This window comes from Oryza sativa, chromosome 6 (genome assembly GCF_034140825.1).
Source record: "Oryza sativa Japonica Group chromosome 6, ASM3414082v1".
In the NCBI taxonomy this organism is placed as follows: Eukaryota; Viridiplantae; Streptophyta; class Magnoliopsida; order Poales; family Poaceae; genus Oryza; species Oryza sativa.
Window position 1 is genome coordinate 28,872,746 of NC_089040.1, and position 71,125 is coordinate 28,943,870.

A 71,125-nucleotide genomic window follows, 5' to 3' on the forward strand; every position below is an offset into this window, starting at 1 on the left:
CCTTATTTTTAATTCCAAATTTCAATTATTTTCTAATTGTATTTTTATATGGACTCTATACTCTACTTCTAATATTCCTTATTTTTAATTCCGAATTTCAGTTATTTCCTAATTGTTTTTTATAAGGACTCTAGTCTCCTCTTCTAATATTCCTTATTTATTTTTTAATTCCGAATTTCAACTATTTCTAAATTGTATTTCTATATGGACTCTAGTCTCCTCTTCTAATAGTTATTATTTTTTTAATTCTGAATTTTAGCTATTTCTAAATTGTATTTCTATATGGACTCTGTTTTTTCTTTTTCTCCAATTAATGTAAGAATTTCTAGGCCATGAGAGCGAATGTGGAGGCTCTTTTTTCTATTCCTTTAATAATATAATAGATTAGCATTTCACCAATTTGTATTCGCAAACAACATTTAAAAATCACTCCATGAATTATTTTGTAAAAAGAGTGGTGCGCCCATGAGCTATCATTTGGTGCCCTAGTTAGTTGATGAACTGGGTGGCGCAAAGTCCACATATCATAATTTGAATCGTCATGTATTTGTGTGCACGTACCGGATACAAACAATTAGTACTATTGTTTGCCTTCCAGCGTATATAAGCCATTGCGAAATTTTAAATTTTAAAACATAGTTTTAGAGTTTATGATGGATTTTTTTTTACTATTGGATTTTAAATCGCTAAACACACACACACACACACACACACACACACACACACACACACACATATTAAAAAACTTATCTCATAAGACGTTAGGGAAGTGGAAATGCAGCCCAAGAAAGGCCCAAGAAAGGTCCAACTCGCCTGGTAGGCCCTCCCGTCTCTCTTCCATCTCTCTTCTAGTCCAGAGTCCAGACGCTTTACGCAACTGCGGCGAGCCGGCGACGCGATGCGTGCGGCGGCGGCGGCCTCCAAGGCGGCGGGGAAGGAGAAGAGCAGGAGGAAGGGCGGCGGCGGAGGAGCAGGAGGAGGAGGAGGCGAGCAGCTGCTCACCGACCAGGTCCTCTCCCTCCGCGCCCGCCTCCACCTCGCCCTCGCGCTCGGCCTCGCCAAGTATAATTTCTTACTTTCCGATAATTACTTGCTCTTCAGTAGTCGCAGGCTAGCAGTAGGATCCCGTACGCGCCATTGATTTACTCTGGTCCTGTAATTTCTATAGTTTAGCTTGTTAAGAAAGGAGTTGCTTGTACTAACTAGGAGAAAGGGGAATTGAACACAAATAATCTGAAATTACTGTGTGAAAGTTCAGACGGATGGCGATTTTGCAAAGATGTACTCCATTTGATATCTTTGTGTGTATACTTGCCAGGTCTGATGGAGGTCCAAAGAAATGGCAGTCTACTGATGCTGGAATACAGTCTCATGTGCTCAAAGCAGCATCAGCCTTTCTTGGCTGTTTGACCAATGAGATGCTGCGGCTTCCTCCTATAAAGGTATACCTTGCTTTTGTCTGTATAGCCAACATGCTATAGCCAAACTTCGATCTTCCTTCATGTATCTGCCATGTGATATTCTTGCTGGCCGGTGTGGTAGTGGTCGAATTCTGAGGACTGTTCATTTATCTGTTAACCAGGAGTCAATTTCGGATATACTCATAGCACTGGAAGGTATTCTTCAGTCCAAGAATGTGTCGGTTCTGATCCAAGCAACTGATGTTAGCTTGAAGTTAGTTTCCAGTGTAGGAAATTTAGCTCGCCAATACCCGGTTTTAGAGATCGTTACATGCCTCGCGAGTCAGCTTTCTGCAAACCAGATAACTATAGCTGTCTCATCTGCAAGTACATTGAACTGCATACTGAACACCCTAGCAACAGCGAGAAGTTCGATTCATGCAGAAATTTGGGAAGCTTTGGAGAAAACCGATGCAGTTACAAGTGTCATTGGAGCTCTGCAGAATTACTCCCCTGATGTCCATCCATTAAACTATCTGATGGAAATGATGTCTCTGCTAAGAATTATACTGTGGATTTGGCCTTCTTCGAGATACCATGTATGGAGTAACTGCAACTTGATGGGGAAGCTAGCACAATACTGTGTTGCCTCTGAAATGGATGTTGCTGTTAGAGTCCTCAAGCTATATGCTGCTTTAGGTACACCTTTCTTGGTAATTACCTTCTTTGACCTTTGTATTAGAATCTGCATAGATCTTTTTGCTATTCCTTTAGTTTCATCTTATCTTCCAAATCTTACTGTAATCCAGCTTTATGTGGGAATGGTGCAATGGTCCTTCTGAATAATGAAGACTTGATGGCTAAGGTTGGTGCGCTTTTGGGGAAGTCAAATCCATCTATTGCTAGAATTGAAGCATTGAAATTCTATCAGATTCTTTTGGTAAGAGAATTAAAATGTGACGATTAGTTAATACATTTTTTTTAAAAAAATATGCTGTAAGATTTGAAACCAAATTGTTATCTGCAGCGATCTTCAAAAGGGTGCGATCTGTTAATGGCTGCACACTATCAACACATTATTGAAGGCACAATCAACGCAATGTCTAGAGATGATGAAAGATTGTTAACAATAGAGGGCTGCCGCACTGCACTGCTGGTCCTTCGTTATGCTGGGGATCATCATCGGCTCTTTTGGTCTCATGCTATTGATGATGTATTATATAAGATTCTTACTGGTGGCTGCACCTCTTCACATAAAGCCAATCAGATTTTGTGCCACGACAAGCTTTTTAATATGGTTTCCGAGAACTTTATGGATATACATTCTTATGTGTGGGATATACTTGGAAATCTAGCAGTACATTGCAAAAATGAGTATCTCTCTGTTAGGAAAGGGCAAGACTCTGCCTTGCAGGCACTAATACATTGTATTTGGTAGGTACTAGGTATTAATATTTTCCCATCTTGTTATTCTTGCTATAATTTTCTCGAGTGCTATTTTGAACTTACAGATGACTTTCTGTATGCCGATTTACATTTTCTGTCCTCTTTTGCAGCTCACTTGCAGCAGATGCTATGCAGAAAAGCAACACCATGAAATTATCCAAGGATGTGCATGAGCCAGCTTTGAGGGCTGTTCTGATGATGCTTCTCTCACCCAGTGGATACATTTTGTCTGAGGCAAGTTCTAAACTCTTACATGTTTTACCTTTAGGTGATGACTGTTTGAATATTCTGTTCACGTCGTTAGAATCAAATACTACAAGAAGCATTACTGCATCTTTTGACAATGTCAAAATTATGTCCAACCTCATGAGCCTAGCGGGCATGGTGATGTTACAACCTTCCAATAATTCCCTTAACATGAGAAGAGCTGTAGCTGTACTATCCACCATTATCAAGGAATGTGTACACAATAATATACATATCACGAGGCCAAAAGTTGTTTCTCATCTGCAATTTTGTTTTGAGGGAGGTTCATGTTGTAGTCTTGTTAAAGAGTGGGAAGGTGAGAATATTGCTTTAATCTATGGTCTCATGGTGTTGTTTAATCTGCTGAAGAGCATCAATTTTGTTTGTATCCACTGTAAAAGGAATTTGGATGTGGGGATTGTGTGCAATGATTGCAGAGATCATTATAGTGAAGGTCTGATTAGAGTTCTTCAAAATGCGTCATGTCAAAACTTGAGCCCAGGACCGAAGTTGTACATTTCACGTATACTGAGTTTGTTTGGCCTATGCGGTTTTCCAAGCAAGTTGGGAGGAAAGATGAGAAGGGCCTTAGATGATAATGAGCTAGCTGATCTGGAACTGTTGCTTTCAAATGGTGAATCTTTAAAAGCTCATACAGCCATCATTTCAGTAAGGTGTCCAAAGTTGTTGCCATCTGCAAAATCCCTTGGTAGTGATGGAAAAATTACTGATGAATGGGGCAGATCATTTTATCATGTTCGAATGTCTGATCGTGTTGATAGTTGTGGCTTGAAGAAAATTTTGGAATACACATACACAAATTCTGTCATGGTAGATGATGACAACATTAAGCCAGTAAGGACACTTGCGAAGTATTGTCACTTGAAATCATTACAAGAGATGCTTCAAAAAGAGCAGCCTAGGTGGAACTCTGATTGTCCTAGATATGATCTTACTGCAGCACTTGAACCAGTTAAATGTTCATTCTCGTAAGTTATTCCTATGATCGCTATTTTTATTGATTCCAACTTGTGAGCCAAAAGGCAGTCTGATCTGCCTTCAAAGCATTTTTGGTTATTCTTAGCCTAGTCTTAGTAATTTTTCATTCTCTAGCTACTTTTAAGAGTTTCTTTTTTTGTTTACTAGAGCATCAGAAGTCAGAGCAGATCACACAGCACCTTGCATATAAAACGGAAACCACCTTGCATTTTGTTCTGTCTAGTCTTGTTGACTTGTGTTGAAGCCCCACTGATCCATATTAATTCCAGGGACATAATTCTGGAGGCTCAGTCAAACGAAGAAATGAAGTGTTACCATGGCTCATGCCAACTCTCGACTTCGCATGTTCACTGCCATAAAATTGTACTGAGCATGAGCTGTGATTACCTTCGAGCATTATTTCAATCTGGGATGCATGAGAGGTGAGCCTTTTGTCAGTAACTTTCTACTTGCTGACAACCCATTACCCATGCTTGTTGGAACTGCAGCGAATTCTCAATTGTTATACTGTTTTAAAGAGCACCCTCGTGCATATTACTGGCACTTGTAATGCTATTTCACATATCCTCCAAATGATCGATAATAAACCATTCATGCAGCTTCTCAGAAGTTATCAATGTTCCACTGGGGTGGCAAGCGCTGAACAAACTGATCCACTGGTTCTACTCAGGCGAGCTACCCAAGATCGACCCCGATTGCCGATGGCGAAACCTGAACAGCGAGGAGCAGCTTTCTCAGCTGCGGCCTTACGCCGAGCTGTCATCCCTGTCTGAATTCTGGTTCCTGGAGGGAGTGAAGGAGGAGAGCCTGTCAGTGGTCACCTCCTGCCTGAGTTCCACCAGCACGGCCGCCTCCGTCGAGTTCGTCGTCTTCGCGGCGCAGCTGGGTCAGTGGGAGATGGTGGAGGCCGCCGTCGGCAGCGTCGCCCATCTGTACCCCAAGCTGCGGGACTCCGGTCAGCTGGAGCAGCTTGATGATGATGTGCTCAACATGCTGCGGACAGAGTATGTCAGGTATTCACTGCACCGGCGGTAGAAGTAGCTGAATTTAACACGGGTGATCATGCTGGATTTGCTTGTATCGTGCACTGTATCATGTGGTGGCGTACATCGAAATGTGGTGAGATCTGCACAGATACTACAACATGTAAAATTGCAATTGCAATGATTTGAGCTGTTTCTTGTGTTCATATTGTATTTTTGAAACGATTTTGTTCATCTTGTGTTCATAAATGTTTCACATTTTTTACCGCTCTGCTCGTCACAATGTGGTATCTCGAAGGATCTGGATCGTGGATCAAAACTGGTCTATCACGATTGCTTCCACGTGTCCCACCGAGAAAAAGCGACAAAACGAGGGCCCACAGTGATGTTGGGCCTAAAGAAGTGGCGATAAAAATGTTGTGGGCCTTAATGGGCTATAACGGCATAGCCTGACAATTTTAGACCGTAAGTAGGCTGGAACCGTATGATTATGGAATAAGTCCATTTTCTCTCCCTCAACTCTTGTGCTTGCGTGAATAACATCCCTCAACCGGAAAACCGGATATAACGCCTCCTTCATCTCTGAAAACCAGAGCAAATCACCTCCCTCAGTGGTTTTGCCGGCGGTTTTGTCCGACGTGGCATTGTTGACTTGGCTGACAAGCTGACTCAGCATGGTGGGACCCACATGTCAGTGTGTAGCGCGCGCTCTCTCTCCCTTATCTCTCTATCACCCGGTCTTTCTCTTCACCCCGGTGCGGCTCGTCGACGTGGGTCAGGCGCAAGGCGGCCTAGCGGTGCGTTGCGACGGAGAGAGGTAGCCGTGCGGCGGAGGTGATGCAGGAGAGCGCACGGCAGCGGGCGGCGCGGTGGTTGGCTACGGGCGGCCGTGCACAGTGGGCCAACCTCGCGCGGGCACGGCGGATGGCGGCGGCTGGCGAGGCCGGGCACGGTGCGGCGCGGCGCGTGGTGACCTCCCCCGCCGCATGTCACCGAGCCCCGCCGGTCAAACGCGTCGTGCCGCCGCCATCAGGCTGCGCCAGGTCGCCGCGCGCCGCGCCGCCCAGTGCCCGGCCTCGCCATCCGCCGCCATCCGCCATGCCCGCGCCAGGTCGCCGCGCGCCCCGCCGCCCGTAGCCGACCACCGCGCCATACGCGCCGCCCGCCGCCGTGCGCTCTCCCGCATCACCGCCGCCGCACAGCTACCTTCGACCGGCCGCCTTGCACCCGACCCACGTCGACGACCCGCACCGGGGTGAAGAGAAAGGCCGGGGAAGAGAGATAAGGGAGAGAGAGAGCGCTACACAATGACATGTGGGTCCCACCACGCTGACTCAGCTTGTCAGCCGGGTCAACAACGCCACGTCGGACGGAACCATCAGCAAAACAACCGAGGGAGGTGATTTGCTCTGGTTTTCAGAGATGAAGGAGGCGTTATACCCGGTTTTCCGGTTGAGGGATGTTATTCACACAAGCGCAAGAGATGAGGAAGGCAAAATTGACTTATTCCCATGATTATCCCCGTGGGGACAATGATGTACTGAGCCCATAATGGTCTGACAATCTTGGGCCATAAGTATAATTTTAGCCTTAGATAAAGTCCACTTTGACTCCCTTAAAAAGTAGGCCAAATCTAATTAGTGCCCCTTAACTAGAAAACCAATAGGACGACTCCACAAACTACTAAAACCAGTGCAATTTAACTCCTCCAGCGGTTTTGGAGGGCCTTTTTGCTGACGTGGCGTTGACATGGCGGTGTTGACCCTGTCTTCATCCCATGTGTCGCTTATGTGGCATTAGAATTTAAAAAATGTCTATGGGACCCATATGTCATTCACACACAAAATATATTGTGGGGCCCACATGTTATCCTTTCTCCTTCCTTTCTTCCTCCCTCTCTCTCCCATCTCTCTCTTTTCTCTCCCCTTCAGACGCACGCAAAGAACGGGAGTTGGCTCGGCGGCGGCGCAGGCGGGGGCCAGAGTGGTGACGGCGGTGTACAGGCGGGGGCAGAGGGCAGGTGGGATCTCAGCGGCACCGCCTCTCCACTTTCCCTTCTTCACCCCCGGCAACGGCGGACGGGGGTGGTGGCGGTGTGACGATGAGGACAATGGCGACCACGAGCAGCGGCGGCGGGGAGCGGCAACTGCGGGATGACAGCGACGATGACGTACTGGAGTGGCAGTGGCGCGACGACGGCGACGGCGACCACGAGTGGCCGCTGCGCGACCACGGCGACGACGACAGGATTTCTTCGATTTTATTTTTTTCCTTTTTTTTCCGTGCGGGTGGTATAATTTGACCGCACGAGACAATCGATTATCCCGTGCAGTTGGGTCGCCCGCACACAAAAATATTGGTTTTCGCAGACCCCTGGGTACAGACGGGCTCTACCTCCGCACGAAAAAATGAATTATGTACTAGTGTTAATATCCAAATAAGTCTAGTGCGACAATAATTTTATACAACGATCCATGAAAACATTACCAAAGCTAATATGTTGTATGCTGTAATAATGTAATATCTGTGAAATCAAAGTGTGCTTGATTATTATTTTTAATGAATAATTAGAATATGAGATTATTGGTTTTTATATTTGAAGATTATTGGCAAAGTGGTGGTTTTGGAGATAATTGGAATTTTCAAATGGTGAATAGGGACTATTGTCAGATTGGGTATGGTCACATCGGGCTATGGTTGTCGGTCACACCGGCCAGCCCGCGGTCTGATCGGTAGACACTGTGTCAGTTTCGGTTTCAGGTTGATTCTTTGAATATCCGTGGATAATTCATGTCTATGACTTCTAGATAGATACTATGCGTATGTAATATTGATTATTTGCTATGCGTCAAGTTGGTGAAAACTTGTACCTTGATATGGTTTCTTGGTTGATGCATATGTAGGTGATTCTTAATGCCTCGGAAGAGCATTGCCGGTAATGGATTGGGAGTCAACTTGGGAGAAGATGACGTCCGGTCGATTAGGATATCATGCGGGATGCTTAGGCTAAAAATCAATGCATGTGGTTGGTGAAGATTTCATATGGAATATGATGGATATATTGTTTGCGTGTGAGATATGAAGTCGAATTTGCAGGGAGTCCAAATTTGATACAATTGGAGTTTGTAAAGCTCGTTTCTTGTACGGGAAGGTTTCTAGGGGATTTAGATTGCGTACCTCGGGTATAAACAAAGAGGGAGGGTATGTCCTTCCGGGATCGTTTTTGAGAGAGTTGAGATTAGAGTAAAGTTAGGGTTTCGAGTTTAGTCGAAATTTTGATGAGGAGCGTTGTTGTTGCACTTCGTAAATACAAAGAAAAGTAATAAAGTTTCAATCTATTTTGATAAATTTTTTATTTGTGTTTGCTTGGGTGCGGCGGTCCAATCGATGGGACACCTCACACCTGCGGTCAGACCGAAGGCATCGCACCGTTCAAACTGGCAGGAGCACGGTGGCCAGACCGACGATGGGTTCAGGCGACAGCGACAATCACATGGCGGTTAGAACGGGTGATCTACACCGGTCAGACCGGTGGCGCAGGTACAATCAGACCGGCAGATCAATTCCGGTTAGACCAATCTACATCGGATTCAAGGGTAGCTTTCAATTTCGCTAAAAGTTTTGGTTTTTTTGGTACTACAACCATTCAACCCCTCTGATTAATTTAGTTCTTACTATTCGGTCCTTCGATATCATTCGTAACAGCAAGTCCGGCAGTACGAGATGGGCATCAACAATGCAGGTGAAATTGCAGCATTTGGAGAAAGTATCAGACGAAGCAAGATTTTAAACGAACTGCGTTAGCCTCGCAGGTCACAAGGCTAATGCACACGCGCGATCAGATCCGTGCATATTGAAACCAACGTTCCAGATTCATCGGTCCACCAACACCATCCATGGACGCCTCAACAAAATTTAACAAAACCTATACGGTCTGACCAGTGTAGCTCGCCCGGTCTAACCGCCATGCGATCATATCATCTGAATTTCGTTTCGAACTGGCACGATAAAAACGTTTTCATTCCGGCGATGATTAAAACTGCAAACGGTCTGAATCTAAAGGAAATTATTTCAACCGAACACAACGTCCAAATCGCTTGCCATCATTACCCAAAAGAAATAACCAAACACAGCAGCGAGACGTGATTAAGGTGGTGTTTACATCAGGGACTTAACTTTAGTCCCTGTCTTTAGACACTAATTTAGAGTATTAAATATAAACTACTTACAAAACTAATTACATAAATAAAAGCTAATTCACGAGACAAATTTTTTAAGCCTAATTAATCTATAATTAGAGAATGTTTACTGTAGCATCACATAGGCTAATCATGGATTAATTAGGCTCATTAGATTCGTCTCGCAAATTAGTCCAAGATTATGGATGGATTTTATTAATAGTCTACGTTTAATATTTATAATTAATTTTCAAACATCCGATATGATAGGGACTTAAAAGTTTCAGTCCCATCTAAACAGGGCCTAATTTGGCTCAGCACAGCAGCACAGTACAGAGAGCGCAGTACAGCCTGTCGTCCTCTCCACTGCTCCTCACTACAGTCCAAACTAGCGTTCAATAAACAAGAGATTAATTAAATTATTACTAGCTGCACCCATCAAAGCATAATCGCATGCAGCATCAGACCAAAACCAGGATTAGGACCATCCCTAATCAAATCCCATTTTTGTTTATCTTCTTTTGTTTTTTAGCCCAAGAGGGGGTACAGTAATTTATAGCAGGTCGTCAGGAGGGCTGCCTCCCTGGTGTGGTGCAGGAAGTCACGACGCATTGGCAGCCGTCAGATGGCCGTCACTTCCAGGCTTGGAGTCGCATCAGACGGCGCAGGTGATAAGGCGAGGCGCAGGTGTGCTGAATTTCTGATGGAGATGATCATTTGCTTTTTTTCTGGCGGCTTTCGTTGCTGAACTCACGCAGCCATGCTCACTCATCAAAGTTTTGCTTTGACGCCTCATCAGCCTTCTGCGTGCCATGATTCCATCCGACTCTTTAAACGTTGTCAGCCATCACTACATGCCAAGATGTGCATACATTTCAGTAATTATTCGATGAGCACCTTTCCTTGTCCTCCCTTTTCCAATGCCCAATTATACACACAATCGAACACTGGTAATCGAGAGAGAGAGTTCACAATCAGTCCATTCTTTCGCTTAGCATAACATACAACTTATAAATAATAAATTTATCAGTAAAATTTTATATCCATGTCCTTAGCACGATTCAAAAAAAATACGTTAAAATAATATATATATATATATATATATATATATATATATATATATATATATATATATAAACAAAACTATAGAATCAACTTTAAAAATAAATTTTAAAATTTACATTTTAGTTTATAAGTAGTATAAGCATAAGTGAATCGGCGAGGCTGAATGTTTTTTCTTTCTACTCATGCAAACCTTGCATGTCAGGTTCTCTGCAGCACTGTACTGCTCACTCCCACCCCACGAATCCTTGGGCTCACATGTCAGCGAGTGGATCTCAATTGTGCGTTATCCCATTCTTGCTTCATGCAGCATCGATTATTGCATGTTTTTTTTCTGGTACATCCATTGCACAAAAGGTGATAGCTGTAGCATCATGGCACCACTGATCTCTCTGGAACACTGGCACCCACACACACATACACACACACTGCCAGTGTAGGCCCCGGCCCATACTCATCATCATCAAGCTGTGTCTGTGTCTCTCTGCCCTACCTACGCGCGCCTGCTGCGTCGCTGCAGGGCGCAGAGGCGAGGGGAGAGACGTAAACGTAACCAAGCAAAGCAACGCGCCCATGCGGCCGCCCGAGACGATGCAACGCGAGCAGCCGCAGAGCAGAGCAAGAGCCAACGGTAGGAAATGGCCACCACCACGACGATGGAGATCCGGAATTCGCGAGGAGCAGGGGGTGCCAAGTGCAAAGGCGTGGCAGGAGAAGAGGAAGAGGACACAGCAACAGCGTTGCGCACTGCCTGCTGCCATTGCTGCCTCGCGTTTACAGCTATAGAAAAAGGTCGCGGCGCAGAGCGCAGAGTAGCAGCAGATCACACACACCCACAGCAGCAGCAGCAGCGGAGCGGAGCGGAGGAGCGTCGCGTTGCAGAAATCGCAGCGGCAACTGGCAAGTGGGTGGGGTGGTGGGGAGGGGGGGGCCCGTCGTCGTCAGCGGCGTCCCACATGTTGTACGTGGCCCGCGATAACGTGCGCGGCCGCGGGTGTCGCACGCGAGCAAAAACGGAGCGTCTTTTGGGGGCGTTCGTTCGCGGTGATGAGCGGTTCGGCTTTTTTTTTTTCTCTCTTCGTCTGCGCGAATATTTAGAGAGGAGCACATGCGGCACAGTGGCCGGATCCAGAGCAGATCAAGCCGGTGGTGGATGGATGGATGGATGGATGGACAGACCAGACCGGCTGGCTGGCTCGACCTCCTGTTTTTAAATTGAACTCTGCCCCGTCCGGCATCTACTACTGGCTACCGTTGCTGACTCCGATGCAGATAAGCTCAAACAATGAGGCTGTGATGCTTTGTGTGAGTGTGAGTGTTAACTGAACATCAAGTGAGATCAATTTTTGCTCTGCCCTAAAAATGCCACACCCATCATTTGCATGCATTGCAGTTTTTACAGCATTTCAACTTTCCACCAACACCATTTCGACAGTGTTTACTCCTGGTATAGATGAGAGACAATTAAAAGAAGAAAGAAGATCAACTTTGATGGTGCGAGACAGAAACAAAATTCGGAATATACAGTTCTAAGAGAAAGAAAGAAAGAAGAAAAAAAGAACAGTCAATTGATTAGACCTTCCATGAGGCGTCTCCAAAGAACAAACAAAATCAGTTAAAACCAAACTATCATCTCATCATGGCCTCCCCCTTTCCCTTTCCGTGCACTCATCATACCGGCAGCAGCAAACAAGACAAATCCCAACAGCAACTAACCGGTCAAACAAGAGTCAAATTACCCACAAGATCTCCCCAGCTCGCCGCTCCACCCTTGCGGCGCCGCCGTCGTCTTCCGCCCCAGCGACGACCTCGTCCTCGCCGCCATGGCGTCCTTCGCCGCCGCGTCCTTCTTGTCCTTGAAGAACCCGAACACCGGCCGCGAGCACACCGGCACGTTCAGCACCACCGGCGCCACGCGGACGCCGGAGGAGTATGACCGGTCGACGGCGCGGGAGCGTGGCTTCGCCGCGGCGTGGAGGGTGCACGGTGAGCTGGAGCTGCGCTCCAGGCCCTGGAACACGATCTTGCCGGAGGAGTTCATGCGCGGGGAGTCGACGGAGAGGCAGCGCGGCGGCGGCGGCGGGGAGGGGCGGCGGCGCGCGGGGCTTCGGCCGGCGCGGGATGAGGAGGATGAGGAGGTGGAGTGGCGGTGGGAGGAACGGACGAGGCGGATGCGGGGCGGGTTGGGGTCAGCGGCGGAGTCGAGGGAGAGGCGCGGGATGTCGTCGTGGTCGTGGCCGGAGGAAGACGACGACGACGAGAGGGAGAAGCGGGAGGAGGCGAGGGAGAGAGACGCCTCCGAGTCGGAGCTGTCGCGGAGGAGCGGCGCAGAGGCGAGCTCCGACGCGGAGGCCCCGGACGAGCGGCCGTTGTTCCGTTGGAGCAGCAGCTTCAGCGACCTCGCCGCCGTCGAGTTCATCGCTCTCCCGGGGGTTCTCGCGGGCGCAGACGACGGCGATGGCTTCGGGCTCTGCGCTGCCGCTCTCTTCAGCCCGAGCAACTCCCGCCACCGGCTCGAGCAGCTGGGCGCCTTAGGAGAGAAAACGTACGGGTCGGCGGCGTCAACCGCGGCGGTAGCCGCCCGTAGTGGCTTCATCGGCTCCGAAGGCGCCGGCATTGCCTCAGGCTGCGGCGGCCGTGGCGCCGCCGCATCCATCTCCGGCACAGCCGCCGCCTTCCGAAGCGGGAGCAGCTTCCCGTCGGCAAAGAGCTCGTCCGCCGGGAGCATGGTGGCGGAGCCCCCGAGGCTGAACTCGAAGTCGATGAAGTCCTTGGATATCGCCGGCTCCGGCGTCGTCGTCGTCGCCACCGCCGCCGCGGCGGCCAGGGGCGAAGAACACACGACCACCGCGGCAGCCTCCTCAGCCCCGGCGGCGTCGCGGCTGAACGAGACACGCGGACCATGCCATCCACCGAACGGCATGACAGCCGCGGGCGCAGCTGCAGGCAAGTTACTCGCGACGGCGGAGGCCATGGCAGGCGGCGGCTAAGCGCATCAACGGTAAGCAGCGCGACAAGAAGAAGTATATCTCGTGGTACCCGATCTCACTAGACTGCCGGTACGGTACTAATCACACACACTGGTTTTTATGGGTGTCACTAGATAGGGCTAAGGTGTGAGGCGGGGTAAAGGCGCGTATATATAAGCTGGGTAAAGGTAGTAAAATCTCGAAATGTTTTTCGATCTGGCGGCGACCGACCGAGGAGGTGAGGGTCTCCCGGTTCGCGGAAGCGCGCGGCAACGCAAAAACAAGTCCGGCCTTTGGGCGTTGCCGTTCCAGGTGAGCGCAGAGGCAAAGTGTGTTCGTCGGTTTCCGTGGATTTATTTTTGCAACGGCGCCACCGGCCGGATCGGTACAGCTACGGACAGGCGAGATACAGAGGGGAAACCGTGGGGGATGTGCAATGGTTTTTTGAGATGTGTTTCTTCCTTCCCAGTTGCTACTCGGATCACCGTGGAATCTGTTTGTGGCTAGTAGGAGGATATGTGTTAGAAATTAGAATCTCCTGGTTCTGGTCTAATCAATTGTTACGTTTTCTACATCGAAAAATATGGGATAGTTGGCTAGTGGCTATATCGGTTCGATGTTGTACGTTCCTAGTTTACTTTTTACGATACGATGGGTGTAACGCGCAAAAATGTATTTTATATGAAATCAATAGATCAACAATGTAGAGTGTTGAAAGCAAACAATAACCTCTTATTATCTCGATGATGGTTTTTTTTTCTGTTAGCTAGGCTACTACTTAATCAATCGTATTTATGTCTGTACATATGTCGGCATTTCGTATGAGCATTTGCAGTTTTTTTTCTATGTAAATAAACAATTTTGGTATACTATAGATCCATCCTTGTACGTAGTCCGTGATCTTAATTACAAGAGTAGGAGAAAACGGATCAGACAAGCATTCTTTGTTTAAACGTGTAGACATCTCCTTATGTTACTCCTCTTGTACATGTGGGTTGTTTCTTTGGGGTGAACTTAGGAATCTTCCTAGCAAATGCCCTTGCTGTAAATTTACAGTACAGGATCAGGTGGGTACACCTCTACACATTTCAGAAGCTTTGGCGGGGAGCTTAGCTCTGCATTGGTGTTACTCGCAACTTTTGGAGGCAACCGCTGCATTAACAAACAGCACCAAAACCACATTTGAACGCTGCAGCATGTAATGTTGCAGTTTACTCGCACGGGGACAAACGATATCTATTTATTTGTACGCAGTAGAGTGTTAGGAGGAGGTGACAGAGCGAGCAAAACAACAAAAAGGACGTGTGTGTATATAGCTCCAAGTTGGGATTTTATGAGTAGTACAGAAACCATGGATCTTACTGGGTAGTAACCCCAGCTTTTGTCGTCCCAAAAAGATGAGATGTCGATCCCTCGATCTCGCTCTCTCCTCTTTACGTGCAAAAATTAAAAAGGACATGGCCATTTTTGTGGCTTCATTTTCTCGACATTTAAATGGAAACATTGATACAGATTTCATGTTGCTGTTGATTCAGGATTAGATTATCCTTTCCGTTTTTTTACACCTGCCGGTGCATTTTCCGATGGGTGTAGCTCCGAGCTTCGTTAACTAACGGCTCGCCCACACTCTCCTCCCAAAAACGATGTATAGATCACTCTGCACTGTACATGCTCTCCAACACGTTGACCACCCTTCTCCCGAGGCCGCTCGCCTCGCCGGTGCACCACCGGTGAGCGCTCCGTCCGAGCCGGTCGGCTCATGACCATCCTGACCAATCTTTTACATACCGCAAAGGCCGTCATCGTTGCCGGGGACCAAGACGATGAACAGTGGGAGATCGCCGGCCGGCTGGGACCATGGCGGCGGTGGCGATGTACTCTCTCTGTTTCATAAAAAACAAACCTAGGATCAGATATGACATATTCTAATATAATAAATCTGAATATATATATATATATATGTAGATTCGTAATATATTCGGCACTAGTAGGTTGGTTTTTTATGGGACACTCGGGCGGCCAGCCCAATCATGTGAGGAAATCGTACCGAAAAGACCAGGCTGCCCCTGGTACGTGTGTGTAGATAGGCGGAATCTAGCGAGGGGGCCAATGCTTTGCAAATGCAATGCCATTGCTGCCGGCACGGGCGAGCATATGTCTCTGACGCGACGACACGTCCGTCCCTCCCTTCCCCTGTCCCGACCTGTCGCCTTGTATACGCTCGTACTAGGTACAGTAGTACGTACGGTTGCGATACCTCCGTAGCTACGGTGAACACGCGAAGTAATACTCCGTATCCCCGTAGACATAACCGTATTCTCTAGTAGTACTACTACTACAGAAGAAACTGGGCCCTAAAATCTACTACTGCCATAGCACTCACAAAACGTAGGGGGCCAATGTAATGCAGTAGTTAATCATACTGTAGCAGTTTGTTTGAGTAAGGTGCATGAGCAGTCCTTAATTTTATACGGGCATGTTATTTAGATACCTAATATGACATCCCGGCTCAAGGCTTAATAGAATTAATAGAATACTCATATCAACAAGTTGCAACTAATTTTTCGGAAGCCGGTCTCGAAAGAACTCTTAGGTTAAGTGTGCTTGGCCTGAAGCAATTTTGGGATGGGTGACCGACTGGGAAATTCTTCCTGTGTGTGCACGCTGCAGCAATTTCGGGATGAGTAACCGCCTCCAAAAATATAAATCGGGGTAAAGTTCACTGTCTAGGAAGAGCATTTTTCCCAACGTAGGGGCTTTTTATCACAGGCCCGCGGACTACTTAAGCGACGCCTGCGAAAATCTATTTTCGCTCGCATGCGCACCTTATATGGTCCGCCTGTAAAAATCCTACCTACCCATCCTTATCCTCTCCTCTCCACCACTCATTCCCTCATATCTCTCTCTCTCTCTACCCTTCTTACCTTATCCTTCCATCCCCTTCCTTCCTTCCATGGGACGCGGGCTGGCGGAGGGCGTTGGCGGCGGCGCGGACGGAGGGGGCTGGCGGCGGCGTGGGCAGAGGGCGCGGGCGGAGGGGGTGACGGCGACGGCAGCGACGTGGGCGGATCCCCTCCGGCGGCGGCCCTTAATTTCCCGGTGCGGCAGCGGCGGCTCCCATCCACTCCCAGATCCGGCCAGAGGGAGGCCGGGGGAGGGCGGCGGCGGCGGCGGGCGGAGGGTGCAAGCGGCAGCGCGAGCGGAGGGGGCGGCGGCGACGACGACGACGTGGGCGGATCCCCTCCGGCGGCAGCCCTCTCCCGGTGCTGCGGCGGCGGCGAGGCGATTTTTTTTGTTTTTTATTAGATTTTCGCAGGCGGGTCATTGCCCCGACTGTGAAAATGGATGATTTTCACAGTAGTTGGTATGCAGGCGGTCCTCCCCTCCGCCTGCAAAAATTGCTTTTGGCCGCTTGCGAAAATGCTTTTTCTAGTAGTGGGTGTCATTTAGATCTAAACGAGCTCTAACCCGCTCCATGCGCTGATGTGGCATGTCAAGATAGCACCTACGTGTTAGTCAGACCCACGTATCAGTCACATAGAAAAAAATAAAATTTAAAAAACATATTTTCTCCTCTCTACCTTAGAATTTTTATCTTTTTTTACCTAAGAGGAGAAAATTTGGTTTTTAATTTTTTTTATATATGCTTGACATGTGGATTTCACTGACATGTAGGTGCTATCGTGGCAATGCCACGTCAGCATATGGAGCGGGTTTAAACCCATTAGGACCTATATGACACACATGACAAGTTTAGGGATCTAAAATGTATTTTGGGAATTTAAGGACCTAGATGACATAACTACACAAGTTTAGAGGCTGCCCACGTACTTCACTCTAATTGTTTTGATAAAAACATGATGTTTAAAAAACAACTTTGACTACTTCCTTGTGTAATAATAATATGTATAGAAATACCAATAAATATATAATTTTATTGAAGTAATTTTAAAACTATATGCAAATGATCACCTTATTTTAAGAAAAGAAATAATTTAGAAATTATTCACAGTTAAAGATATTAAAGCTCTATATCAAATTTATGTAAAACGATAAGTATTATCGACATGAAGAGAGTAGTATATGGAGTACCTTCCTTCTCTTACATGACCGACCAAACGAGTCGAGAATATTTTTCGCCGTGTTTAGTTCTAAAGTTTTTTTTTTAAAACTTCCAACTTTTCGATCACATCAAAATTTTCCTACACACAAACTTTTAACTATTCCGTCACATCGTTCCACCTTTTGAACTAAACACAGCCTTTATTAAACAATCGTGAACTTTTTACCAAAGCAGTTGCAAACTTGCAACTCGTAGGTAACTTGCAATATTTATATATTTTTTTATGAATCCTAGTTGAGCAAATAGCCGTTGGCAGTGGATGAGCGGGCGAGTGTCGTGTATATGTAGCAGGGATGTGCAAGGGGCCAAAAAGGCTGCTACTCTTTTTACCCGTAAATCAACTGAGCTGGCATCACCATGCAGGTTGCAGAGGATAACGCTTCGGTCCGGTCGCGTCCACCACCAAATGGGCGAGGCGATGATGGGTGACCACGCTCTCTCTCGCCGGTGGGTAGGGCGCAGCGGCAGAGGATACCTGATGTGGCCGCAGACGGGCCCCGGCCGGCCGGTCCACGGGTCAAAAAAGCGCCAAGTACTTCTCCGCAGCCGCAGCCGCAGAGGCCGGCACGGGCACGGGAACCCACATTTGACCACCACGACATGTGTAGTACGTCTCCCCTGCACGCCCAACCACACGCAGAGGCAGAGGCCTCGCTTCGCCCCGCGGGTCGCTCGGTTGCGCGCGCGCGGCGGGTTGCGTACGTACGTACGTCTGCCGATGTGTGATGCGTGCGAGTGGAGTATGGCTTTTGGTTTTCGTTGGCGCCGCGGTGCCGTGTTGGGTATGGGCGGACCATGCCGTCGTACTGCGGCAATGCATGCATGCGTTGCTCCTCTCGAAAGGGAAAAACGGAAAAATGGGAAAGGAGGATTATAGAAGTACGGGCACATATGCTGTGTTGGAGTCTACCGTGCGTGTGTGTGTGTGTGCGTCGTCCGTGCTGCTATTTGGATGTGGATGCGTGCATTGCCCATGCATGAGCCCATCCCTGTTCTCTTGGTTCGTGGATGGATGCATATATGGTCGCGAAAAGAAATCAACCTTTTCGATCAAATAGCTTATACAGTTGAACTAAACTCTCTATGTGTATGTTGTTCTTTCCACAAGGATTACATGTGTACTATATGTTAAAGGAAATTTAATGTTTTAACCACTCACAAGCGAAAGATTCTTTACGAATTGAATGTCTTGATAAATGTAAGTTTTGATGAAATGGCACCATACAATAGTTATTATTCCTTTTATTTTCCCCAGTACCGTTAGCCTTCCGTCAAATGCGTTATGTTAACCCCGTGTGTTCATTTTAGTGGTAAAATACACTTTTCGCATGGTTTGTACCGACTGTTTTATTAGAATTCCATATTTTTTTGGAAATCGAACAGGAACGGTATAGAGTTTTTGCCGACCATTTTGGTGGTATACCATTTTCATGCGGAATTTCCAAAATAATACAATATAATAACAATAACTCGTCAAAAATATCGTATAATACCGACAAAACTCGTCAAAATATAAAAGAGTTAACCATAAACCTTATGTGTTGCCATTGTTAATGCTATAATCTCGTTACGAAGCATTCAAATTAGTTATTTACATGGTACTTTAAATCTTCACTAGTAATATATATGTACATGACATTAATTTGTCAAGTAAACATGACTATAACTTGCTTATAGCTCATGTGATACGTTGTTTCTGAGGCTCCATTCCAGTAATTTCGTTTTCTATATATTTTTCAATGTTCAGTAGTACCGACATTGCTATTATTTTTTAATATACCGTTCCACTTTTGTTTCCAAAGAAAAAAAATGGTAACGGAAATGGTTTAAGCATATTTCTGACCGTTTTCATCCATATGGTTATGGAAGGCAAACAACGACAGCAAAATGTTAAGGAAAACTTTTGAGTGATGTTCGTAGAGCTCGTATTTATTGATGATGATTTATATAGTTGATCGTTCATCAATGATAAAACATAGAATTTCTCGTGTTATGCGGTATATGGTTGGGATAACTTTATAAAAAGAAATTCTTACCAAGATACCACGGTATTTTCTCCCTGAAACCCACAAACTGGTTGGCAAAGACTTCAAAATTATCAGTACACAATAAAATAAAGTAGTCCAAACTGAACTGGCTCTTTTGTCTTTAGGTTGTACTCGTACATGAATACTAAAGCTACATGGTGGCATAAAAACCTGGGTGTATGCACCTACCTTTTGGCGACCGTCATGTTTAAATATCTCTCACGGCCTTGTGCAACATGAGCAAAGCTGTTGAATCCTCTGAATGTCTCACCCTGTGCACTACTATCTTTTATCTGTGTCCACCTGCTGCATCTAGCCAACACACCCAACCCAATTCTTTTTTTTTTGCTCTCACAACCATGTGATCTTTGTGGTAAAAGAAAGAAGAAAAGAGATGCTTTAGATTTGACCCACTGCCTCACAAAAGGGACAAGCACACTTTTAGGGCTGCAGAACATGGATGTATCATGCACTAATCTCTTTACTTGATACCCATGTCTCTTATCTGAAACCCTCTCATCAAAGTTGCCATAATAGTTTTTGTTTTTCTGCCCTCTTTTCTCAAGCTCTCCTGCCCCTGCATGCCTTTCCAAAAGGCAGACCACAAAGCACAAAAGGGAACACTGAATCACAGTACTTTTCTTTTCTATCCACAGAGCAAATTCAGGTTAACCAACATGAACATGAACGTTCCTTTCAAAATGTGATGACAACGTTGTGGATGCGAAACTACTCTACTATACATTTCCATCATCGTCATGTGCCAACAAATTCTCCAACGTTTTTTAAGTAACAATAGATCCACATGGAAGCGAGAACCTTTCAGTTTTCTTTCTACAGAGCCAATTCGGGCTAAACAACATGAATGTTCCTCCTAACCGTGATGACAACGCTGTGGATGCGAACCTACTCTAATGTACATTACCATTGCCATCATGTGACCCAAAAACTCCCCAACATTTGTTAAGCTACTAACAAGAGATGATCCACATGGAAGCAAGAACCTTTTGACTGATAAACACAAAAACACACCCAAGACAGAGACGCACTAGAGACCGATATGTACAGAGCGGTTTGATGAGGCTACAGCCATAGTCAATTAGTCATAGTGTTAGTAATATTATTGAACCTCTTGATTCAGTGTGTTCTGTATACGTAGTATTTCATTTTTTTTCTCCCTGTCTGGATTCTAAACGAGCTGGGCCGTTATACTACTATGATAGTATAGTATAGTACTATAGTATAGTAGGAGTATATAGTATTCCTAGCTGCGTAGGCTAGGCATCATCCACTAGTGACTGAATCACTGTAGCCATCTAAGCCATGTGATGGATCCAAGCAGAGAAACTGTTCACTGGCCCTGAACCTGAAGCCTCTCTGCCAAGCGTACAGACAGACAGCTGTGCTGCTTCTGATCACTTCGTTGGCTGGCGCCGATCAATCGGATTTCATCTCTCATTTTTTCCCCTACGCATCCTGTGATCTTGCAGCAATCATCTGGATTTATTTTGGAAATCCACATTAAGCCATGCTTGCCTCCCACGAGCTCCATTTGGTTAGTACTATCAGAGAAGTGGACACTTGCCAAATTGCCATCAAGATCACTAGTCACTTGCAAAGTTGCCAATAGGGCGCATTGATCGATCAGGTGGTGATATCTTTCAGATGGATCAGAAATTCAGAATTTATTCAGAAAGAGGAGACCTGCGGAAGAAGACTGTTGATCAGCACAAGCCAAGCTGACATGGTGGTCCCTCCCCCTTCTCCTGCCTGCATCTCTGCGGATCTGGCATGTGACACCCAATAGGAAAACTATGCCAGTGTGCAAGAGCATTGGATCTCACATGCAAATGGATGGATCAAATATCGCAGGATGCATCACGCTGTTACAGATACAGTGCCAATGATGAGGAGCCTGAAGTTTCTACTAAAACTTGGACAGCGATTTCGCAGCGCGAGAGACAAAAGCCTGAATTTTTCGTCGCTGGAAGAACAGTGCTATGTCCCTAGGAGAAATGAATTTCTATCGACCGATGGAAAAAACAGTGTCGTGTGTGACTATGGTGGTGTTTGGGAAGAAGGGATAAGTCTCTATGGAGGGACTAAAATTTTTGTGACCTCATTCCCAAAGACCACCTATCTTACGTCTCGTTGTCCTAGGGACTTCTCTCGTAGCTGCAGTAAAGCACAGGACTGTAAATTTTTTCCTTCTCCATTCGTTTTCGTTTTCCTTTTGGCAGGGTAATGATCTGGTACTACGTGGTAACAGTACTGTTACTACTACTATTTCTGTTGGGTTTCGTATGCGTTACTGCTGCCGTTGTGTCATGAGCAGGACAGGGCCGGCCGGCCACCGTGTGATCGAGTGTGAGGCAGGGATGTCTCCTTGCTGCTCTGGCTTCACGTTCGAATTCGTTATACTAGGATGTGTTCCATCCTAATACGAGATTGGCTTTTTTTTTATATACGGAGGGAGTACTGGTTTGTTCTGTTCTCCTAGTTTTGTCTTGTCAACAATAGATAAGGATTCCATACATAGTGATTCGTACCTCCTTAGGTAGTGTATATAAGTATTTTTATGGAGTTAATAGCTTCATCATTTGTTCTTCAGCTTACCAGTCACAACCAAAATTTAAATTTTAAACTGCTCTCGCTTCACGTTCGAATTCGTTATACTAGGATGTGTTCCATCCTAATACGAGATTGGCTTTTTTTTTATATACGGAGGGAGTACTGGTTTGTTCTGTTCTCCTAGTTTTGTCTTGTCAACAATAGATAAGGATTCCATATATAGTGATGTGTACCTCCTTAGGTAGTGTATATAAGTATTTTTATGGAGTTAATAGCTTCATCATTTGTTCTTCAGTTTACCAGTCACAACCAAAATTTAAATTTTAAAGTTACTATTTATGTTTTGTTATCACAGTTTATTTTCAACATCGACATTCAAAACGCTAAAAACATATAAAAGTCTAACTATAAATGTTCTATCGTTAATAAGTGTTACAACTCATAATCTGCTATATGCAAAACGATAGGTCTGTTAGTAGAGAAAAGGTTAGAGATAAGAAATGATTGTAATTGATTGAGACGAGAAAATAGACGGAGAAATTAAGTGAGAGTTATTGGTTGAATTGGAGAGGTAGGCGATGAAATGCATAGGAATAAGTTCACTCCATGACCTTCAAATGTGATCGAAATCTAAACCATGACCCTAAACTATAAAACCAGATATCTCGACCCCCAAACTTTTAAAACCGGTGCAATTTGACTCCCTGAGCGGTTTTGGGAGGTGGATTTGCTGACGTGGCTCCTACGTGGCAATATTGACCGAGTCTTTGTTACACATGGCGTTGATGTGGCACCTACATGGCGGTAGAAATAAAAAATATGCGTGGGACCCATTAGTCATTCACACAAAAAGAAATGTGGGCCCACTGACATGTGGGGCCCACATGTCAAGTCCTCCTTCCTCCTCCCTCACTCCCTTCTCTCTCTTTCTCTTCCCTTCTTCCCCTTCGTAGTGGAAAGAAGGGGAAAGAAAGAGAGAGAAGGGAGAGAGGGAGGAGGAAGAAGGTCTGACATGTGGGCCCCACATGTTAGTGGGCCCACATTTCTTTTTGTGTGAATGACTAATGGGTCCCACGCATATTTTTTATTTCTACCGCCACGTTGGTGCCACGTCAACGCCACGTGTAACAAAGACTCGGTCAATATTGCCACGTAGGCGCCATGTGGCGCCACATCAGTAAAATTGCCTCCCAAAACCACTCAGGGAGTTAAATTGTACCGGTTTTAGGAGTTTGGGGGTCGAGATATCTGGTTTTGTAGTTTTGGGTTATGGTTTATATTTCGATCACATTTGAGGGTCATGAAGTGAACTTATTCCAAATGCATAAGATGGAGGAAGTTTTCATGCTTGGGCCTCCAGCTCCTCATCAGGCCCGGCCCATCACAGTAAGAGAGAGACACGAGGCCCAGAAAGTCGCACTTGGTCCATGCCGCTGAACCGGCCCATTGCTTGGATTCGAAATGAAGAATTTTTCTTGCCACTGTTCTACTACAATCTAAGATAAGATATGTCCTCTGCCTGACTCATCACTCCTACGAGGAAAACAACCATCCTTTCCGTCAGATAACAACACATAAAATCTCATTTTCTCCTCCAGTTTTCAGGTCACTCTTGTCCAAATCGTCTGAACATCTGTAGCTATATCTCTTCTGCCTCTTCCAAAAACTGTTCACGAAGTATACGCGTGGCGACACTGCAGTAGTCAAATTTCCTGGTTACCTACACCAACAAGAGCAGAGCACCTAAACCCTAGACCGCCACATCGCCTGCAACTCGACACGCCTGCAGCTGTTCAACACAATTTCGTGTGGCCATCGCCATTTTGATTAATCGATTGATCGCTCTTGGACAGAGCCGATGATCGTGCCGCAACAGTGCGAATGATCGAGATCGATCGAGCGATTAATTCCTCCGCTGCAACTGTTGCATGTACGCATATGCGTCCATATCGAAACATGTTCTTCGTCAAGTTATTGTGCCCGTCTCATCTGCACTTTTGTCGCATCTTGGTTATCTCAAGTCTGAACCCATGGAGCAAAGCCTGAATATCTCCATAATTAAAATCTGCCAATGATTGGGGTAGAAGGAGAAAAAGGGTTAATACTTGGTTATTTACTACTGCCTATCAGAGAAGAGGACTTGTTCTTCACACTTACTCGAATGGTCATATTATATGTGCAGTGTTTGCAGTCTGCAATGTTCACCAGTTAGAGGACAGATCATCTTGAGAAGAAGCAGGCAAGTAAAGAAAAAGAAATGTGATGTCAATTGACACGTACTGCTTTTGATTTTTGATAAGTTTTCTTCTCAAGTGATGGGATTTGAGTAGTTCTAAGCATACCTAACACTAAGATCTTTCACTGTTTCACACGTAGGGGTAGGGAGACAAATCGTGTGATGGCTGCTGATTGATTATTCTTCAGTATATATATAATCTCGTTAAATATTGTTTGCACGGGTGCGTAAAGTCGCTCAATCATAGCAGCAAGAACATATACCCCGGCCGATCGCAAGAAATGCCGGCCAAGACTACTACTCGTGCTGCTTTTGTTTATTTTGACGAATCAAGCCTCTGAATGACCTCATCATGTGCCAAATTTTCTCTTCCTTTTTTTTTCTGAAAGAAAATTAGATAACATTAGTACAAGATTAGGTAACCTGCAAATCCTCTTTGTACCAATAAATGCATTGTTTATTTTAGTCAGTGCACGAATGCAACACTGATTATGCACACAGGGTGCAGGTTTGCAACTGGAGAGCTTCAGTGATCAGGTGGCAGGCAGTCTGAAGAAATGGTATCAATTCAGTGCTCAAATTCTTCTAGACAGCTTCAGATTAATGTCCCTGTTGCAATGTGTCTTTGTTCCTTTTGTTTTCTGAAGACTAAATTGATTTGTACCAGTATTGCTGCTTAATTGTAGCCACTCAAGCAGGAGACTTAAGCCTGTATCTGTTGACAGAATTTCCTCTCAAATTCTTTCTTGTATCAAATTGGATTTCCGTATACAGGTACACTTCACTGTCAACATATGTACAGTTTTGCACGCACTGTATTTCTCTATATGGTCTGCAATTCCATCAAGAACTTAAAGAAACATTTTTTTAGGGAATGCAATTCCATCAAGAACTTGTCATGTTGAAGCTTCAGATTGAATATCAGAATTGAGAAGATTTTCAGGATTTTGGTCTCTCACAAATGTATCACAGAGCTGGTCTCCTGCGTAGGTAACAGTCGTTATCTGTTTCATTGCACCATTACAAAAAAAAAATAAATAAATCAAGGTACCCTTTGGAGGATGAAGGTTGCCCAACTCACAGTTGGATAATACTGATAGAGAGTGATGCCTCGTCTATGATTAAGATAATAATAATTATTATGACAGTCCACTTCAGCTCACAGAAGACTTCAGATAGAGAATTGATTTTGTCATATCATAGTACACACACTTCATTATTAAGAAAAGGGCCAATATACTATTCTTGCAATAAGCATCAGTTGATCACAGAAATCTTTAGTTCTGTTCTGGCACCAATTCTGGCCTCTAGCATTATACAGCTTCAGAATAAAAATATCTGAATGCTCCTTAAGGATAAGTACTCATAAACAGGAGCAGCTTTGGCAGTATTGTCTATGTCCCATTTTTAAAATCATATTTTTCTCTCAGAGAGCTTGCCGTTGCTCTCTCATATTTTCATGCCCTGTTGCTGAAAGAGATGTATGCATGCTGCCTCAATTTGACCTGACTAATTCACCCCTACTTCAAACAGAAACTGACCTTGTAATTAAGGTCAGAAAAAAAAAAGAGAGTATGCAAAGTAAGTAAGAAAGCTAAATCAAGGTCATTGCTGCTAATATGCTAATCTGTGGATGAAGCTTCAGAATGACAATGAATTCTATATATGGCTGTCATTCATATACAGTTTCTCTCTCACACACACACACACGTATGTCTATACGTGTATGTGTATGCCCACCTAACTACATTGACTCTCATTTGCAGGCTCAAATATTTGTCCAGAAATACTTGCATATTCACCAAATGATTCCCTGTTCATCATATCATCATGTGTGACCAACCCAACCAGAAACCATTGGTGGATGAAAGAACTTGTACGTGAGCTCTTCCTGTTCATGAATATGCCCTCTGATGGTGCCACAAATCATATAAAAAACAACAAACTGCAAACTGTCTTGTCTTGATGCTTTGAAGGCTATCTAGTGATTGGATGCTTTCATCTACTACTAGTAGTAGTCTCCTCCGATGTGAGGGTTAACTTCACATCAGCTGCTCTCAAGTTTTTGTTTAGAACACATCAACTTGCCTTCTGATAAACAACAAAAAGGAAAAAAAATACTACTACTACTACTATTAGCAGCCATTGGATCAAGTCAGTAACACTAATTTTATACTAACAATGAGATGGGTTTAGGCTTGTATTTTGGTCAAAGTACGCAAGGTGTTTGGGGGTGATGGTTGCTGCATTACTGACAAAAAAAGCTGCTTGAAAACTGGAACAGAAAGTTGCCAAGACTGCGGCTGCTTTTTCAGTGAACTATACTAGCCTACTATTGAAATCTTGATTCTTGAACGGCAAATTGACAATGTGACGGCTCTCTTTTCTCCATTTTCACCACTCTTCTCTCTTTTTCTTCTCCCCGGGAATAGATGCTTCTTTTCAGCAGCAATTCCTCTGCAATCAATATGCTTTGATGCTCAATCTAGACGAGCCCAAAAGGTACCAAACAATCCATCAACAAAAAGAGGAAGGAATCGAATCGATGCATGAAAAAAAAAACGAGAAAAATATATCGGCACTCCATTATTATTCCTCTAATCAATTTATGCATATCTTTCTTTCTTTTTTTGCAAGGCTCTAACTAAATTAATCAATGAATGAATGAATTTTTCCACGTTTGATGATCAATTTGGCCACATGACGAAATCTACTGTGGCGTTGCCGGATGACAGGTGAGGCCGGCAGGGACCGGTTTTTGAACCTCAATTGTGTCCAAAAGCCCGTGCCATGCCCTCCAAACTGCCGTGCGATCCTTATGTCATCACCCAGCCTAACTTCACCCAGTCTGTTGCACCTCCAGCCAAATCCAACCCAGCTGTCCATCCTCCCCGGTCTCGCATATTCGCTCTCGCCCGATTGAGTTGCATGCACCGGCCAGTTCATTCGCTCCACCGCAAATGCCCTGGTATATAATAACATAGTGAAATGTATTTGTTGTAGTTTGATGTGTATAGATTGTGTCTTTTTCCTGATTTGGGGGTACAGTTCTTGGACCAGAAGGTGACGGAAACTTAGCCATCGGTGCAACATGACGATGAACACATCGTTGCTGCAATGTGACAATGTTGAGCAGATTGTGATGCAGATTATCCACTTGATTATATCGATAAGATTATTTTTTTTTAAAAAAATAATAAATAGTTTAAAATAAGTGGTCAAAACAATCTAACGATTTAAAAAGAAAAAAATTGCAATAGAAGAAGTCCTTTTAAAAACAAACTACCTCCGTTTTTTTTATGACGCCATTTTGACCAACGTTTGAACATGTGTCTTATTTAAAGTATTTGTGCAAATATAAACTCTTTAAGCCATGCTTAAATAACATTTGATGATAAATTAAGTCAAAATAAATGATAATTACATAATTTTTTGAATAAGACGAATGATCAAAATATTTAAAAAAGTCAACGGCGTCATATATTAAAAAAAGGAGGAGTATATTTTAAACCAAATAATCGGTTTCAATAATCTAATAAATCTGATGAAGAAGCTAAAAAGAACAAGAACAGGCCTGAAGATGGTGATAGGTGAAGAGGCTTTGATGCTGCTGTCGATCAGCTCAGATAATTGTGTGCTGTGTCCACTACAAAAACGTAGAATTATGTGCAGTAAAAACAAACGTCAACTTGCAGTTCATCGTGGCTGTACTGTGTCCGTGCGTGTCACTGTGGTGTGATGATGTGGACCTGTGGCTGCCGTCCGATCGCGATCGGACGGCGACGGAGTGTTCGTTCACGATGGGGACCCAGGGAGGACGGTGCGTATTGACCCTACGATCGCGATCGGATGGCGATGGGTTGGGCATGTGCTGGCCACGTGGCCGTAAGGGAGTGGTGGGCCCACATGCTGACGTGTCCGGCTCGGGTCGCCTGATTCCGACGCGGTTCGTACGAGCCCGACCCGGCCGTGACGTGGGCCAGCCTCTTGCCGGCCGAGATAGCTGGCCTCTGCAAATATATTTATCACCAAATTAATCAAGAAATAATTTCTGAGATTCAATTAAGAATCTAAAATCTTCATCGAATTCAATCAACAAATATATCTGCGCAACAAACTCTACAAAAAATAAAATAAAACATTAAATATGTCAGAGTATGGCCCGTGTAAGATATATTTGATCGGATTATTGCTATAAATTATCTATTTTATTATAGAAGAAATAAATTAAATATTTTAAAAAATAAACTTAAAACAATTGGTTTAATTAAATGTGGTAAAATCCTTAAAAAAATGTAGCAGGAGAAAACATATATTTAATTAGATACGTTCGGAGTAAATTAATAATCCGAGGTATAATTTGGTAGTGAAGTATCTGGGCACGTCTTGCTCAATCTGATTCGGGATGAATTACCAGCAGAAGAATTTGCATTTTTCAAGTGTTCGATCGAGGTTGTACGTGGTGAATACTGGGTCTTCGAAAAAAAAATACGTATTCCGCACGTAAAAAACACTAGGTATATAGTACGTATTTGGGGGCGAGAATACGTATCCTGCTGATGTTGACGTACGGCTCCACGTTGAATTATAACCCCTTCAAGTTCCGTAATTACGCACATGCCTCGAGTCCGATATACCTCCTTTAATTTCATAATTAAGGTCGGTTCCACTGATACGTACACATGCTGCAAATAATTATTAACCGTTGGTTAATTGCTTAACTAGCTGGGTGGCCCGTGCAATTGCGCGGCTAGCACCTAAACAAAATCATATATATTTTTTAAGTATGATTTTACTTAAAAATTTATTAAATAGCTATCTTATTGTCTTAAGACTTTGAAAGACCAAACCTAATCATCCTCGTGTTTCTAATTATATAGTTTTTAAAAGTCACACCAGTTGCTACCTCTTATGTCATCTCCTTCTTTATTGGCTTGCTCGATATACCACTATTTCTATTAATTCTTATTGGAACCTTTAAAAATTAGATTTTATAGTTTTTAGAGTTTATTGTCACGTTGGGTTTCATTTTTATAATTTCTAGAAGTCTCGTCAAACGGTGCCATTATACTCCTCTACGGTCCGTCCACTGTTTCTTCTCTTTATTCTCATTGAGATTTTAAAAATCGAACATAATTATCGTTTGGGTTCATTTTTACTTTCTAGAAGTTCCGCCAAACCGTCACCGGCTTTGCCATTTTACTCCTCTATGGCTCACCCGCTGCCTCCCTTATTTATTGTCATTGAGATTTTAGAATCGAACATGATTATCATTGTTTAATTATTAACCGTTGATTAATTGCTTAATTACTACTTCCTCCATTTCATGTTGTAAGACGTTTTGACTTTGGTCAAAATTAAATTGTTATAACTTTGATTGAGTTTATAGATAAATATAGTATAATATTTATAATACTAAATTAGTTTCATACAATCAATAATTAAATATATTTTTATAGTAATTTTTTCTTGATTAAAAATGATACTATTTTTTTATATAAATTTGGTCAAACATAAAACAGTTTGACTTTAACCAAAGTTAGAACGTCTTATAACTTGAAACGGAGGGAATACTGGTTAAATGGTGATGGTGATCTCTGCTGCTTTACTATGATTGGTGAAAAAGATGTGTTCGATCGATCGAACACGGACTTTTTCAAAAAAAAAAGAAGGAATAATTTCTGGAAACTTTAATTGTTTGGGCAAAAATATCTCGTTGCTTTACCGGAAACCTTTACCCTGCATGCTTACTTTGGATACATGCACGTATTGGTATCTCCCTCCCATCCCTCCTGCTTTACTAGCTTGAATGAACAACTTTTGCTGTTGGTAAGCACAACTTTGTGTCAACGAAATTGCTATGGATACCACAGTTTCACGTACAAGAATGCATATTTTTTAAGACTATATATGTAGTAGAATGCATAAATAAATAAATTAAATAAGAAGTTTGTGGACTCTCTCCGTTTCATATTATAAATCGTTTTGATTTTTTTAGAAAATATAACAATATTTACCATACTAACATACTTTTACTAAATCTAATATTGAATATAATTTTATAATTTCTTTATTTTATTTTGAAAATATTATTATATTTTATATAAATTTGGTCAAAATTAAAGAATGTTGACTTAGAAAAAAAATCAAATGGATTATAATATGAAACATAGGTAGTAGTTTTTCTTTGTTTCGAACATGAGGATTCAATTTATTGGAAGAAATTAATAGAATATTACCCCATCGTCCATCCAGTTAATAAATAAATAAAAAGAATGTATTTTTAGCGTTTCCAGATGCATAGTCAGAAATAAACTATTTTTTGGACAGAGATATATAAGGATTGTAAGATAAGTCCTCCTATGTGTTGTAGGTCCATGTTTCATATATACAGCTTAAATATATATGGTTTTTTTTCTCTTTTGTACGCGTAGCAATTTTAGCTTTGTCTGAACTGAAGCAACTATCAAAAGGCAATTAGTAGACGACTAACTAACTAGTTTCTCCCTGCATATGTGAACACCTAGCTAGCTACCCTTCGTGCCCAACAGCCCATACCTTACCATGCATCTGCATGCAGCAGCAGACAGCATCATATCGATGATCCATCCATCTCTGGATCGATCCAGTTGCAAATGCGAATTAGGCGAAGCAATAATCAAAGCTGAGATATGATCGAGCCGAGATAGATCGAGATCGATCATCTGTTAGGTAATCACTGGTTAGGTCAGTGTGTCCTGAAATTAATGCATTGCCACTGAAAGAAAGAAAATGCTCGACGAACTGTGCATCCATCGATCCATGGCTGTACAGTACATGCGCGCGTGCGTGTGCATCATCAGCGATGCATGCGAACGAGCATGACATGATCAGCCGCTGAGCTCATCATCGCTCGAGATCACGGCCTAATTAGCGAGTTATGGCGTGCCACATGGCATCTGGCACGCGAACCAAGAAAAGTCTCTCTCTCCTCTCCTCTCTTCTTCATCAACACACACTGGTTGACCAACCAGCTAGCTGATCGAGTTCGTTGTTTACCATCCTATTAATACCCCTTCCTCTCTCTCTTCTCCCCTCCTGAATTTCTCTCTTGGTAGAGGTAGAATTGATCTCCTTTCTTGTTCTTCTTCGAGTTCTTCTTAATTGGAGTTCTTGGAGCAGCATCGGTAGTCGTCGTCTTCGTCGATCCAGCATCTCAAGGAATTCGAGGAGGAGGGGGTGGGCATGAGCGGGATGAATTCGCTGAGCATGGTGGAGGCGAGGCTGCCGCCGGGGTTCAGGTTCCACCCGCGAGACGACGAGCTCGTGCTGGACTACCTGGAAAGGAAGCTCCTCGACGGCGGCGTGGGCGGCGCCGCGGCGGCGGCGGCGGCGGTCACCATCTACGGCTGCCCGGTGATGGTCGACGTCGATCTCAACAAGTGCGAGCCATGGGACCTTCCTGGTAAGACCTAGCTATAAGCTAGCTACAGATCATAGATCATCGAGCTTGCTTGCTTGCATCCATGCTACTCATGTCGTGGTGATCTTGCTCTTCTTTCTCGTCTTCCACCGCCTCTGGATCATCATATGCGTGCTTGTTCATGGCCATGATTGGTTTGAGTTTTTTTCTTCCAGATTCTTTCTCTCTACTGATTGATCTGCTCTGAAATGAATTAATTCGTGTGCTTTTTTTTGAGGGGGGAAAATTAACCGCGTGCTGTTTTTCGTGTAGTTTTTGTTTAATTTCTCTATAGATCGGTAGCTAGGCTTCTCAAATTAACAACCTTTTGATTTGTTCTACCTCTAAAAACAAATCACCCTATGATTCTATATTTATATGATAGAATCAATAATGGTATGATGATCTGTTTAAACAGACAAGTCTTTCCATGTACTAGCTAGCTAGGACCCAGCAGCCTGCAGAATTCTGTCAGTTTTAGAATAAGATCAACTGATCATTCCACAATTATTAGCTGTTTGTGCACACACGCATCTAAGGTTGCCAATCATGTGTTTATCTAGCTAGCTAACTTGCAGTTGGTTCTGCAGAAATCAGTACTTGAATTCAAGATCTTGGTAACAACTCATCTTTTCTCTCTTTTTCTTGATGTACAAAAAGAACAAGATCTTGGAACCAACCATAACTTCTATCTATTCCAAGAAAATTCTCTTTGTTCCTTTCCTACATGCCTCCAATGTTTTTCCTTCAATGGGCACAGATATATACTAGTATAGTAGTAGCTACCTTCTTGATCCAATCAATTGCATCCAAATTGAAGGTGATGCCTGTCCATGTATGCATGTCAGTTGATCCTTTTCTACAGCAAAGGTAGCCATAACTGAAGTGATCATGACCTCTTCTGCAACTCTCATATATAGATCAAGTTGCATATTTCAACTATGCATACATGCTAGCTTCCCATACCTCAAGAATCATGCCTTCTCTTTTTCTTTAGTTCCTCCCCCTTTTTTGCCCCCTTTTTTTGGGGTGTGCCCATGCCCTTAATTTGTTTTTAGTTATTGGAATTATTTTTTTTTGCCACAACATTTAATGTTTCTCTCTGTTTGTGTACATATAGCTGCAAGCTAACCGTTTGAAAAGTCTTGAGCCAACGCAAGAAATATCAGATAGTGAGATCACATGCCCCAAATTAAAATGCATAAATTTGTGGGGTGGCTAATGATTTGTTTGTTACAAACAAAACAGTCCGGCATTTTTTAAATTCTGTTTCAAGTGGAGGCTAGCTAGCTAGCTTGATCAGATGATTTTCCTGAAATCTACAAACGAGAACAAAATTCACACGTCTTGTCTGCCTCCATCTTGTCGCCTTCTCCTCCCCATAACAGAAGGATATTCTCACTGCTATGAGTTTGTTTGGCCTCTTCTTGGCCTTCTCCTCCTTATCTGTCCCTGTTGCTGCCATGCAATCAAATATTCTCCCACTTTGCCTGATCCTTAAAGGGAATTAACAGCCAGTGGATGGGGACAAACTTAACACCAAAAGAGGCCCTCTCACTTTGCCTATTAGTAGAATATAGCCAGGAAATCATGTAAAAAGGTTATAAATTAAAGAAAAATGTGTGCTGAATGGGATAAATACGATAATTAATTGATTCTATATAGACCTTTCGAAAAAATAGCAAATATGATGCTGTTCCTAGCTAGCTCATTGTACTTTTCCTCCTCATACCCCCCCTAACCCTCTCTTCTCGTCTCTTCTCAACACGTACATGCATCAATTGTTAATGCAAATTTTCTCTATATTAATTGTGTTGATTTCTCTTGTACGTACTTTCTAGTTGTCTTTCTTACTTAGATGGCTATGCTAATAATTAGCCAAGTTTGTGTTTCCATGTTTATGAGTAAATTGATCATTAGGCTAATTAATGGCTTTACATTTTTCTGAAATTATATGTTAGTCTTTTGTTGATTGTTTATTTTTTCTTGCATTCAGAGATCGCTTGCGTTGGTGGCAAGGAGTGGTACTTCTATAGCCTTAGGGATAGGAAGTATGCAACTGGCCAACGAACAAATAGAGCAACCGAATCGGGCTACTGGAAGGCCACAGGAAAAGATCGCCCAATAAGCCGGAAAGGATTGCTCGTCGGTATGCGAAAAACCCTGGTGTTCTACAAAGGTAGAGCCCCTAAGGGGAAGAAGACCGAGTGGGTCATGCATGAATTCCGCAAAGAAGGACAAGGGGATCCGATGAAGTTGCCTCTCAAGGTACGTATTATATTTTTAATACATTCTTAATTTATAAATATAAATATTATTCCTTTGTTGGATTCTCCATGTAAAATATCCATTTACTAGATGCCAATCCTTTATTTATGCACTTATTTGTTGATTCTTGTATATATTATATATGTATATGATGTCTAAAATATAATAGACTTTGTACAAGCCAATCCTTTATTTATGCACTTATTTGTTGATTCTTGTATATATTATATATGTATATGATGTCTAAAATATAATAGACTTTGTACAAGCGAGAAGTATCGGGTTTGGTAGTCAGTATGAAATAAAGAATTATTAATTAAATAATTAACTTCATATGATATTTATTACACAAGAAGGAGACCGACTGGAATGCCAAGTTGTTCTTCATTTGAATAACACATATGCAATGGATAATGGAATGACAACTATCTGTGTACATGTCCTCTCCTGATCTCATAACTTCATGATTGAAAAGTGAGAAATACCAAATTTAAGCACACTTTCATGATAATTTAGGTGTCATATGAGGAGGTGAATATGCTAAGTATCTCATTTTTTATGATTAGAACATCATCGATACTTAATATATTGACATGATGTTATTAGTTAATGCTAACGAGGTTCAATTTTAATTTGGAAGTTATTCTTTACTTCCATGTCACTCTCATGCCAGCTCTAAATGAGTTATGTTCTCTTCTAGATACACCTCAATAGATGCATGTGCAACTATTGACTCAGTTCTATAAAGCATTCATGTCTCTTTCCAATAATTTCTTAATGTGTGAGATGCTCTCTCCAAACAATTAATAGAAGAGAATTAAAACAAACTACTTATTTATCATAAATGTAATCTTCATCCAATGTTTTTATGTGAACAGGAGGACTGGGTCTTGTGTAGAGTCTTCTACAAGAGTAGGACAACCATTGCCAAGCTGCCAACGGAGGGTAGCTACAACAATATTGACAGTGTGGCCACAACTTCACTGCCTCCCCTCACTGACAACTACATTGCATTTGATCAGCCTGGTTCAATGCAAAACCTAGAGGGTTATGAGCAAGTGCCCTGCTTCTCCAATAATCCCTCTCAACAGCCATCGTCGTCGATGAATGTTCCGTTGACATCGGCCATGGTTGATCAAGAGCAAAACAATATGGGTAGGGCGATCAAGGATGTGCTGAGCCAATTCACCAAGTTTGAAGGCAATGTGAAGAGGGAGGCCCTTCAAAGTAATTTTTCCCAGGATGGATTTGATTACTTGGCTGAGAGTGGCTTCACACAAATGTGGAACTCACTCAGTTGATTTAATTTCGAAGGAGATATATATTGATTGTTGCGAATTGAGGAGGAAACTCTTAAAGTGTGCTTATGTGCTATTGCATGTAATTGTGATATAGACGTATAGTACCATTCTAGTTCACATTATTTGCAAAAAAAAAGGGGTGATCAAAAGAGATATTATCATCATCAATGATGTAAATACATTATTTGTGTACTAGGGTGTGATAAAAAAAATTAGTGCATGATGCTAAAATTAATGGTATATATCAATAGAGCTAGAATCTTCTTTTACTGTCCTTATGTTCTATATATTAATAGTTTTCTATTTTTTTAATTTGCTGAATACAAATAAGCATAAATGTATACCAAAATAAAAATAACCAAACCAATTCTATAAACATGTAATATTCTGACTGTACCATACATTAGTTTGTTAACTTGCCATCAATTTTAATTTTGTTGCTCGATTAAATCTGGTTACCACATTGGCACACTACGATCCGCAAGCGATCCTTGACCAAAAACCCCGGTACGTTTTTATAGGCGAGTATTTTTCAGCTCGTCTGTAAAAATAAAAAATGGGTGTCCTAAAAAAACTGTTTTTCGAGTAGTGGATAGCGTATTGGCATGTGCATGAACAAGTTCATTGATCACCATTGAGGCCGGTCACACTTAGCGGCGATTGGTTCGGTCTCCCAGGTCTATGTATTGGTGTTGTCGGTGTGTGGGTGGTGGTCTTTTTTTCTTCTTTTTTTTCATGGTTATGACCTCCCAGGATTGTAAAACTTAAAATGGGTGTTGTAAAAAAAAACCCTTTTTCGAGTAGTGGATAGCGTATTGGCATGCGCATGAACAAGTTCGTTGATCACCGTTGAAGCCGGTCACGCTTAGCGGCAGTCGTTTCGGTGCTAGCCTTCTCCCGGGTCTGTGTATTGGTGCTGTCGGTGTGTGGGTGGTGGTCTTTTTTTTCTTCTTTTTCCTGGTTATGACCTCCCAGGATTGTCTGGTGCAAGTGAATAAGGTTGGGTTGTATTCGGTAGGAAGTTGGGAACTCTCCCTCCAAACACGTAAAATGAGCTGGTTCATTAGCACGTGATTAATTAAATATTAGTTAATTTTTTTTTGAAAAATGAATTAATATGATTTTTAAAGCAACTTTCGTATAGAAATTTCTTGCAAAAAACACATCGTTTAGCAGTTTGGGAAGCGTGCACGCGGAAAACGAAGGAGATGCAGCTGGGAACACAAAGCTGCCGAACGCAGCCTTAGTCAATAAATAAAAGTCTACGTATAAAAATTAGTCAATCAAGTGAGCTTGGTATATGAAAAGGAGTGTAATTAGTTCATACATGCAAATTTGTCCATTGATATCTATTAATTTTAGTTGATCTGATGAAAAGGAAAAAAAATGCTCGATCGATATATCCCTCCCAAGTGGACAAAAAGAAAGACAGAAGTCGTAACTGGTGATTCTTTTAATATATCTTGTGAAAGGGATTTAAGTTCACACGTATGTCATGAGTTTATCACGCCTCTTGACCTTAAATAACCGTTTACTACTAACTAACTAAAATAAACTATTAGACTGAGATTACTTACTAAGAAACTATAAACTGTTTACCACCAACATGTGAATCATATATAATAACACGGCAACTCTGCAAGTACACACAAGCCACCAACTAATAACATTAAGTAGCAATATTTTCATTCCTTAATCCATTTCGATGCCACTACCACTACCTTGATATGCATGGAAGATACTCCTATACCCCAATCATCATTAAGCATAAAAAAAATCAAAGGGTGTACTTTGTTTTATATCCACATATATAAATAATTCTGATCCTTACATAGTAGTATTAATGATGCAGTTGCCAGCCTAACCAATGAATTCAAGTAGTTGGGCCTGTACTTATCTCCACTATGGAGTACAGAGTACAGACATGCCAAACAGTCCATGCATAGTGATGGCTGTTGCAGCTCAGGATATCTAGCCAGACTGGTTGAGGAGTACATGGTAGGTCCCACCTGTCAGCCTCCTAAAGCTTACAGGTATAGTTGCTGCAATGTCACGGTGTGTAGTTACATTAGAAAAAAAATCCTTTTTCGAGCGGAATCCTCTAACATAAAATCATTGTGACATAGTGGATGACATATGAGCTAATGTTATAGTATTGGAGAAACCACTTCTCCACATACTTGCGGGGCCTCTCTAGTGTTCTGCAGTTTAATTCTTCGCCAACCATCTGCATTGATCTAGTGTTCTGCAATTTAATTCTTCGCCAACCATCTGCATTGATCTGCTAATTGTCTAGCTAGGTCTTCAGTTAAGCTTCCGCACAGTGTTGTGCTGTTGTGCATGGATGACGTACATATATTCTGCTATTATTACTTCACAAGTACCACTCTGACTAAAGATTAATTATTGCACACCATTGCACACCATTGATTAGCATCTCAACTGATCTCACACCTCTCCTTTGTTGGCCTTGCTAGCTCTTCAACGTCCCCATCTCAATCATTTCAACCAATAATTCACACAGAACCGCACATTTGTAGAACATATATAAACTTTATTGGCAGTTACTACCTCCGTTACTAAATATAAATATTTCTAACTATGCATACGAATAATTATAAATATTTATATTTAGAAACAGAGAAAGTAGTATATACACAAGAAGAAAATACGGTGGTAATATGTTCTCTATGTGATGCTGAAAGCCTGAAATAACAATGTCTTTTGCTTTACAGGTCATTAATTGCAGTGATCTATTGATCAAATAAACAACTTGAGTTGTTCTTTTGGTCCTGAAGAGCACAACTGCAACAAAATATAATAAAAATAATATGTATTTTTACACAAACGTGCACAACTGCAACAAAATATAATAAAAATAATACTCCATCCGTCCCATAATATAAGGATTTTGAGTTTTTGCTTGTAACGTTTGACCACTCATCTTATTCAAAATTTTTTTGAAATTATTATTTATTTTATTTGTGACTTACTTTATTATCTACAGTACTTTAAGCACAACTTTTTGTTTTTTATATTTGCAAAAAAAATTAAATAAGACGAGTAGTTAAACGTTGCAAACAAAAACTCAAAATCCCTTATATTGTGGGACGGAGGGAGTATGTATTTTTACACAAACGTGAAACTTGTGAGGGGTAGCAATGTCATTCGGTGGCTGGTGAACCCAATCATATCAGACAATGATACGACGTTGATTTGTTTGTCATTGCAGATAAAAAAAACACTTATTGTCTCAATCTTTAGGGGCATGGATAGACATGGAATAGACTCAATCTCTTCAATTAATTACTCTGTTCATGCTTACCTTCCAAAAGAAAGACAATGGTCGTTTTCTAAACTGTTGCTGATTCTATGGACGCTGAAAACGCCTCAATTGGCCTTGATGTGCTTGAACAATTCAGTGATTTCACTTTGGTGTCGAGTCAAAATCCAAAGGGAGCAATCGGAGTAGCAATGTGTTAGGACAATCTACGAGGCGATGTCGGTCTCACACAACAGAAAAAATCGTTTTCTTTTCATTATTACTACAAGCGATAATTTTCAGTTCAAATTTATTTGATCTAACATGTCGGGGGGAAAAAGAAGAAGAAAATAAAACTAACAGCAAAGCTTCTCTGGATAATTCCGGCCCATTTGAACCTTGTCAGCCCGGTTTCACTGTAGTATTGGGCTTTTCTCGGCCTGAACAAGATGTCCAGTTGCGCACATTGGTGTCGCCCCAAGTTGGGCTGAGTATTAAATGGGCCGTCAGTTAGAGTACGGTGTTGGGCCTGATAGCCGCAAAAGTTTCCAAATTGTGGGGAAAACAAGAAGAATTATGCTCAATTTTAGGCCGATTTATTCCAACTCAATTTCGTCAATTTTTATTCAGATGAGCTATTAATAATGCTCGAATTCTAAGGCTTAATTAATAGGTCATCACGACCTTGAGATCGAACTCCTGCCCGACGACCAGCGTCAGCCCGCTGACGTGCGCGACGCCCAGCGCTCCCTTCTCCGGGCTCCCGGCGGCGCCGCCGACCGCCGTGCTCGCGTTCACCTGGACGCCGTTGGCATAAACGGCGAACCCCTTGGGCGGCGCCGCCGACCGGAGCCCCATGAGCACCACCTTGCCGATGGCCATCGTCCGGCTCGGCGCGTACGAGTCGTGCACCACATGCGACCTCACTCTGACCACGCCGCCGCCGCTCTCGGTCGCGCCGCTGAATTTGATCTGGCTCCACCTGCTCCGTGGCCCGGCCATCTCCGGCGACTCGCCGTCGTCCAGGAAGAGATCCCCGGTGGCCGTGCCGTCGTCGGCGAGCGCGACCAGGAGGTGGACCACGCTCTGGCGCACGCGCGACGACGTCAGCGCGGGCTGCTGCAGCGTCAGGATGTTCCCGCCGGCGACGTGCACGTTCACCGTGTCCGCCGGCGCGGGCAGCGTCACGCGCTTGCCGGTCTTCGTGGCGACGGCGAGGGAGAAGTCGTAGAGGCTGAACCACCGTCCGGCCGGGAAGTAGGCGGTGACGGTGGTCGCGCCCGGCTCGAGCACCGGCGACACGAGCACGCCGCGCCCGAGCAGGAACTGCCTGTCGATGCCGTACGTCTCGACGTCGCCGGGGTAGGAGAAGAAGAGCGGCCGCGCGATGGGCGCGCCGGTGGTGTGCGCCTCGTACATGAGCGTGTACAAGTAGGGGAGCAGCCGGTAGCGCAGGCCGAGCGCCTTCCTCGCCGACCTCGCCACCGACTCCCACAGGTACAGCTCTCGCCGGACGGTGCCGATCGCCGAGTGATCCCTCGAGAACGGGTAGAACGCGCCAAGCTTCAAACGCACAAATCAAGCTCAAACTTACTTACGCCATTAATGGAGGACACGAGAGCTCGACGTGTTTTGTTACCTGAATCCAGCGGCTGCAGAGCTCCTCGGTGGTGTTGCCGCCGAAGCCGCAGATGTCGGCGCCGATCATGGGGATGCCGAAGAGGCCGAAGCTGAGCATGGTGTTGATGGAGTAGTGGAGGTCCTCCCACGTCGCGGCGTTGTCGCCGGTCCAGTGAGCGGTGTACCTGCCGGAGCCGACGAACGTGGAGCGGCTGAGCACGAACGGCCGGCGGCCGGTGTCACGGAGCAGCGCGTCGTGCGTGGCCCGCGCCTCGAGGAAGCCGAAGAGGTTGTGCGCGTCGTACTCGGCCACGCCGCCGTAGTGCACGGCGGAGGCCGGCACCGTCTTGTTGTTGATGGGGCGGCGCACGCCGGAGTTGTTGATGCGGTACGGCGGGTCGTCGATCGCGTTGAGCGGCGGCGGGTCGACGAAGTTGGAGATCTCGTTCATGTCGACCCACAGCCCGTCGACGGGGAGGGTCCGCCGGAACGCGGCGATCTCGCGCGCCCAGAACTCGGCGGCGCGCGGGTTGAGGAAGTCCGGGAAGTAGACGTTCCCCGGCCACACCACGCCGAGGTAGTTGCTCCCGTTCCACTTCAAGAAGATGTCCTGCTTCATTCCCCGGACGAACGTCCCGTACGTCGTGTTCACGTTGATCCCTACAAACACAACCCGCCATTGATGACGTCATCGATCACCGAGATTTCGCCATTGACGCGATCGATCGAGCTTGTGTACGTACCTGGGTCAATGATGACGACGAACTTCTGGCCGTTGCGGTGGAGGCGGTCGACGAACGGCCGCATCCGGTCGGCCGGGAAGTTCACCGGATCAAGCGTGAAGTCCTTGTAGGCGTCCATGTAATCGATGTCCGTCCACATCACCTCCAGTGGGATCCTCGCCTTGGCGTAGCCGGCGACGACGCCCTCAAGATCAGCCACGTTCTTGTACCCGTACCTGCACTGGTGGAACCCTGCAACGACGAACGCGACAATGTCGGCGGCGGCGAGATCAAGCAAGAAGAACTGAAGAAGCAGAGCAAAACAGAGAGCTAGCTTACCGAATGACCAGTACGGCATGGGGGCAGGTCGGCCGATGAGCTGGGTGTACTGGTCGACGACGGCGAGAGGGGACGGGCCGGCGAAGAAGTAGAAATCCAGCACGCCGCCGATCACCTTGTAGGTGACGTAGGATCCGCCATAGATGACGTCCATGCCGTTGCTGTTAAGGAGGAGCACGCCGTGCGCCGCGCCGCCGCCGCCGCCGCCGCCGGAGCGCACGTCCATGTAGAAGGGGTGGGAGCCGTACAGGTTGAGGTCGACGTTGCCGGCGGCGATGTCGGAGTTCCAGAGCGTGAAGGTGTCATTCCGCTGGAGCCGGAACGTGCGCTTGGTCTGCTCGCCGAGGCCGTACAGCGACGCGCGGCCGGGCGGCGGCAGCGAGGAGGTGAGCTCGAGGTAGCGATCCTTGAAGACGAGGTTTGGGGTGGTGTCGAAGAGGACGTCACCGGTGGAGCGGCGGGTGACGGTGAAGCGGAACGGGGAGGTGTGGATGGCGAAGGTGAGGTCGGAGGTCGCCGTGGAGAGGACGCGGCCGCCGCCTGGGCGTGTGGCGGCGAGGAAGGAGTCCGGCGAGGGGCGCGGGATGACGTCCTGGGGCACCTCCCATCGAGGGTGGTCGGCGTCGGTGATGCGGACGTGTAGCCGGCTGTCCGTCTCCAGGCTGCCGCCAGCGAGCCAAAAATAAAATAATAAAATAACGGTGATTATAGATAGTAATTAGGGTCAATTTTGCAGTGGTCGCGTGGCCTAATGGATTGTGGAATCGAGTTTGCAGCGCTCGCCTCCGGAATCGAGTCCCCACCGTGATCGAGCAACAAGTTTTTGAGATGTTTTTGCGATTCTTTTTCTGTTTTAGCCTTTCTTTTTTTCGGTTTTTTATTTCCCAAAAATATTCTGGCGCTTCTATGATAAGCTTTTTCACCTTTCTTCCACTCGAGAATCCAAATACTTCCTTAGAGCAGGTATAATAGTAGGCGGTAAGACTTTAAATATTATATCAGTGCTGACATGGAAGGGAGAGAAGGTTAGGAAAGGCAAAGGCGAGCGCTTCAGTCAGGAGGATTGTCACGCCCAGAAATTCACGAACCAGAATTTCTAAGCTGAATGTGTATTAAACCCCTGTCCAGGACCAGCCAGGGTACACAAACGACAATTGTTGACATACGGATCCACGTCTTACAAAAATATAAAAGATTACAAACGCAGCGAAAAAGGTAAAAGCGAGCTAAGCCTGAAGACTTGACTCCTACAGCGGGCGATTCCATTCCACAGGCAACCCTTGACGGCAGCGACGAAACCAACCTCTTCAAGACATCTCCAACTGAGAAGAACTTCAACTCTGGTGTGAGGGAAAAGAGCAAGACTGAGTACTACCCACTGTACTCAGCAAGTCATACCGGAAGAGGAAGTATGATGCAGGATATAACCAAAGGAGGCTACGGGGTTCATTTGCATAAAGCAGGCATTTAAAACCAGTAGTTGAAAACAGTAAAAACAGTTGTAGTAATTAAGCAATATTAACCAGTCACTGTCCAACGCTACGCCACGTTGCAACAGGCCCAACCAACCACCTGAACTACACCAGTTAATTAAGCTAAACTAGGGGTGAGACTAATCACGGTGAATCTGGTCGACCGCCCATAACCGCGGGCACGGCTATTCGAATAGTTTTACTCTGATCAGAGGTATACAACTGTACCCACAAGACACAGCCCCACGACACGTTCCCGTGCGCCGACATGCCACCACGACATACCGGAAAGAGGCCGTGACATGACCCTTCGCATAACCCTCTCTAACCGATCGCACCACACCTTAGGGTTCGCCCCCGTCCCCAGCAGGCAACGGGCAACCCCCCTTTCGTGCCGCGGTGAATCCGGAAGCCGATCAACCGGACACCCCGGCCGACCCAACTCCATCACGCCCACCCTCGCCTGGGTACGTCGGCTAGAGAAAAGCTACACTACAAGCCCAGCCGTTGCCCACGCTGGCTTGTGGTAAGCACGATAAGTTCTTCCAGGGCATCCCGCGAACCGGTCCTTAATCGCCATGGGCACGACTAGCAAAATCATGCACCCACAGCTCACCATGTAGTGTATTTTAATTAACCAACACCATAGCGGTGGCGCTAATCCAACAATACCATTAGAACCAACAGTCTAAACATTAATAGGATTCTCCCTATTGTGCACTAGTTGAACTAAGCATGGCTAAGCAATCCCTAGTCCAATCTCTAGTCATGTTTTAACCCCCAAGCTGACAAAGGGACATGGTACAACAATAGCATGGCTATGACAATAGGTAAACACCCCATAGAAACATTATAAAACAATGTAATATTTGAAGGAAAACCATAGAGCATTTGCAATATAGGATCAACATGTTCAAGTGACAAGCATGACTTGCCTTGCTCTGCTGCTGGAGGAACCTCGGCGACTATTTCGAAGTACACCGGAGCGTCGGAGGAACCGGAATCTAGCGACATACGAGGCAAACATTGCAAACAGGCTATAAGACTACTGAAACAGGGAACAAAACCATTTTTAATGGATTCTACACATTTTTCTTGTTTTACTGAGACTTGAATGGGCTTAAACGGAGCTCGAACGAATTAGTTATGATTTTTAGAAGATTATCTGTGTTTTTACTAATAAAGAAAAAGCCTTAATGTATTTATTGCGCAATAATTCATCCCAGGACTGACGTCAGCAAGGGGTGGGGGTGGCGCCGACATGCGGGCCCCACTGGTCAGCGGCTCAAGGTGGAGGGAGGGGTACTGGCAGGTGGGGCCCACCGGGCGGCGACTCATGGGGAAAGGAGGAAGGCGGCCTGGCTCGGCTCGGCTTCAAGCCGGCCGGCCGGTTAAGGCGAGGGCGGCGGCGGCAAGCGGCCACCGACGGCGGCGGCCGGCGACGCGGGCGACGGTGCATCGCGGCGACGCGCATGCGGGGAGCGGCGGCGCGCGCGGGAGGAAGAGAGAGGGAGTTCTCACCGGGGTTCGGCCGGCGCGGGAGGAGACGACGGCAAACGGCGATGGTGAGCGACCGGAGGGTGACGGCGAACGGCGGCCGAGCTCCGGGACACCCTAAGAGAGGAAGTGTGAGAGGTTAGAGGGAGAGAGGGTGCCCACGACGAGCGAGAGCCATGGCCGACGGCGGCGGCTATGGTGGTACTCACCGGCGCGCGGGGAGAAGCGGGCCCCGACGGCGGGATTGGATGGGGATGCGGCGGCTGGGGTAGCTTTGGCGGCGGCGAAGCTAATGGCGGCGGCAGATTGGCTCGGCGGCGGCTCCAGCGGCAGCGAGCGGCGACCGGAGGAGTGGAAAAGGCGGTGGCGGCGGGAGCGATAGAGGGCACGGGAGGGAGCGGTGGAAAGAGGAAAAGGTGGAGGGGAGTGGAGGGATGGTTTATATGGGCTCGGGAGGGGCGGACGAGGCCGGGAGGCGGCCGGATTTCTCGCCGACGTGGGGAATGGAGAGAAAGAGAGAGAGAGAGAGATTCGAATTCGAATCCCTCCGTTGCGGGGTGCACGCGCGAGTGGGAGGAGTGGGGATGGTGGGCGGCGACGTGGGCGCGGGGCGCGGAGTGGGGCGCGGAAGGCGGGGGAGGTGGGCGGCGTGGGCGGCTCGGCGGTTGCCGGCTTGGGGAGCGGCGGCGGGAGGTGGAAGAAGGGGCCGACAGGTGGGCCCCACCTGTCGATGACCCGGAGGGGTTAGGGAGGAGGGAGGAGCCGGCTTGGGCCGGCCCAGCCGAGGGAAGGTCGGCGCGGGAGGCGAATGGACTGGGCCGACGGCCCAAGAAGAGAGGAAAAAGGAGGAAAAAGAAAAAGAAAAAGAAGAAAGGATTTTTCCAGGGATTTAATATTGCCCTTTGCTCATTTTAATTGGTTAAAATTATTTCCAAGGCTCTGAAAATTCCACTAAAAATCGTGTTAGCATATTTTGACATGTAGAATCCAAGAAAAATTCCACATGTCGATTCCGATTATTATTTGCATTTATTAATTAGGGATTCATCTCTAGGTTAAATTAAACAATTACTTCGGACGATTTATTTTATGAATTTAGAGCAAGGGAGGGGAACTTCAGGGCGTGACAAGGATGGATTCTAATTTCTCGGGTGGACGTCCACCCGTTTCTTGCATGCCACCTAAATGATTATGAAAAAATTTCAAAAAAAATCACAAGATAGGTTAATATATAATATATCACTTCACAAACATGCAAGTTCAAATTTGACTTCTACAAGTTGTAACGAAAATAACAAATCAAACTCTAACTAGTATACGTATATTCACAGTTAAATTTATTGTTTTTGTTACAACTTGTAGAAGTCGAATTTCGACTTGCATGTTTGTGAAATGATATATTACATATTAATCTATCATGTCAATTTGTTTGAAATTTTTTTATAACTATTTAGATGACATGCAAGAAACGGATGGACGTCCACCCGAGTGTTTAAAACAGTTTCCCCTTCAGTTAGCGCTAGCTCTAGCACAGCCTCCAACGCAAAGTGGTGGGGCCCACAAGTGGGAGGGCATGGCCAGCCAATTGGATGGAGCTAAGCCGAGTGATGCGCACAGTTAGTTGAATAAAATATTAAAAGTAACTATGATTAGCTTAAGTAGTATTTCTTCTTTTTATTTACTTTTGCTGAGGTGTATTATTTTGCAACTGGCAACCGGCGGCTCTATTAACTTGCTCTTAGAACAGATACAACAAGGTGATATCAGCAGACTGCAAAAGCTCCACATCAATTGTGGCTGTGTTTAGTTTCAAAGTTTTTCTTCAAACTTTCAATTTTTTCATCACATCAAAACTTTCACACACACAAACTTCTAACTTTTTCATCACATCATTCTAATTTTAACCAAACTTTTAATTTTATCATGAACTAAACACAGCCACAGACGATTAATGGGAGAGAAAGGATGAAATGGGCGATTAATTTGTAGCGGGGCTACACACAGAAACCAAAATAGGCTCTGTGCATGCATGCTAACCTCACCAAACCCAACAAGAAAAGCACTCGGGAGAGAGAGCTAATGGGTATAAAAAAAACAAAACATTATTGTGGGACCCATCATGTTATAGCTAATCTAGTGTGTTTCACTGGCTATAAGAGCAAGTTTAATAGTATAGCCAACTACTAACTCTAATTCACCTATAGCCAATTTAATAGCTCATTTATACAATAGTTACATACTACATTATTAATACATGGTCTCACCTGTCATACACACATTGCGTCTTGGAGTCCGTGCTACAGCTGGCTACGAATATGTAGCCCGCTGCTTTTCTCTCTCCTTATTTATCTGTTTAAAATATGTTTGCAGCTGGCTTATAGCCTGCTATTGTACCTGCTCTAATATGACCTGGAGAAAATTATCGCCGGTAGAAGACTATACTATTATTAAACCTGCTCTTATGTATTTTTACTTTCCCCTTAAATTAATTTCGTACATAAAAATCTACACAAGTCAATTATCTTCTAGCTTCCCCATATTCCTTTTTCAGTGATTTCTCCCTATTTGTACGATCCAACTGTAGGTATCAATAAAACGAGTCGAAGGGGTTTGCGTATGAAATTAAGTTGCAAAGGGGTTTGTATATATGAAATTGAGTTTTAAGGGAGAAAATAGAACACTAGTGAGTTGTAGGGGGTATTAGGATTTTTCCTTTTTTAATCTTTTTTTAAAAGTTTTCTAAAATATTTTGCCATTTATTTCATCACTTCATCAGTCCTTTAGACTTTCTTGGTTATTATATAATCTGTACTTATCTTCCTGATGACTTAACTACAACTCCATTCGGTACGTTGTCCTATTCTAGTATAATCAAATCAATCAACGTCTCAATAACTCCCTCTGCAGCTCTGCTTGAGCGAATTTATAATACATATTTTTTTTAAAAAAAAATACTACCTCGGCTTGAAGAAACCACAGTAATCCAACTAACCCCAAGAAAGCAGCCCAGATTATGTTTATCTACGTGGATGATCAAATTAAGCATCTCTATCTATCTTAATAATCAAGTAGCTAACGATCAATCAAGCATCAACCTCGAGAGCTCAAGAACTAAACAATCGATCCTAGCAAATCTCAGATAAGTGCTGAAAAGCAAGGTTAATCATACTTGCCTCGCTGTCAGGCTGAGCCGCCGCACGTCGGGGCCGAGCTCCGGCGCCGCGCCGCCGCCGCCGCCGGCGAGCTCCAGCCGCGCCCTCAGCCGGTTCTTCGACCCGGCCACCGACGCGACGTTGTACCCGCAGTCGACGCCCCACGGCGCGGCGAGGAAGAGAGCGAGCAAGAAGACGGCGAGAGCGCCAAGACGACGCGCCGGCGGCGCCGGCGGCGAGCCCATCATCGCCGTCAGAGACAAAAAGTCTATAGCTCTCGCGATTTCGCCAATGGTGGCTACGAGCTAATTAAGCTAGGTACTAGTAGTAGCTTAGCAGAACAAGACGAGGAGCTAATTAAATACAGCTCGCTCGAGTCAAATCTCGCAACAATCGCAACGAGAGCGATTTGTCGGTGCTGGCCAATTTCGATCGTGTCTGAAACACGAGAGCTGAAAAGAATCGAGATATGTAACGCAATTAATCTCCCGCGCTTTTTTCTCTCTCTTTTTCTTTTTTTTCTTCCCGGGGAGGTGATGAACTGGAGAGGAAGAAATCTACTGCGTGCAAGGCTTATTAGACTGAACTTTTGATCTTTTCTTTTGGCCGTTTTCAGAAGATCATAATACCTTCTGATTTGTTTCTAAACACTTTTTTTCTTAATCACATCAGAGATGATACGCCATGTGTTTCTTTTGATCTTTGTCTTGTTTTTTTTTTCTTTAATGGTTTCTTTTGATCTTTCTTTCTGGAGTGGAAAAAGGGCGTGTGCTTTTTGGAGTTGGAACCAGCATGGTTTGAGATTCCTGGGCCCGCAGCTGAATGATAGAAACAGACAACAATAGTTTCGTAAAGGGTAAAAATATAATGGTGATATAGAGTCTCGTTGTTCCGCTTATACATATGCTTATAAATTAAATTTAAATTTTAAAATTTATTTTTTTATATATTTTTATCGTAGTTTACTCATAAATGATTTTTTATTTACTAATAAGAGATTTAGATAATGATATGAATAAGTGCAACAATGATATTTGATGATAAAGGTGAATGTAACTTTAGTCACACATCATCTTATAAGCTGTTCGAAGAAAGAGATTTATCTCACAAAATACGTGTCACGACTATTCGCCGCTAATTAAGTTGAAAGTCATGCCAGCTTAACATGATGCACTCGTGTGTCACGTGAACAAAACAATCTTTTTTTTTCTAGGCAAGCAACAAAAATACAAATCAAGCCCCATATGTGCTTTCATTTAACACACAGTTGCGTTGCGCAGCGGTTGCAAAAAAAACATAAATATTAAGAAATGACCTAATATCAAATAATTAAAAGGAGCAAGTCTTTGAACCAGGCTAGCTAGCCCATCATCTTGTGGATTTAGCCGGAAGACCCCTGGACATTTCTTATTGTGTAGCAGTTGCCAATCACTCTACCAAAATTATTGAGTTGCTGACTCATTTTTTAATGTATATATTGCGGCTATGTTTACAAAAAAGATCGATCAGCATAGCATCTGAATTACCAACAAATAGCTCCCCGTTGTACACATTTGATGTGATTGCACCGCCAGAACAAGAAAAATGATTCGTTTGAACTATTTATAAGATATTTCCTCCATTCCTAAATTACAAGCATTTCTCTAGAGATATTTCACGAGATTTTTTCAAAAAAAAACATAGATGAGAAAATTAAATATGAGATTGTTGGAATTGGCTAAGATAATTTGGAGGTAGGTAGAGAAATAACTACATTTTAGAATAAATTTGAAATCTAGGAACAATTACAGTAAATGTCTAAATTACACACCAGCATTTGTGATACCACAATTTCTACTCTTCTTTCTACTCTTCTTTAAATTAATTTGTTTTTGTTTATCTTTTTCTTATATAATACTATCAATCATTGCTTCATCTGATCCATTTAATTGTTTTTTTATTGAAAGAATCTGATCTTTGCCTAAATAGTACTTCCTCCGTTTCATATTATAATATTTTCTAGCATTGTCTACACTTATATATATGTTAACAAATCTAGACATATATGTGTGCCTGGATTAATTAACATCTATATGAATACGAGCAATGTTAGAAAGTTTTATAACCTAAAGGAGGTATTACATCTTATCGCTTGCAGGCCCGGGGGAACAGGTCCAGGAAGAAGAGAAAACGCTGGAAACACAACAAAAGGGAAGAAGTAAGATACTCCTGTTTGCGTGTACCTCTAGATACGCCAATAATTGGTTAGTTTTCTATTAAGTTCGTGATGGATCTTTTTGGCTTTCTGCTTTTGGATGTCAAAACGTCTTCTAATCTAACCTTTTGCTTTTTTCCAGGGTTATCCATTATTCTTAGCTTATATACTACTATACCTTTGCATCTGAAGATTTGTACGTTACACCTACAAGCATGGGACAAGAAAGTGCAGAGCATATTTTGCACAAATTGCTGTAATGCACTAGAGCATTGTACTGGTGTGGTGTCTGGATTTTGGACAATCAGCTAGTTGGAATAATACGTGTGACCATGCTACTAATAAAGGTGATGTAGCGTTTAATTTGGACAAGTTGATCGACCTTGCTCTACTAAAGGCGAATAATGGGGTCAATGACACAATGGGCAAGATCAGGAGGGTCATGTCGAAGAATAATGTCATAAAACAATTGGCTATAGACTCGTGGAAATTTAATACATGTCCGGTTAGTTGGCAATATAGTTTCTCAGCTGCCCCAAAGTGCAGCTCATTATCCGGATAATTAGAGCATAATTAATTAAGAGACACTTTGAGTTATTTTAATTACCAGAAATTTTACTTTGGACTACCCTCCATCCATTTTTTTTTTACTTTGAACTAGGTATTTTCGCTATTTCTGCATTTTAGACCATGCATGCAAACTCTCTTCGTGAGCACATCAACAATCTCAAGCACATTGGCATCTTTACGTGTAGCTCGCATCTTTGCCGGATTAAAGATTGGATGTGGCTAGACGAAAACGTTAGAGTGGTGTAAATTGAAAAGATTGATAAAAAAATAACTAGTCCAAATTGAAAAGATTAAATATAAAGTGGTCACAAATACAACTTCAGTAATAAAAGGTGGCCTAAAGTGCAATTCACTCTTAATTAATTAATACTCTGTTTATTCTAAAATATAACATGAGTATATATGTTTTTCATATTAAGTATTTTGAAATATAAATATAATAGTATCACGTGCACTAAACATTCATTATTAATTTAATTATTATTCAAAAGTTATAAATATCGACTTTTTAAATTCTTAACAAAAACGTGAACTTGTGGTGCTTTATAACTAATTTGCGTTAAAAAAATTATAGGCACCTTATATTTTGAGACAAAGTATTAAGTTGAAAATTGAACTCAAAAAAAATAAAAATGTTTGTACAAGCTGTGAAGAGAGAAAACTGGAGTGAGGGATGCCAGGGTTCACTACTGTCCTCGCCATACTTCTTTTGGAGGGGTTGGAAACCCTCCCCTGCAAGTCCGCACGGAAAACGGAGCGATAATTAACACGTGATTAATTAAGTATTAGCTATAAAAAACTTGAAAATAGATTAATATGATTTTTAAAATCAATTTTACTGTGTAAAACTTTTCTCGAAACACGTACCGTTTAGCAGTTTGAAAATCGTGCCGTGCACACGGAAAACGAGAGAAAATGGGTTGAGAACCCATGGGAGAGAATCAGAGAACACAGCCAAGTCCATCCGATGACTGCCACGATGGCATCAACTGTCACGCCACAACCACTGGGGTGGTATCCTTCTTTAGCCATCACTGGTGCAGCCAAAAGTCTATTTTTTGAAAATAAATTCAAGGGGAAGTGTATTATTAAAATTATTAGAAATGTCTAAATAATAAAAAAAATTCAAGCTAGTGACCTCTCAACTGGCAAACAGTTCAGTATGAGTCGATGCGTACAGTCAGGCCCTTCAAAACTGATTGATAGTACTTTGCAATGCGTGCCAAAAATGTGAAAAATCGATAGGAATCTACAGAATTATTTTCGCCAACTTTGCAGAGCAATTCAGCCAAAAAAAGAAAAACCAAAACAATTTGCGGTAAAAAAAAAAAGCTAAGAAGTGGACGTGCGCACCTGGCATACACATCTAGCCTCTGCACGTCGCCGCCGTACGCCGTGTTCCCGCCGCCGCCGCCGGCGACGAGCTCGGCACGGAGCCGCCTCCCTTCGTCGTCCACCAGGAACGCCGTTGTCCGGTAGCCATTGCCGGCAGCTGCAGCAGCATCAACGGCCGAGCTCAAGCACGAAGAAGCGAAGCAGAGACACAGGCACAGCAGCAATGGCCGAGCTCTCGTCGCCATCGCGTCGGAGACGACGGAGGGAGAGGCAGCTACTGAACCCGTCAACGTCGCCATGGATGCCCTTCTTATTACGGCGATCCTCCGCCGCGGGAATGGACCGGTGATTTGGCCGTTTCTGACGCGCGGCGACATGGCTGGTTTGGTTGGTCCCGGTGTCCCATCGCGACGACGACGATGACGAGAGCGTAGATGATTGGCAATTAGCTAGGCTGTACTGCCTCGAGAGGCGTTCATGATAAGATACCCAAGATCCATCTGCCATTCCGTGACCAAAGGGCCTGTTTAGTTAGCGAAAATAAAATTTTTGGGTATCACATCGGATGTTTGACCGGATGTCGGAAGGAGTTTTCGGACACGAATGAAAAAAACTAATTTCATAACTCGCCTGGAAAACGCGAGGCAAATCTTTTAAGCCTAATTAATCTGTCATTAGCACATGTAGGTTACTATAGCACTTATAACTAATCATGGACTAATTAGGCTCAAAAGATTCGTCTCGTGATTTCCCCCTAATTGTGCAATTAGTTTTTTAATCTATATTTAATGCTCCAGGCATGTGTCCAAAGATTCGATGTGATGTTTTGGAAAAAAAATTTGGGGAACTAAACCCGGCCTTTGTTGTAAATTCCGCCAGCCCGCTAGCAATCACAAAGGGTGGAACGAAAGAAACCGTGGAATGTTCCAACCAAAAAAGCTTTCATCGAGCAGTATACTGGCAAAAATTAAAGAGGAGGCAAGAACATGAGCCTTGTCAAGCGCAAGACATATGGGAGATTGGCTTGTAACTTAGCTAGCTCGGGCCTAAGGTCCTCAGTTTTTGCCTTTTACACTGTACAATTTACTCCTTATCTGTTCAATGAAATTGGCGGCTCGCCGATTCGTTAAAAAAAAAAACCCGTGAATTCAATTATAACGTCTTATTTTGATTTATAAGTGAATTGGTGAGGTAGCTACTTACACCCTTAATCGTCGCTGCGGGCAGTCACAAATGGTGTAAATGGCTAACTCATAAATCCACTTATAACATCTTCGTTTGATTTATAAGTGAATTTGCGAGGTAGCTAATTACACCCTTATAACAGTCACCGGTTTAAGTCTTTCAAGGACACCGAGATCAGGTGACGGTTATACTACTCTTCCTCCTGTTATTAATGGTTGACAACGTTGACTAATATTTGACCATTCAATTTATTAAAAAAAAGTAACATAACTATCATTTACTTTCTTATGAATTATTTTATCACTAAAACTAATACCTTGTATATTTTTCATATTTGTATAAAAAAATTAAGGGACAATTTAAATAAGATAAATGATCATACGTATATCCAAGTTAAACAGCGTTAGACATTAAAAATTGGATTGAGTACAGGAGAGGAAAATTCAATCGGAGCTTAGGATTGTTCAATAGATATGGCATTTTGATGATATCCAATGACATGAGCCAGTGCACTGCTGCTATTCCTGAAAATTTAGCATGTGCACAAGAGGACATATATTCGAAATGTATAAGATTCTAAGTAAGAAGCTTTGGTGTCACAGGATCACAGTTAGCTAACCATCGTGTACAATCGGCAGTACCAGATATCAAGACAAAATTATTGTCACTATATATGTGGAATTAGTAGTATGCAGTATTCACTAGGATGATCCAGGTGAATACCTGAGGGATCAGCTGGCTAACTCTTTGGGCTATGTAGGTAGCTACTAGCTGCATGATTATCATCAGTGGTATATTTCTTTGGTGATTGATTTGAGTATTTGTATGCCATCTTTCTAATCGAGATCAGAAGCAGTTCGCTGCTGAGGAAGCTGCATGCTGGAGATGTCCTCCCGGGGCAGATGGCCAAGAGAACCTTCTCCTTCAGTGGCCGTGTCGCGACCTACTATGCGGACCGTCGAATCGCCCTCCAGCAATGGCAGGGTAGCTTTCCTGTTCTTCCGGAAAACGAGGTAGAGAATTGCAGCCATGTATATGAGCATCCCCAGGAAACCGAATATCCCGGAGAATACTTGGGATACAGTCGATAGACCGTTGTGGAGAAGCAGCTTGACAAAGCTTGTTATCAGGAAGTAGGTGTTGATGACAACGATAAACGAACCAATTCCCCATGTTATCACAGAAATCTGCATTCAGGAAAAAAAAACATTTCAGATGTGTCATAGTGGCATTGCTGCTATATATTTATGTATTCTAGGGAAAACAACTTACGGCTTTTGAATTTGTGTGCTGCCCCATTTTTGTCCTGCTGCTTGTGAATTTTAGGAGTGGAACTAGAGCAAAAGGAAGCTCAAATGACAGTATCATCTGTGCATAATAAAGTAAGGCATTAGTTAAAAGTTGACATATGGGATGGAGCAATTTAATTCTCATGTGCATTGAAGTTCATTATAGATTATCAGAAGGATGAATGTATTATACTTTGAAATAGTAAATTTTAGCAATTACCGATGCAATGATAATCAACTGTCCAGCTGCTGAGGAACCTCCAATTATCGAAACAATCAGACTTGGCAGAATTGCCAAGGACCTAGTTAGAAGGTTCCGTATCCAGGGTGTCATCCGAAGATCTAGAAACCCCTAAATGAAGAAATCAGTAAATGTCAGCCCCTAGAAGATTACATTTCATACATCTGGAAATACTGATTTTCCTTTACAGGCCAAAAAGAACAATGAAGAGTAAAGAGTAAGACTATCTTGGTTGAACATTTAGAAATATGCAAGGAAGCAGCAACCTATATTGGCATGATGTGGGACACTGGGCAAAAGGTAGTGCCCTAAGCTACCTATCGCCTCTATCCATTTTTTTCCACAACCTAATTGACCATGATTAAGCTGCAAATGTCTATGGTTGCGCCCCAATCTCCGTATTTCCTTGCATTGTTTTGCAACTTGATTCAACAGGAAAAACTAGTTCTACCAAAGTAGCAATGCTGGCAGACATTCAAACCTAATTTTATAATTTATTTACAATTTTATAACTTTAAAAAGCTCAACTAAAATTCCTAGTGATTATATGTATAACTATGAATACCTCCGTGGGTAATTATACAACAAGATATTGGTCTACCACTAAAATTCCTAGTTGAAAGTTAGGACTTCAGTACAAGATGTGCATAACCTGCATGACATATTGTCCCGCATAAGTTCCTGTAATTGTAGAACTCTGGCCAGACGCCAACAAGGCTACTGCAAATAACTTTGAGCTCCAGTTTCCGAGGACATTCTATAACAACATATAAAATAATATGGATCAGATTATAAATTACAATACAGAAATTGACAAAGATAATTTCAGAATTGTTTCTGCACAATTTACATGGAAAAAGCAGTAACATAGGAACCTTCGAAAGAAGACATAAGGTTCATAAGGTGTTTTTGTCAAATAATAAGATCTCATAAATCAGTTAGGTGCATATGTCCAACTTATCACATGATACATATAACGCTGTCTATAACAAAACCATAAATATTTTCTAACTCAAAATGAACAGTCTATCCTATAATTTCAAATACAATAATATGAATACCACAAAACTGTTGACCAACCTTTAACAAAAACGAAGCTTTGTTAAGATCAAGATCACTGCAATTCATCTGGTCTTCAGGACTCAAATTATCTGACCCGCAGACAGCACCACTAACAGATATGATAGATATGTTAATGAGGAACGCTATCGTGAGGGCAAATGCACTTTCAATCATATAGAATCTACATGCCTCCTGCAAGAAGGTGAATTGGTCGAAATAAATTAATTATTTAATCACGACGATGTTATTTTTATGTCATCTGCATGCCAATATTTCTTAGATAATATTTAGCATGTGACTGGACACACTCAAACTGTATATACAAAATTTCAGGATAGAACAGAAAATATAAATTCAGGCACATGAAGGATAGTAATTAAGATCAAAATCACAATAACAATAAATGGATACAATAAAGGAAGTTGGACATTACTTTGATCCCATGAACTGACCGTGGCACTTTTCTTGATAGTACCAATGCTGAGTGGAGAAAAAGATTATGCCTGTAATAAGAATAATACATGGAAAATGTTTTTGTCGAAAGTTAAAGATATGTTTGGGACAAAAGGGGTGGACAGGAAGCTCACGGCATCACCATAGCACCAAGTAGTGAGATAGCAAGACCTGTGGCTCCATTCCCTTTAAGTTCAGGAACAAAAAGGCCCCTCACAACTTCTGAAGAATTTGGTTTAGAATACCCAAGCTCAACTAAGAAACAAGTTGCTATTAATGACACCAGAATAGCTATCAGAAATTCCAGTTTACGGACCTGCACAAAAACAAATCATATGTGATATGAGCAACTACACGAACCAGACAAATGCAAAACACTGTCTGTTAACTAATGCAATTGTGTTAGTGATCTTCAAAATTTGTGCTGACAAGGATCCTCTAAGTAGTGTGCTGCTATATGGCAGTGGCAAGTATCATACTGTATCGATATTTCAAGTAAAAGGAAAGGCTAAATTTTTCTTTGGCATTGAAATTTAAGGGAAAATATTAACTGGTCCCAAATACTGTGAAATAAAATCAGGACATGTTCTTACCCCATATTGTTGTAGTAACAGTAGCATCAGAGTGCTGAGTCCAGTTATCAGAACACCACACCACACAGGGATTTTAAAGAGCATGTTCAAAGCAAAAGCAGTTCCAATTACTGAAAAGAACAAGCAACCATGGAGGCTGGTTAGGTATAGTGGGTAGATGCAATATGAAGCATATAGTTGCAGATGTCTTGTTATTTTCCCTATCACAAATTGAATGGTTCCACATCACAAATTGCTATTTTCAATTCAGATTTGCTTTAGGACTAGTATAACACTGTCTGCAATATCATGAAACAGCTGAACTTTATACTTCAATTAGATCTGCAACTCATTAAATGCAAAACGCAAGTCATGCAACAGAAGCTCAAAATTTTACACTCTGGTACCTTCAGGAATGTCGCATGCAACTACAGCTAGTTCCGCAAGAATCCATAATATGAAATTTGTAGCCTTTGGATATTCAGCTCTGCAATGCTCGGCCAGGTGCTTCCCTATCATATGGAAAAGCTTAACTAATGATTAGCAGTGTCCATGTGAAAGGAAATAACGATACTCCATTAAACAAAGACAGGTGTCGCAAGGCTCATGATACTGACCAGTCACGACTCCTAGCCTAGCTGCAAGTGATTGAATTATAAGAGCAGCACATGACGCAATAAGTATGATCCAAAGAAGCTGGCAACAAAAGAAAACGGTTGTGGTTCTTTGTTAAAGATAAGCATGACATATCTGAATGGCATACATTCAATTTCAAGGGTCACATGCTTTATGAGAAAGAAGATATGATAGGTACTATAAAAGAAGTAGCTATAAAGAAGAGAAGTAGTAATGCACCTCATATTTGTACTGTGCTCCAGCCTGTAGGTCTGTCTCAACTGCAAGATGAGAGATTCTTTTGGTCATGATCACTGTGAATACTCATTTAATAGGAGTGAACAACAAATCCAGCTATCTTACAATTTCCAGGATCAATATACGCAATAGAGACAAGAAATCCGGGCCCTATGTATGAAAATAGGTTCTTCCAACTATTTTTCTGCCAATAGCATATAACAACCAGTAGTTAGTTTCTTCATCCTGAAGTGAAAAATATCAAGATATTTAAAAAGACAGCATAACAAATTGACTAGGTTGGTGCTTTCCTTCCATTTTTAACCTCCCATGCACTTCAGGTTTGAAACTACACACTGCATATTGTACACATTGCTACAGCAGATGCACATGGGAGGTTTATCTTGAAAAAGAAAAGAATGGGCCTAACTGTAAATCTTGGATGCTTGGCATGGAGACAGTTTTGCTATTTTCATAACCTATATCAACTGATTTAGCAACATTGTGGCATGTGCTATGTTCAGAACCAATCAAGAACTAAAACCCACATACAACATACCTCTGGAATAACAATCTGATCAACATCTATGCTGTCAATAAGAGGAGTGCCAGGACCATTCGATTGATTGTTCCGCTCGACGCTAGAGATAAACTGTGGCTGCGACGAGCGTTGCATTGGGCCGCTCATCTCCCCCTCTCCCAATGCAAGAACCCTCAAGACTTGGAGCTGCAAAGACAATGCAAGAGTGTGGACTTATTTATAGGTACGCTTTGCAATGGCACCGTCTCAGTTGCTTAAGTACCGAGAATATGACACCCAGTGGAGACACATGAGAAAAGCTTCCAACAGGATAGCAACAACCACAGCCACTAACATGAGGAGATAAGGTCCAGGAACAAGAAGACCAGCAAACAATGGATTAAAGAAAGATGCACTGTGTACATTTGGGGGAAAAAGAAGAGCAATTCTGCCTAACTTGCTCTAGTCTACCAATTGATGCGACTTGAGGTACATAAAGATTGGCACTGGAAATCTGCTTTGGTCAGAAAGATATATTCGTCAGAGCAAATTGGGCGGTGTGGAAGTAAAGACATTATAATCGGTGATCATGAACGGGGCATCAAGAATATAGAAATCGCCAGTGGGTACTAATTGAAATGCAAGCTTCAGCCTTTATCCGATACACTAGCAAACAAATCAGCCAAGGAGAATCAGGCAAGAGAGCGACAGAGCAACGAACATCGTGTTTCCCAGGGTCACGGCTCACTGACACGCAACGAAAACAGAATCAGGGAACATGAAAGAGGGAAATACAAAAGAATGGAGATGAGTGACATGAGGTCATCCCATTCCCATCAACGTAAGACATCCACAAACACAGACATGATTAAACCCACGCCACGGACTACACAAATTAAAGCTAATCCAAGCCATAAAAATATCGGAAATGGGGAGCTGGAGAAGTTACCGGTGGTCGGGTTGGATCTGGTTCTTGTTAGGGAGTTCTGCAAAGCGAACCTGGAGAAGAGAACGCGGCGAGGCGCCGTACCTGGGATGGGTGGGGAGTCCTCTCCGTGGGTCGGCGGCGGCGTGCAGGGGAGCAGCGCGCCGCGCGCGCGGAGGCGACACCGACGACGTCGTCGTCGTCGTCGCGTCGGCTAGGAGAAGAGAGACGAGAGAGGGTTGACGTCGTGGCGAAGTGAGCGCTCTCGAGATGGCCACGTAAAAAGGAGCAGAAGATTTGGGTCCACAAGTCAGAAGAGAAGAACACAAAAAAAAGTCTGAGCACGCGTTGACCAGAAAGGTTGAAGAAATTTGTTTCTTTCTGTGTTACACTGATCTAAGGGTGGGAAAAAAAATCGAAGCTCGTGACTCGGATCGGATCGACCAGCAGTGAGCTCGGTTTGGATTGGTTTGAACTCGTAATCTTGATAAGTCGAGTCAAGCTAACCTTTTTTTACTCATAAACTTAACAAAAGCTAGCTCGTATATTCATTGTTTCTTAACTAGTAGTTACATCAAAACTATCTGTATTTAAGTGAGCTTTTTATTAGTTGTTAATTATTATGTTAATATATGATAAAATAGTATATTTTAAATTACTAAATATAAGATATAGCTCGTTAACGAGTTTAATGAGCTTAATAATCCAACTCACGAGTCAAGAAGATCTGGCTCGTTATCCATCCCTACATTATGTCGTGTTCGGTAAAATAGGAGCCTGTTTGTTAGAACTCCAACTTCTAAATTTAGCTACAGGAGTTGGGTTTGGAGTAGAGTTGTGGAACTGCCTAAAGTCAACTCTACCTCTCTAGTTCATTTTGTGAGAGAGCTTCACCCAACTCTGCTCCTATTGTAGGTGGAGCTGAAACTGTTTGGCTAAGCTCTAGCTCCAGCAGAGATGGAGTTGGAGTTGGAGTTGTGCCAAACAAGCCTTAGGTTGGGGACTAATCCTCCATTCACGCGAAACAAAACTACTCAATTATTAGCGCATGATTAATTAAATATCAGTAAAAAATATTATTAATATGCTTTTTAAAGCAACTTTCCTATATGATTTTTTTTGTCAAAACGCATCATTTAGTAATTTGATAAGTATGCGTGTGGAAACCAAGTGGTTAGAAATTGGGGAAGCGGAGAAAAGACAACTTAGTAATTTTTTTAGAGTAAATTGCACCCATGGTATAACAACTTGGTAGGTGGATGCGATATAGTGTAAGAACTTGAGAATTAAACGTCCGAGTACAATAACTTGACAAGTGGGTGCGTTTTAGTACAAGAACTTGACAATTCAGTATTTTGGCGCATCAACTTGGCTAAGTATATGCTAGGTGATTTTTTTTCATGTTGTCAATATGACATTACATAGTAATCATACGGATATTACCAAGAATTATACTGCACATACAATTTATATCCAATTAGCTTTTAAGATTTTTTTCTTATTCTCTTCACCTTCTCAAATATCAACCGAAATATAATAATTTCTATATCTAGTTTAATTGACTTTCAGGTATTAGTTATTAGGATAAAAATATAAATGTGCTTATACAAATACACACTACTATATTGTAAAAATAAGTACTAAAAAATGTTATTAAGTTGTCGTATAACTTCTTAATTTATTTTATTGTATCAAAATCGTACCTATTTTGCAAGTTATTGCATTTATATGATTATTTATAGAGTTCTTATATTAAATTGTACCTACCTGTCAAGTTGTTGTACTAGAACGCTCATTTCTCAAGTTCTTACACCAAATTACACCCACCTGCTAAGTTGATGTACCGTGGGTGCAATTTACTCTTTTTTTACTACTTACTACGAGTATAATTGTTAACAACCTCATTAATACCATTGTGACTTGTGAGGTATGGTTTGATGCCAAATTTACTCACAGTTTTAAATCTATAACCTATTTGGTACCAAATCAATCCTACCTTTTTTGGTAGCGTCAATTTTTGGAGTAACAAATTTTTTGAGGTTATAAAAAATAAAATTCAAATTTCCTAGCTAGCTTTTGGTCTACCACGACCACGATTGATATGATCCACTTGTTGGCTTATTAGCCATAACCAAAACTTAAAATTTGAATTTTTAATTTTGTAAGATTTTTATCTAAAGTAATTTTCTAGTCTTTGGTTTTACACGAGTATAATATATGTATTTAAAAAGTTTTATCTATAATTAAAACCTATCCGGCAATGAATTTCGTTACCAACCGTTATAGTTACAGCCGCTGTTCACCGGGGCTTCATCATTGGTTTCCCTATCATTGTGAATTCACCAACTTCCTTACCTTTTAGTAGTGGATAGGTATCAACTCTCTATACATGGTTTTACGACTTTACAAATATCCGTGTCTCTGCTAACAATTGTCTAGATTATAGTCGCTGTTATCCACTTTAGTAAGAGGGCACCCCTTTCCCTGAAGCTACGGAGCTATTTTGCTGAGCTCTGTTGGTTCCCATCCTCTCCTTTATCGTTTTCTGCACACACATGCTTCTCAAACTACTAAACGGCGTATTTTTTTTGCAAGAATTTTCTATAGGAAAGTTGCTTTTAAAAAATCATACTAACCTACTATTCTTAAGTTTTTTTACCTAATACTTAATCTATCGCTTCGTTTTTCGTATGGAGGTGAGGTTCCAACCCTCACCAAAACACTGCCGAGAGTTATCTCACGTTCCAAGTATTCTTTGCCTATCTTTCTGTGTCGGTTTTGGGTACTTTTTGCAAAGGCTCAACTGAGCCGAACTGCCTGGCCACGTTTTGTTGGGTCCGCCCACACCAGTCCACTTCTGGGCTTTGGCACGAGAAGGGCTCTGCCGTGCACACGGTGTTTCGTGGGCCACAATTGGGTTTTTTCTCTGAGAAATTTGAAGGCCTGCTCGGCATCGTAGGCCCATCAAACCGTTATGTGGTCCGGGCCGAGAGGAGTTTCCGGTGACATCTTGGGAGGCCGTGGCCCATCACCTCGTAGCGACGACCTACGTGTGTTGTTCAGGCCGGCCCATTAAGGCACAATCGTCCATCGGGTCAGCCTGACGCTGGGCCAATGCTCGACCTTTTCACGGGCTACGGCCTGTATTTTCTTTCCTTTTCTTTTTGGGAGGTTCTTTTTATAGCTTCTAGTATTGTATCTCAAAGGTGAGTGCAGGGGAGAGTATTCTGATTGGGTGTACTTTGAGCAAGGGAAGTCAATATGTATAATTTCACTAATAATATACTACAACATTTTCAAAATATGACGCCATTGACTTTTCTTTTACAATATTTGATCATTTGTTTTATTAAAAAAATTAGTATGAGTATGTAAAAGTATAAGTTCATATTATATTTTATTTGATAATAAAATAAGTCAATATAAAATAAATAATATTTATATGATTTTTTTAATAAGACGAATGGTCAAACGGTATGCGAAAAGTGAAAAACGTCATGCATTTTGAAATCGAGGGAATATATAGTAGTGCCGCTGCCACACATTTAAAAAATTAATTAATTTAGAAATCAATGGTCAAAACTCTTGGTTGAGATCGTGTAAAAACTTAAGGACTTTATATTTTCGAATAGATGGAGCAATTGAAGAAGCATAAATGTGCCACCAGATTATAGTGTCCCCTCATACCAACATGTAAAACATTAATTAATAAGATGTGTAACTAATTTTACTAGTAATAGGTTTAAGAGGCAAGTGAGTTGCCTTTGTTATTATAAAGTACTAGCACTTAAAGTTGTAACAACATAGACGAGAAAACGATTGGGGAATCAGTGTCTTTATCAGGATTGGATCTCATGCTGTTTTTTGTGTGTGTGTGTGTGTTCAGTAACTGATGCGATACCGGTGTCATAGCCGACTCTTTGCGAATATATGGCTCAGAAAGGTGATGCGTACGATATTAAATATTATACTCCCTTCGTCGCTCCTAAATATTTAACGCCGTTGATTTTTTTAAACATGTTTGACCGTGAAATATGTAAAACTATATGTATACATAAAAGTATATTTAATAATAAATCAAATGATAGGAAAATAATTAATAATTACTTAAATTTTTTGAATAAGACGAACGGTAAAACATGTTTAAAAAAGTTAACGGCGTCAAATATTTAGGGATGGAGGGAGTATGATCTACTGTGCATGTCAATTTTTTGTGCAACATATTTCAAGTGGTCTTCCTACAAATTTATGATAACCGGTAGGGAAAAAAACTACTAGCAGGTTGCCGGAGAAGAGTTTCGGTTACAATGAAAAACCATTTCTTTTTTTTGATAATACTCCCTCCGTCGCTAAAAGAATGTATTTTTATCTATGAATTTGGATATAGCAAAATAGTGTCTTTTTACTATGGAACTGATACCGTACGTACAGGTTCATAGTAAAAAAAAAAACTCTTTTAAGGGATGAAGGGGAGTATTTACCATAAAGCACTACACTTCTATATAAGGATGAAAGCGGAGCATGGCTTGTGGGATTTAAGGGCCGGTAATTAAGCTTCAATTGTAGTTAACTTTACATTTCATTCTTTTACTAGTGGGTGAAAAAAAATTAATATGTAGGATTTTATGCGGATAGCGGGTTAATTGCTGCCTGCTGGCTTGCATCCCTACCTCTATCTTTGGAAGAGTTATGCATATATCACATGACCTAAGTCGGCACACTACTTCAATCCAGTGAAGGACAACACTACAAGCCTAGAACATGGGCATGAGAAAAACTGGACGGTCCTCACCTATCAATCAGGCCACCAATCCACACAGATTATACAATAGATAAAAGAGGTCGGCTTGCAAGCACACAAAAACGAAGTCTCCTCCATGTTACCATCGCCCTCACCTATGTAACATAGCTTGAGCTTTCTAGGCCTTCATCGTAGCCGAGACAAAGCCCTTCATCGATCACCTCATCTTTTTAATTTTTCCTCTCTTCTCTCTTTACCTTATCTTTTCACCCCTCTTGATCATCGATCGACCACTTTTTGTGACATTCTCTGATTGGTTTAAGGCCCACATGATGCACTGGCCAAGGGCCAAAGGTGTCCTCCAAAGAGGAGGCCATGACTTAACATGAAAGCTCCACTTTACAACTCCTTGCCATGAAACATACTCCCTCCTTCCCTAGATGTTTAACGGCTGTTAACTTTTCTAAACATGTTTGACCGTTCGTCTTATTCAAAAACTTTTGTAAAATATGTAAAACTATATGTATACATAAAAATATATTTAACAATAAATCAAATGATAGGAAAAGAGTTAATAATTACTTAAATTTTTTGAATAAGACGAACGGTCAAACATTTTTAAAAAAGTCAACGGCGTCAAATATTTTGGGATGGAGGGAGTACATCATTTTTTTATGGTACCATGCTAAATGTTAGGCACACCACGTTGTTTGTTTAGTTTGCGTCATAGGGTGGCACAAGTCCAGCTTTACCTTTCCTAGAGCTAGAGTACAGTCAAACAGTTTCAGCTCCACTTAAAATGAGAATGAAACTAGCTAGAGTGTTTTACAAGATGAACTTGAAAGGTTGAGTTGGGTTTTGGTTGCTCCACACCTTCACTTGAGAACCGGCTCTTAGAATTAAATTTAGAAGTTGGAACTGTAACAAACAGACCCACAATTGTGGCATGCCAACCTTTTTAAGCTATGTGATCATAATTAACATTGACAACTCAATTTCTTAATTAGCTAACTCAAGGTAAGTTGTAACCATTTTTTTCTATACCTATTATATACGTAGTTTTCAACGTAAACTGGAGGCGTAAAAATTACGAATGACATAGGCCAGAGGAATATATCTTTCTAACATGTGGGTCCATGAGGATGAGCCTCATGCGTCAGTGACTCACGTCCACGTCTATAAGAGGAATTGCTTTCAAAAGTTATCACGTCAATTAGAGAAGGGATATTAAACAACAATTAACATAGATTGATTGATTGACACAGTTATATATAAAATATATTATTTTTATGAAAACAGAAGTAAAAGTAAAAAAAAAACTAACTTTGTGTAAAATAGCGTAGGAGAGATCTAATCCGCTAGCTCCGTTGCATCTTATCATCCTCCAACAACATCTATATATGCTAGGTAGGAAACATACATATGCTAGGGTTTTCGATGCCTCCCTGTCAACTCCCTCTTTGCAAAAAGCCTCTGTCCTCTCCTCTTTCCAATCTTTTTTCTTCCTAGCATGCATAATAAGGTAGCCGCATGCGATTAGGATATCTTGACAAATCTAGCTTTTGGGTGTCTCTCATGTCTCCGGTTCTCTCTGTATATACTAGCCAAGAACTCGCGTTTGCAATGGAAAAATGATTGAGTTAATTTCTAATTTATTCAGTCAGTTAAGCATATGTTTAGGTCTCCTTATTGAATAAGTAGGTGATTTTAAAATTTAGAAAGAGCAAACAATGATCGTTGCCTCGCTGGAGGTGAGAGCTGAGACTAATGTGACCCATTCATCGGGTCAATGGTGGTGATGTAATACTAATTCCGTCCCAAAATAAATGTAGCCGTGGAAATCCGTGTCCAACGTTTGACCGTTCGTCTTATTTAAAAATTTTATGAATTTTTTTTAATAAATTAGTCACACATAAAGTACTATTCATACTTTATCATCTAATAACAATAAAATTAGTAATAAAAAAATTAAATAAGACGAACGGTCAAACGTTGAAGATAAATAGTGTAAAAAGATTCAAATGTCAGTGTTATGATAGAACAACCACCATAACTAGTAACATTTTATTTTAAAAGGTAGTGTATCTATTCTTTCCATAAAACTAATGCTCACTAACCATCTAAAACTCAACATGTAAGCATAGTATTTAATAGCTAGCACTCTTAAAACCTATATGCAAGCATATCACATCAACCCATTAAACAAAGAAAACTTAGCATGCAAACATATAGTAATTATATTCTTAATTTATTTTATTTTAAAACCAAACATACACATGCTAAATCATCATTCTTGAATCAATTTTAAAATATTTTAATCTAAATCATTTTCTCTAATATCGAACACATATCCCGCAGTACTACTACGCATGCATATGATACGGGGTCAGCAGTATAGTAGTACTACGAAAATATATATGGAGAAGGCAAGCTAGCTGACAGGAGAAAAGTTGGTTCGCACGTGTCTGTTTCTTCCAGCAAAAAATAAGTTGTACTACTGGATGGTGACAGCGTGGGATTAACAAATTATTAAGCTGATCGATCGTGCTTGCTGTGATATAATTAATTGATCATGATGTGTCTCCGATCCCTTTACATCTCATGGATTTGTTATGCATAATTATTGCATATGTCGAAAGCATTTGCCTTTTTCCCTTATTTTCATCAGTTAGTTTCGTCTGATATATCTTTTCTTTTTTGCAGTGCACTCGTGCGTGCTAGATATTACTTTCATACGGACTATAATTTTTTGGGTTAAGGCTTCTTTGGAATGTAGTATTTTAAAAATACAGCAATGAAAAAAAAGTGGGATTACAATATCGTTGGCTATCAAATCCCTAGAAATCTAGAACATATAGGAATAATATGCATGATATATGTTTCTTGTTTGATATAGTGGAAAGAAAAAAAAATAAGAATAATATAGGAATTTAGTAGATTCAAGAGAGACAAAAGAAAGACAAATTAACAGAAGAAGAGATTTAAGCTTCGTCTAGTTTCCTGGAGTTGTGGGTATAGCAGGAACTCGACTGAGGCTGCGTTCTTTTTAGATGTTTGAAATGGCTAATTAGTCGCACGTAAAATGAGAAATAAAATTAATATATAATTAATTAAGTATTAATATATAAAAATTTAACGGATAAATTTATTAGATTGTTTAAACAACTTATATATAAAAAAATTCACGTAAAATGTACCGTTTAACAGTTTAAAAAAACGTGCTAATATAATGAAAATTGAGGAGTAGCTAAGCTGCAATAGCTAAAAATCCTACGGTCCAAAAGTTTACACGCGTGCTGCTGGTTAGTTGAAAATGTAAATTAAGCAATACAAGCCACAACTCGATCGCTATCTTTCCTTTCCCTTTTTTTTAAGCTTTTCATCGTCTGCCTACCAACTCTTACAGGATCTCACTAGTGCCAAAACAACAAAGATTTCAATCGCCGCCAGACAGGCAGATGTTGGAAAGAGATCCGAAGCAGGCACACTGGGGCACACCCTCTTGCACGGTTGCAACCGGCCAACTCTCCCAAAACAAACTAAAGGACTAAAAGTGATTAATTATTCCCGCCTCAAAAAAATAATCTAAATTACTCATTTGTTTTTGAGGTCTAACAAATTAAAGGATTACTCCCTCCATCCCATAAAAAACCAACTTAGTACTGGATGTGACACATCCTATACAACGAATCTGGACATAACTAAAATATGTCGCATCCAATCCTAGATTTTTTTTTTGACGGAGGGAGTACATAATAAGGCTTGTCTATCATGTTGATGATGACCTAATCGGAGATATCGCGTTTGTAGCATATCAAAGTTAAGGAACGGAGATAGTGGACGATATTTGTTATATATTTTGTACCCGTGTTGTATAGTTTGTCGGCATTGTGATTTTGCTCGTCTAATTATATCTCTTGTGGCTTTTTAAGAATATATTTATTTGGGTTGGCATGTAGTAATGTCTTACTCCCTCCATCCTAAAATATAGCAACATTGTACTGAATGGGACACATCCATGTTAGATGTGTCCCATACAGTATAAGGTTACTATATTTTAGCACGGAGGGAGTATTTTCTTATAACAACGAGGGCGTACAGTAGTCGTTCCATATATTCAATATAATAAGCTATTTTTCAAAAGAAGAAAGAAGTTGTACAATTTATAATTTAATTAGTATCTCATACCTTCATGAAAAAGGTTATATTATGCGAGAAGGCATAATATTACATACTTCCACCGTTCCATAAAAAATCTAATCTTAAGGATAAATCTAAACATTGACTATGTCCAGATTCATCCCTAGTATTGAATTCATCCTAGAAGTACTACTCCATTCAAAAAAAAACAAATTCTTAGCTATGAAACTGGACACACATGTGTTCAGGTTCGTAGATAGTGTCAGGGTTATGGATAAGGTATACCCTCTATCCTTGATATACGTTGTATACTGATACGGTATACCCGCGCATATACGGATATTTCCTGTGTACGTTAAGGAAATTTATCACGTGATAGATACAGAGTTCATAGATGGAAGGAGTCCTACTTGAATAGAATTGGGTCGTTACTATATCTGTGAGGTCCGATATCTCCGAGTTCTACTTGGAGATCGACTGACCCGTGGTATAAAAGGGACCCCCGGGAGGACCTAAGGCATCGAATCTTACCGCCAACACATCCGCCACAGCTTACAAAGCCGGAGCCTACAGGAGCCAAGTCGCCGGGTGATCTAGTCGAACCAACTCGACTACGGTCTCGTCGGTACCATCGAGTTATGTTATTCCCTTTGTAATCTGTAACTTCCACCATATAATCCCATACCAACTAGATTAGCGCTATTGCCTATCAAGAGGGCTGAACCAGTATAATCCTTGTCTTTTATTTGCTTGATGTCATACTACGTAGATCCTCGTACCAGCGTACCCCAATACCCTCTATATCCGGTTTATGGGTATCCCTCGTTGACAGATAGGATTGATCTTTTTTTTTTTGTGTGTGTTGTACAGTACTCCCTCCCTTAAAAAAAATTTGCCATATATTCACATCATGATGAGACGGCATTGTGGAGTTGGAGAAGGCTGCCACATGATTCTCGCGAGAGCCTGTACATGTATGCAAGTCCAGCAACATAGATCACTTTACCTGCATGCTTATACTAAGATGATATGATACATGCTGGGCTAGCTTCTGTACGAATTGTGGCGTAGTAGTATATATATAGTTTTTGCACTGTGGAGACATGCATGGACCCAGCAGAATCCCCGACCAAATTAAAGGATGCCTCCAAAATGCCATTCTTTTTCCGCCTCCTCGTTGACTGTTTGGTTGACTAGAAGTGTATATGTGATGATAAGTCTCTCTCTAGCAGACTAGCACACTCTCCTTTCACAGTGTTTTTTGTTTTGCTATAGTGTCTCCAAACTATTGTTGTTTGTACATCTCCCGGCCGGCCTCTCTACTGCATGCTAATTAGTCGTCCTTTTTAATTCCTGATTAAAAGAAGTTTTTTTAATGAAAATGACCATCAAAGACCAGCTTTACACTTGTTTGAGATACTGGAAATTTTTGTGTGTTCCTGCAGAAACTGAACTTTCTAGTAAAAGGGTAATTTTACCATCCTTTATAAAGTACCTAGAGGTACCATATTTTTTAGTGTAAAAATTTGGTATTTCAAGGTACCAAAAATTTTGAGGTTAATTTGCTCTGGTCCCAAAAAAAAATATCTCGAGATATCGGTACCTTACGGTGATCTAACAATACCCATCCTGCCCAGCTAGATTCAACAATTGGAAACGATTTAATACCGTGAGGTACTGGTAGCTCTAGGTACTTTTTATTGGACCGAAGTAAATCTAAAAAAATTTAGTGAAAAATTTAGATATCTCAAGGTACTTTCTTAAGGACTGTAAAATTTCACCTATTAAAAACTTCTAGCTTGTACAAAATCATTTATGCAATCCTATCAAATTATAATTTAGTACAGTCTGATTTTCCTTGGTGTATGGATTTGTAATTAAGCCATGCGACTAGATATGACAAAGTTTCAATCCTAGTGGCCACCAATGTTAAGTAAACATATTAATAAAAAATTATTAAGTTAAGTACATGTATTAATAAAATTTTATTGAGGTCGTCAGAGATTTACCGCTGGTCTGTTTCTTTAAATGTGTGTGAGACATATTCAAGTGTGTGCGCGATTTACATGCAAGTGATGGTATGTCTCTCCATCAAAAAAAAAAACTCAATCATATTTATGAACCTGGATACATTCGTATTCAGGTTTGTAGCTAGCATTTGTCTCTCTCTCTTTTTTTTTTACAGAGTAGTACTCCGTAGGCCTTAACATGTATTCCCATCAGGGCCTTGTGCAAAATATGTACAACCAGTTTCGTTTCTCTAATGGAAATGAAGGAGGCCTCATCCTCTCTTTCCAAAAGAAAAAAAAAAGGAGTTATCCCACTTTCAGTTTCGAACAAAGATACATGGCTTGTATGGAATTGAAATCAATTTCTGTCCGTTCAAAAGTTTGACCACTTTAATTGTATCAAATGAATGTTATGATTTGCTACCATTTTTTCCCACACTAGTTGAAATTCTATACCACTAAATTTGGTAGTGCCAAAACTCGTCAAGGTTTTAGCATTACTAAATTTAGTCAAAAACTCACCAAAGGTTTTAGCATTTTGATAGAAAAAATTAGTTCCAAATTAAACAAGCCCATATATATTCTTTTCCACTCAACTCGTAGCAGGTTGGAAATTATCACCTCATCCCATAGAGAAAATCCCTTGTATACCCCTGAAAGTTTACCTAATCCCTTCTATATCCTTGAATTTTGCTCAATCCCTTACATACCCCTGGATTTTAGTTTGGATCCCTTCCATGCCCTTTCCGCTAGTTGACCGTTAGTTGACCGTTAAATTCCTATGAAAAAGTCTATTTTACCCTTTGGTATAAATAAGCATATATATAAATTAATAGAGTATATTGTTGGAGCATATAAATTTGTTATATGAGACTATTATGTTTATGAGATAGTTATGCACCATATTATTTGCGATAAATATACTTTTAGATATGACATAAAAAATTAATACTTATTTATTAGTTATTAAAATATTTTTTTAGCATATGTATTCTGATAGTAATAAACAAATCTGTTGTATTACTATGAAAACACATATGCTACATAAAAGAACTTTAACTTTTTATATCATATGTAAAAGTAAATTTGTCACAAATAATATGGTGCATCACATACTCATAAATATAATAGTCTCATCCAATAAATTTTTACATTCCAACAATATACTTCATTAATTTATTATGTTTCTTCGTAGCAAAGGGTAAAATGGACTTTTTCAAAAGAATTTAACGGTCAACTAGTGGAAAGGGCATGAAAGGGATCCAAACTAAAATTCAGGGGTATGTAAGGGATTGAGCAAAATTCAGGGGTATAGAAGAGATTAGATGAACTTTCATGGGTATATAGGGGATTTTCTCCATCCCATATGAAAGTGACTAAGTGATCGAATACTATATCAGAGTCCATGAGCATATATACACACCAGAGACGACAGAGAGTAGTAGCAAAATCGGTTGTGTTTATCTGTTGGCTTTACATACGTACATGCGTGGACGTTGGCAAGAGGAGAGGCAGGCGGCACGCATGTGAAGAGACCGTCTCAATCGCAACCACTAATTTGGAGAACATTCTCTTGTCCTCCCTTGGGGAGAAAGGCCCCAAGTGCTAGCCTCCAATGCGTTACCTCCAAGCTAACCATCCCCATCTCCATCGATGCATTGTCTATCGATCTTTGCCTCCAACTCAATCATCTCCAACCAAACCAACTGCCACTGTGTATAAC

At 42.2% G+C, this 71,125-nt stretch overlaps 5 protein-coding genes across 10 annotated transcripts; 2 read left to right on the forward strand and 3 right to left on the reverse strand.

Moving 5' to 3' along the window:
* Positions 1-828: 828 nt before the first annotated feature.
* Positions 829-5,280, forward strand: LOC4341819 (BTB/POZ domain-containing protein At1g04390). 2 transcript variants are annotated; one of them, XR_010742089.1, is made up of 8 exons: positions 829-1,062; positions 1,319-1,442; positions 1,583-2,099; positions 2,210-2,340; positions 2,428-2,834; positions 2,957-4,100; positions 4,239-4,513; positions 4,691-5,280. XR_010742089.1 is itself a non-coding variant. In XM_015788764.3 (8 exons), the coding sequence occupies exons 1-8, from the start codon at positions 899-901 to the stop codon at positions 5,124-5,126; spliced, it is 3,057 nt and encodes a 1,018-aa protein (XP_015644250.1). In that variant the 5' UTR covers positions 829-898; the 3' UTR covers positions 5,127-5,280. The 2 variants fall into 2 exon arrangements, 1 of the variants encoding a protein (XP_015644250.1); XM_015788764.3 differs by having other exon boundaries at positions 2,957-4,081; positions 4,361-4,513.
* A 6,498-nt stretch (positions 5,281-11,778) lies between these two features.
* LOC4341820 (endochitinase A) lies at positions 11,779-14,003 on the reverse strand. The gene has a single exon (XM_015786496.3). The coding sequence runs from the start codon at positions 13,286-13,288 to the stop codon at positions 12,050-12,052; it is 1,239 nt and encodes a 412-aa protein (XP_015641982.1). The 5' UTR covers positions 13,289-14,003; the 3' UTR covers positions 11,779-12,049.
* Positions 14,004-31,319: 17,316 nt separating this feature from the next.
* On the forward strand, positions 31,320-35,517 carry LOC4341823 (NAC domain-containing protein 21/22). The gene is made up of 3 exons (XM_026025993.2): positions 31,320-31,684; positions 33,678-33,949; positions 34,828-35,517. The coding sequence occupies exons 1-3, from the start codon at positions 31,465-31,467 to the stop codon at positions 35,248-35,250; spliced, it is 915 nt and encodes a 304-aa protein (XP_025881778.1). The 5' UTR covers positions 31,320-31,464; the 3' UTR covers positions 35,251-35,517.
* Positions 35,518-39,086: 3,569 nt separating this feature from the next.
* Positions 39,087-51,692, reverse strand: LOC4341824 (probable alpha-glucosidase Os06g0675700). Of its 4 annotated transcripts, none has more exons than XM_066311179.1 (6): positions 51,432-51,692; positions 43,601-43,669; positions 41,194-41,855; positions 40,876-41,106; positions 40,152-40,792; positions 39,087-40,075 (listed from the first exon to the last, which is right to left on the reverse strand). In XM_066311179.1, exons 1-6 carry the CDS (start codon positions 51,656-51,658, stop codon positions 39,179-39,181), a joined length of 2,727 nt encoding a protein of 908 aa, XP_066167276.1. In that variant the 5' UTR covers positions 51,659-51,692; the 3' UTR covers positions 39,087-39,178. The 4 variants fall into 4 exon arrangements, with proteins under 4 accessions (XP_066167276.1, XP_015643119.1, XP_025881777.2 ...); XM_015787633.3 differs by lacking the exon at positions 51,432-51,692 and adding an exon at positions 47,336-47,648; XM_026025992.2 differs by lacking the exon at positions 43,601-43,669.
* A 1,294-nt stretch (positions 51,693-52,986) lies between these two features.
* On the reverse strand, positions 52,987-58,790 carry LOC9267339 (metal transporter Nramp3-like). Of its 2 annotated transcripts, none has more exons than NM_001424232.1 (14): positions 58,618-58,790; positions 57,627-57,794; positions 57,194-57,272; positions 57,071-57,111; positions 56,833-56,911; positions 56,623-56,727; positions 56,237-56,346; positions 55,778-55,959; positions 55,624-55,693; positions 55,209-55,382; positions 54,781-54,885; positions 54,108-54,239; positions 53,871-53,966; positions 52,987-53,785 (listed from the first exon to the last, which is right to left on the reverse strand). In NM_001424232.1, exons 2-14 carry the CDS (start codon positions 57,753-57,755, stop codon positions 53,435-53,437), a joined length of 1,653 nt encoding a protein of 550 aa, NP_001411161.1. In that variant the 5' UTR covers positions 57,756-57,794; positions 58,618-58,790; the 3' UTR covers positions 52,987-53,434. The 2 variants fall into 2 exon arrangements, with proteins under 2 accessions (NP_001411161.1, NP_001411162.1); NM_001424233.1 differs by having other exon boundaries at positions 58,537-58,790.
* Between the last annotated feature and the right edge of the window lie 12,335 nt (positions 58,791-71,125).

Coding starts and splice junctions, on each gene's coding strand:
- LOC4341823 (XM_026025993.2), top strand. CDS start 31,465: ATGAGCGGGATGAATTCGCTGAGCATGGTGGAGGCGAGGCTGCCGCCG. Junction 31,685..33,677: donor CGAGCCATGGGACCTTCCTG/GTAAGACCTAGC, acceptor TCTTGCATTCAG/AGATCGCTTGCGTTGGTGGC. Junction 33,950..34,827: donor CGATGAAGTTGCCTCTCAAG/GTACGTATTATA, acceptor TTATGTGAACAG/GAGGACTGGGTCTTGTGTAG.
- LOC4341824 (XM_066311179.1), bottom strand. CDS start 51,658: ATGGCGACGAGAGCTCGGCCATTGCTGCTGTGCCTGTGTCTCTGCTTC. Junction 43,670..51,431: donor AGGCTAGATGTGTATGCCAG/GTGCGCACGTCC, acceptor GTATGTCGCTAG/ATTCCGGTTCCTCCGACGCT. Junction 40,076..40,151: donor TCTGCAGCCGCTGGATTCAG/GTAACAAAACAC, acceptor GTGCGTTTGAAG/CTTGGCGCGTTCTACCCGTT.
- LOC9267339 (NM_001424232.1), bottom strand. CDS start 57,755: ATGAGCGGCCCAATGCAACGCTCGTCGCAGCCACAGTTTATCTCTAGC. Junction 57,273..57,626: donor ATCAGATTGTTATTCCAGAG/GTATGTTGTATG, acceptor TGCTATTGGCAG/AAAAATAGTTGGAAGAACCT. Junction 55,383..55,623: donor GGTCAGTTCATGGGATCAAA/GTAATGTCCAAC, acceptor ACCTTCTTGCAG/GAGGCATGTAGATTCTATAT.
- LOC4341819 (XM_015788764.3), top strand. CDS start 899: ATGCGTGCGGCGGCGGCGGCCTCCAAGGCGGCGGGGAAGGAGAAGAGC. Junction 2,835..2,956: donor GCACTAATACATTGTATTTG/GTAGGTACTAGG, acceptor CCTCTTTTGCAG/CTCACTTGCAGCAGATGCTA. Junction 4,514..4,690: donor CAATCTGGGATGCATGAGAG/GTGAGCCTTTTG, acceptor CCATTCATGCAG/CTTCTCAGAAGTTATCAATG.
- LOC4341820 (XM_015786496.3), bottom strand. CDS start 13,288: ATGGCCTCCGCCGTCGCGAGTAACTTGCCTGCAGCTGCGCCCGCGGCT.